Source organism: Coregonus clupeaformis, chromosome 10 (genome assembly GCF_020615455.1).
Source record: "Coregonus clupeaformis isolate EN_2021a chromosome 10, ASM2061545v1, whole genome shotgun sequence".
NCBI classification, from domain to species: Eukaryota; Metazoa; Chordata; class Actinopteri; order Salmoniformes; family Salmonidae; genus Coregonus; species Coregonus clupeaformis.
This window is the reverse complement of record NC_059201.1, coordinates 60,293,861-60,365,949: the sequence shown is the minus strand read 5'-3', so window position 1 is coordinate 60,365,949 and position 72,089 is coordinate 60,293,861. Positions and strand designations below refer to the sequence as shown.

The following is a 72,089-nucleotide window of genomic DNA, read 5'->3' as shown; positions in this document are numbered from 1 at the left end:
CAAAAATACTTTTAAAGGGTTAAAGCAAGCACCACAACTTTACTTCATGTAAAGTTATAATGTAGTTACTGTAGTGTTTTTGCAGACATTATTGTAGTATTGACTGTTGTGTTTTTGTTTTATTATCTTTGACATAGAAGTGGGAGCTTTTTCATTGAGGAGAAAAACCTACTGGAAACCTACAGGATAAATACTAAAGGTAGGACTGGGGTCTGAAAAGATAGTTCAGAGCTTCTGCTCTTTTCTATAACCCGTAGGGAACACAATATATGGTCTATACTTGGCATGTACAGTCGTGGTCAAAAGTTTTGAGAATGACACAAGTATTGGTCTTCACAAAGTTCGCTGCTTCAGTGTTATGAGATATTTTGGTCAGATGTTACTATGGTATACTGAAGTATAATTACAAGCATTCCATAAGTGTCAAAGGCTTTTATTGACAATTACATTAAGTTTATGCAAAGAGTCAATATTTGCAGTGTTGACCCTTCTTTTTCAAGACCTCTGCAATCCGCCCTGGCATGCTGTCAATTAACTTCTGGGCCACATCCTGACTGATGGCAGTCCATTCTTGCATAATCAATGCTTGGATTTTGTCAGAATTTGTGGGTTTTTGTTTGTCCACCCGCTTCTTGAGGATCGACCACAAGTTCTCAATGGGATTAAGGTCTGGGGAGTTTCCTGGCCATGGACCCAAAATGTCAATGTTTTGTTCCCCAAGCCACTTAGTTATCACCTTTGCCTTATGGCAAGGTGCTCCATCATGCTGAAAAAGGTATTGGTCGTCACCAAACTGTTCTTGGATGGTTGGGAGAAGTTGCTCTCGGAGGATGTGTTGGTACCATTCTTTATTCATGGCTGTATTCTTAGGCAAAATTGAGAGTGAGCCCACTCCCTTGGCTGAGAAGCAACCCCACACATGAATGGTCTCAGGATGCTTTACTGTTGGCATGACACAGGACTGATGGTAGCGCTCACCTTGTCTTCTCCGGACAAGGTGTTTTCCCAGATGCCCCAAACAATCGGAAAGGGGATTCATCAGAGAAAATGACTTTACCCCAGTCCTCAGCAGTCCAATCCCTGTACCTTTTGCAGAATATAAGTCTGTCCCTGATGTTCTTCCTGGATAGAAGTGGTTTCTTTGCTGCCCTTCTTGACACCAGGCCATCCTCCAAAAGTCTTCGCCTCACTGTGCGTGCAGATGCCCTCACACCTGCCTGCTGCCATTCCTGAGCAAGCTCTGCACTGGTGGTGCCCTGATCCCGCAGCTGAATCAACTTTAGGAGACGGTTCTGACGCTTGCTGGACTTTCTTGGGCACCCTGACGTCTTCTTCACAACAATTGAACCTCTCTCCTTGAAGTTCTTGATGATCCAATAAATGGTTGATTTAGGTGCAATCTTACTAGCAGCAATATCCTTGCCTGTGAAGCCCTTTTTGTGCAAAGCAATGATGACGGCACGTGTTTCCTTGCAGGTAACCATAGTTAACAGAGGAAGAACAATGATTTCAAACACCACCCTCCTTTTTAAGCTTCCAGTCTGTTATTCTAGCTCAATCCGCATGACAGAGTGGTCTCCAGCCTTGTCCTCGTCAACACTCTCACCTGTGTTAACGAGAGAATCACTGACATGATGGCAGATGGTCCTTTTGTGGCAGGGCTGAAATGCAGTGGAAATGTTTTTTGGGGTTACGTCCATTTTCATGGCAAAGAGGGACTTTGCAATGAATTGCAATTCATCTGATCACTCTTCATGACATTCTGGAGTATATTGCCATCATCAAAACTGAGGCAGCAGACTTTGTGAAAATTAGTATTTGTGTCATTCTCAAAACTTTTGACCACAACTGTAGGTTTCTCACTTATTGGTGGCACAAATGGGATATGGTGGAATGGACAAGGTATATGCAAATAAAATGCTTTAGTATTACTATAGTTTAAAAAACAGTAGTGTTTTTGTTGACTGTAGTGGTTTGCGGACATTATTGTAGTATTTACTGTAGTGTTTTGCGGACTGTAGTATACTACAGTACACGACAAAATTCTATAGCAAGTATACAACATTTTATCTGGGGATACTACAGTATGTAGTATAGTATTCTACAGTATACTACAATTTACTACATAATTCTATAGTAAGTACTGTAGTATTCAATATTAAACTGTAGTATTTTTTCATGTGGGTTTCCTGCCATACAGTTGGAGTAAGACACTGACCTTAATTAGCCCTCAGAGAATATATATATTTTACACACAGTGTACAGGTATGTCCAAATACCCCTAATTTAGACATGTAAAGGAACACATCATTCTGTGCTACTTCAGTCCTTTCTTGACATGAGTAAACACCGCACCAGATTCCACTTGTATATGAAGAATGTTGGTATGCGAGGCAGCGGGAGCTGTTGAATGGAATGTTGCTGTGGGCTACCAGACAGTTGTAGGTCAGTTGTAGAGCAAGCTCAGAGCGTAAGAATTTATGAGAATAAGCAGATATGAAATACTCGATCAGGGTGTCAAACATGTTTTATGGCCTTACAACGATTTGAACTCATTCACAAATACTTCATTAAAAACTACACGATAGAAAATACTCAAAAGATTGACAAGAGGGCAGAGCCATAGTTACGTACAGTGTACCTACATGACTCTGAGAATGGTGTCCTAACATATGGTTCAAATAGCGCACTCCTAACATGTCAGCAGTAATCCTTAAATCTAAAATTGGGTCTTCTTACATAAAGGTTTATTTTGTGGCTCTTGGAGCACGTGCAGTTTGGGGAGGGAGGCGTTTTGGGTAGAGGGAACTCCCTGGCTCTGGTAGGGCGTCCTTAATGATAGCTGACCTGAGATGGAGGCACTGACCTTCACATCCTTCCACCAGCCTGCCGAGAATCCCTCACGTCCGTGGAGATCAGAAAGGATCAGGACACAGGCATGTACACGCAAACCCACACACATACACACACACACAGAATCACGTTGGCACATTTTTCAAATGTAAGTGGTATATTTTCAAAACTCTTAGTACGAAGGTTAAAACTGATAACACTTGTAATTCCCCGTCTTATGTTCAGAACCTTTGAACAGGTTTTTAGAAATGTTTGCAAGTTTATTACAAATGAAAAACGTAAATATAACATTTACATAAGTATTCAGACCCTTTACTCTGTACTTTGTTGAAGCACCTTTGGCAGCGATTACAGCCTCGAGTCTTCTTGGGTATGACGCTACAAGCTTGGCACACCTGTATTTGGGGAGTTTCTCCCATTCTTCTCTGCAGATCCTTTTAAGCTCTGTCAGGTTGGATGGGGAGCGTCACTGCACAGCTATGATGCTGCCACCACCATGCTTCACCGCAGGGATGGTGCCAGGTTTCCTCCATAGGTGACGCTTGGCATTCAGGCCAAAGAGTTCAATCTTGGTTTCATCAGACCAGAGAATCTTGTTTTTTCTCATGGTCTCAGAGTCCTTTAGGTGCATTTTGGCAAACTCCAAGCGGGCTGTCATGTGCCTTTTACTGAGGAGTGGCTACCGTCTGGCCACTCTACCATAAAGGCCTGATTGGTGGAGTGCTGCAGAGATAGTTGTCCTTCTGGAAGGTTCTCCCATCTCCACAGAGGAACTCTGGAGCTCTGTCAGAGTGACCATCGGGTTCTTGGTCACCTCCCTGACCAAGGCCCTTCTCCCCCGATTGCTCAGTTTGGCCGGGCGGCCAGCTCTAGGAAGAGTCTTGGTGGTTCCAAACTTCTTCTATTTATGAATGATGGAGGCCACTGTGTTCTTGGGGTCCTTACATTCTGCATAAATGTTTTGGTACCCTTCCCCAGATCTGTGCCTCGACACAATCCTGTCTCGGATTTCTACGGACAATTCCTTCGACCTCATGGCTTGGTTTTTGCTCTGACATGCACTGTCAACTGTGGGCCCTTATACAGACATGTGTGTCCAATTAATTGAATTTACTACAGGTGGACTCCAATCAAGTTGAAGAAACATCTCAAGGATGATCAATGGAAACAGGATGCACCTAAGCTCAATTTCGAGTCTCATAGCAAAGGGTCTGAATACTTATGTAAAGTAGAGGACTGAGCACGCCCCCATTCTCATCGACGGGGCTGTAGTGGAACAGGTTGAGAGCTTCAAGTTCCTTGGTGTCCACATCACCAACGAACTATCATGGTCCAAACACACCAAGACAGTCGTGAAGAGGGCACGACAAAGCCTATTCCCCCTCAGGAGACTAAAAAGATTTGGCATGGGTCCTCAGATCCTCAAAAAATTCTACAGCTGCACCATCGAGAGCATCCTGACTGGTTGCATCACCGCCTGGTATGGCAACTGCTTGGCCTCTGACCGCAAGGCACTACAGAGGGTAGTGCGTACGGCCCAGTACATCACTGGGGCAAAGCTCCCTGCCATCCAGGACCTCTATACCAGGCGGTGTCAGAGGAAGGCCCTCAAAATTGTCAAAGACTCCAGCCACCCTAGTCATAGACTGTTCTCTCTGCTACCGCACGGCAAGCGGTACCGGAGTGCCAATTCTAGGTCCAAAAGACTTCTCAACAGCTTCTACCCCCAAGCCATAAGACTCCTGAACAGCTAATCATGGCTACCCGGACTATTTGCACTGCCCCCCACCCCATCCTTTTACGCTGCTGCTACTCTGTTAAGTATTTATGCATAGTCACTTTAACTCTACCCACATGTACATATTACCTCAACTACCTCAACTAGCCGGTGCCCCCGCACATTGACTATGCAACGGTACCCCCCTGTATATATAGCCTCCCTACTGTCACTTTATTTTACTGTATATATAGCCTCCCTACTGTCACTTTATTTTACTTCTGCTCTTTTTTTCTCAACACTTTTTTGTTGTTGTTTTATTCTTACTTTTTTGTTTAAAATAAATGCACTGTTGGTTAAGGGCTGTAAGTAAGCATTTCACTGTAACGTCTGCACCTGTTGTATTCGGCGCATGTGACCAATAAAATTTGATTTGATTTGATTTGATATTTCTGTTTTTGAATTTTTAATAAATCTGCAAAAATGTCTAAAAACCTTTTTTTGCTTTGTCATTATGGGGTATTGTGTGTAGATTGATGAGGAAAAACATGTATTTAATCAAGTTTAGAATAAGTCTGTAACGTAACAAAATGTGGAAAAAGGGAAGGGGTCTGAATACTTTCCGAATGCAATTTCTGCCCCATGCAACATTGCACAATATCAACTTTTCTATGTAATCTGTTACTGTAACTGCCACAGTAGCATCATCTAAAATCATCAGCTGAGAGTGTATCAATGAAATTCAGATAATGAGAATAAACTGTTACAGTGGGGGAAAAAAGTATTTAGTCAGCCACCAGCTTGGTTTGAAGAAATCAACTGTGGGAGCAATTATTAGGAAATGGAAGACATACAAGACCACTGATAATCTCCCTCGATCTGGGGCTCCACGCAAGATCTCACCCCGTGGGATCAAAATGATCACAAGAACGGTGAGCAAAAATCCCAGAACCACACGTGGGGACCTAGTGAATGACCTGCAGAGAGCTGGGACCAAAGTAACAAAGCCTACCATCAGTAACACACTACGCCGCCAGGGACTCAAATCCTGCAGTGCCAGACGTGTCCCCCTGCTTAAGCCAGTACATGTCCAGGCCCGTCTGAAGTTTGCTAGAGTGCATTTGGATGATCCAGAAGAGGATTGGGAGAATGTCATATGGTCAGATGAAACCAGAATATAACTTTTTGGTAAAAACTCAACTCGTCGTGTTCGGAGGACAAAGAATGCTGAGTTGCATCCAAAGAACACCATACCTACTGTGAAGCATGGGGGTGGAAACATCATGCTTTGGGGCTGTTTTTTCTGCAAAGGGACCAGGACGACTGATCCGTGTAAAGGAAAGAATGAATGGGGCCATGTATCGTGAGATTTTGAGTGAAAACCTCCTTCCATCAGCAAGGGCATTGAAGATGAAACGTGGCTGGGTCTTTCAGCATGACAATGATCCCAAACACACCGCCCGGGCAACGAAGGAGTGGCTTCGTAAGAAGCATTTCAAGGTCCTGGAGTGGCCTAGCCAGTCTCCAGATCTCAACCCCATAGAAAATCTTTGGAGGGGAGTTGAAAGTCCGTGTTGCCCAGCGACAGCCCCAAAACATCACTGCTCTATAGGAGATCTGCATGGAGGAATGGGCCAAAATACCAGCAACAGTGTGTGAAAACCTTGTGAAGACTTACAGAAAACGTTTGACCTGTGTCATTGCCAACAAAGGGTATATAACAAAGTATTGAGAAACTTTTGTTATTGACCAAATACTTATTTTCCACCATAATTTGCAAATAAATTCATAAAAAATCCTACAATGTGATTTTCTTGATTTTTTCTTCTCATTTTGTCTGTCATAGTTGACGTGTACCTATGATGAAAATTACAGGCCTCTCTCATCTTTTTAAGTGGGAGAACTTGCACAATTGGTGGCTGACTAAATACTTTTTTTCCCCCACTGTATTTACAACCTAAGTATTTCAGCAGTGCATTGTACACTTCACTATAATTTCAAATATAGTGACTCTTTCCACTTTGCCCTGCTGTATTGAAGCACACTGGCTGATGGAGGATGATGATGTAGTATTTAAATCAAACCTAAATGAATGTCAATTGATACATTTATGATCTACAAATATAGAATTGTACCGTGTTCAGCCGTTGTCAATTTTGAATAATTTATTGTGAATAGCAGATACTTAGATTGAATATGTATGCAAATTGAAAGAGTGATTTGGTGCAGTGAACAGGTTACTTTGTGAATTAGTTTGTTGTAGTCAGCTCCCGAGCGGTGCAGCGGTCTAAGGCACTGCATGCTAGAGGCATCACTACAGACCCTGGTTCGATTCCAAGCTGTATCACAATCTGGCCGTGATTGGGAGTCCCGGGGTAGACGGTCATTGTAAATAAGAATGTGTTCTTAACTGACTTGCGTAGTTAAATTAAAAATACATTGAAAATGGCTTAGAGGTTTGAAACATGAGCCATTTTGATGATCTGTTTAGATTTTGTGAAGAGTTGTGAAAATACTACCACATACTTGTGAAAGAAAACTGCACCAGTGATTGAAAAAAACTGTAATAGAGCAGTCTGGGAGAGTTACTGGGAAGTAAGTCTGTCCTCACAGGAGCTCCACAGTGATCGCACTCCCTATGCCCAGCAGTATTCCTGCAGAAAACCCTTACCTGACAGGAAGTACGGCGCTTGTAACGCCAAGGTAGTGGGTTCGATCCCCGGGACCACCCATACACAAAAAAATTTAATAAAATGTATGCACGCATGAGTGTAAGTCGCTTTGGATAAAAGCGTCTGCTAAATGGCATATTATTATTTATTTTATTATAGGTCCCCTTTCAGTGTCAAAATGCTTCGCCATTCACTAACTACTTCACACACAGTCGTACAAACAGGCATTAACACACACACGATAAAATAAAGAGACACACATTCACTCATATACTGTAGGCTGAACACACACACAGAAAAGGCAAAAACACACACGCACATGCATGCATGCACGCACACACACACACTCACACTCTCTCCACTTAGACATATGCTCCCACATGCTAGTCTGATCTGTGGCAGAGAGGTGAAGGCAGGGGCTGTTAGGAGACACTTGTATGAATGGTAGTGGAGCCTCTAGTAGCCCTTCTGTATGTCATTGGGAATTCTATGGCTTTATTGTGGTATAAACTAACACTATCTGTATTCATTTTCATCAATTTGCTTATTATGTTTTTATAATTATTTTTTTTACATTTTGTGGAATTATATCCTCATGTTATCATGTGAAATCTACAGATCAAATAGCATGGCATACAACACACATACGGACCAATCTATCAAATACTCTCTGAATTTACAAAATGAAATGGAAGTAACTAAAATAAACATATCACCAAAAAAAAGAAGAATACACATGTATTTCATTACTTTTTTAGCTTTAAAAGTTATATTGATGAAACTGTATAGAGGAACCATTCATCTGGCAAGATCCGTGACTGAATGCTGCTAGCCAGTCCTATACCATGTGGTAAAGCTAAACAGCGAGTGTGTGCTTGGCGAGTGTAGCTGTTGTGGAGGAAAAGGCATTTTTATCTCACCTCGCAGACACAGGGCTGAATAGACAGAGAGTGACTGTCAGCCCTGTCATCACGACGGAGCACTACAAGGTCCTTCCTGTTTTAGCGAGGATTTAGTGACATCAACAGTGAAATGGAGATTATCCTCTCAAAACCACTGCAAGGTCATTATAATTGTATTTGCTCAGTCTCGGATGTGAGTATTTTAAGAACACAAGATATGAAAAGTGCACTCATGCTGAAGAGATTTTGGAAACATCAAGATTTGTTTGACACTTGGCAGGAGAAATCATATGTATTGGGGAAATTATGCTAATATATCACTGACATTTGACTCATATAATCATACAACACTGTTTGTCAAATAAATGTGAACGGCAGTGAAATTGGTACATTTGAAAGTCACATGAAAGACCATTGAAGTAGTTTACTCATGAAATAAACAAAAGATCAGTTACTTTCAAAGTTGTGTCCATTACCAGAATATGGAGATCAAATACATTTTTCTTTCTTAATATTTGCCTTTGTACATGTCAATTGAGCTCAATGATTTAGTTTACTGTACTATTGTTTCTATGTAGCTTCTATGTAGTGTTTTTCTATGCGTTTGATGTGATGAATTAAAGGGGTACCTTTGTGTCCTCTGTTTGGATGTGGGTGGCCTCATGGTGGGCTTTCGGGAAGGAAGAGAAGCAAGATTACACTTTTTACTGGAAAAACAGGCAGATGGTCTTATATTGCTTTTCGGCAAGGAACTGTTTTGCAAAAGCATTTCCTCACTGTGTCTGTTTTCATCAGTTCAAAAGTAGCATTTAAACAATGAAGTCATTGTCATTCAGGGAATATGGAGGAAAATCAGCTGTCTAACAAATTCAGGCACCATTATAGATGTAGGATCTTAATTTGAGCCAGTTTGCTACAGCAGGAAAATAATCCTGCAGCAACAGGAAATGTGAATTATTATGTGGATTATATAATTAATGGACATTTTTTTAAGGGTTGATACATTTTTCGTTAGGGCAAGTCAAGTCTGAAATGTCAAAGTGGAAATAACAAACTTTAGAAGCCTTTTTAAAACTCAAATACACTACTAGTTTGCATTTTGTGTTGTGCAGGAAAATTGTCAACAGCAAAAGAGTGATCGAATTAAGATCCTACATCTGTACACCTCAGTATTGACTGAGTTGTTAATTATTGTGCAATGTCACTGATAAATGATGTAAATAAAACATCTACGAAGTACTTGGCAAGTATTATGTAATATTATTTTCATAGATTTTAGAAGTATAATCTTTATGTAGAAAATGTGATAAACAAAAAGGCAGTCAGTGTCAAGTTTGTGTGAGCAGCATGATTTATTAACACTATAGGGCACTGGTCTTTAACCTTTTTTGACCCAGGGACCCCCTCCCAGGCAATCCGGCAACCCAGGGACTCCCGTCACATGTTATAATTTTTTTAAATGGTCTTATCGGGTGAATGATAATGGCAAGGAGAAGTAATCAATATTTTTAAAATGAAACGATTTTGTAGATAGCATTTCATTATTTTGACCTCCCAAATCATAATTGGAACATAGCCTATTAGCTAGAAAGTTAACTCCAAACACATTTTCACTAAGAGCAGTTGTTTAGCTGGTTAAACAAAGGATGTGTTTACACAGACAGCCCAATTCTTTCTACCACTAAAATCTAATCAAATCTCATTTTATTTGTCACATGCTTCGTAAACAACAGGTGTAGACTAACACTAGTAGTTATTGGTACATCTGGGCGTCGGGTAGGGCATGGTTTTTCCCGCCTTGGAAAACCCCTTTGGGCCGGGGACGTGGCATTGCCTTGCCGGCATCTCGGGCAGGTGGGGGCGAGCGCACCCACTGACCAGGGCACCCACTGATGGGAACTGCCATTTGTATTATCTGAGTATTGTATTGCTATTGATTAAAATACATGAATATATATATATATATATATATATATATATATATATATATATATATATATATATATATATATATACACACAGTACCAGTCAAAGGTTTGTACACACCTACTCATTCAAGGGTTTTTCTTTATTTTTTTTGTAGAATAATAGTGAAGACATCAAAACTATGAAATAACACATATGGAATCATGTAGGAACCAAAAAAGTGTTAAACAAATCCAAATATATTTTATAATTGAGATTCTTCAAATAGCCACCCTTTGCCTTGATGACAGCTTTGCACACTCTTGGCATTCTCTCAACCAGCTTCATGAGGAATGCTTTTCCAACAGTCTTGAAGGAGTTCCCACATTTGCTTAGCACTTGTTGGCTGCTTTACCTTAACTCTGCGTCCGACTCATCCCAAACCATCTCAATTGGGTTGAGGTCGGGGAATTGTGGAGGCCAGGTCATCTGATGCAGCACTCCATCACTCTCCTTCTTGGTCAAATAGCCCTTACACAGCCTGGAGGTGTGTTGGGTCATTGTCCTGTTGAAAAACAAATGATAGTCCCACTAAGCCCAAACCAGATGGGATGGCGTATCGCTGAAGAATGCTGTGGTAGCCATGCTGGGAAAGTGTGCCTTGAATTCAAATAAATCACAGACAGTGTCACCAGCAAAGCACCCACACACCATAACACTTCCTCCTCCATGCTTCACGGTGGGAACAACACATACCGAGATCATCCGTTCACCCACACCACGTCTCACAAAGACACGGCAGTTGGAACCAAAAATCTCACATTTGGACTCCAATTTCCACCTGTCTAATGTCCATTGCTTGTGTTTCTTGGCCCAAGCAGGTCTCTTCTTCTTATTGGTGTCCTTCAGTAGTGGTTTCTTTGCAGCAATTTGACCGTGAAGGTCTGATTCACACAGTCCCCTCTGAACAGTTGATGTTGAGATGTGTCTGTGACTTGAACTCTGTGAAGCATTTATTTGGGCAGCAATTTCTGAGGCTAGTAACTCTAATGAACTCATCCTCTGCAGCAAAGGTAACTCTGGGTCTTCCATTCCTGTGGCGGTCCTCATGAGAGCCAGTTTCATCATAGCGCTTGATGGTTTTTGCGACTGCACTTGAAGAAACGTTCAAAGTTCTTGAAATGTTCCATATTGACTGACCTTCATGTCTTAAAGTAATGATGGACTGTCGTTTCTCTTTGCTTATTTGAGCTGTTCTTGCCATAATATGGTCTTTTACCAAATAGGGATATCTTCTGTATACCCCCCTTCCTTATCTGTCACGACTTCCGCCGAGGCTGCCTCCCCTCCTTGTTCGGGCAGGCTTCGGCACTCGTCGTCACCGGCTTACTAGCCACTGCCGCTCCATATATCATCATTCCATTTGTCTTGTCTTGTCAATTACACACACCTGGTTCTTATCCCCTCATTAGTCTGTGTATAAGTGTTCGCTCTGCCCCCCTTGTCCTTGTGGGTGATTGTTGTTTGTGAGAGTAGTGTAGCTCGGTGGAGCTACTCGCAATTTGTATTGCCGGGGTAGATATTTCCCCTGTGCCTGTATATTGTTGGAGTATCCCATACCGTGTATTGCCAGGGTAGATCGTTTCCCCTGTGCCTGTTTTTGTTTGTCGCTATCCAGCGCTATTGTGTACGACGGAATAAACTCTGTATTCTGTGATTTACCCTCCTGCGCCTTACTCCTTCTATAACACTCATCACAGAATCACCCACCCGTTATGGAGTCAGCGGGAGAGGAGCACATGCCTGGAGTCGTGGCACGGGTCCAGGAGCATTCCACGATGCTGACCAGCTTTGGGGAAGCGATGGATCGGGTTCTTCAGGTCATCCAACGCCTGGAGATGAGAGGACCCGATCTATCGAGACCAGCTGGCCAACCGGATTCAGCCACCTACACCCCAGCACCCGGAGGGATCCAGATATCCCGACCACGGGCGTTCGAAGGGACGGCGGCGCTCTGCCAAGGATTCTTCCTCCAACTGGAGATCTACTTCTCCAGCATCAGGCCGGCCCCATCGGAGCGGGAGAAGGTGTCCGTCCTTGTTTCCTGCCTCTCGGGGAAAGCCCTGGAGTGGGCCAACACGGTTTGGAACGAAGGAGTAGCCGCGTTGGAGAACTACGGGGAGTTTGCTCGCCTCTTTCGGGCGGTCTTCGATCACCCGCCCGAGGGTCGAGAGGCGGGCGAACGGCTGGTCCACCTAAGGCAGGGGACGAGGACCGTGCAGGCCTTCGCGTTGGAGTTTCGGACTCTTGCAGCGGGGTCCGGGTGGAACGAGCGGGCCCTGATCGACCATTTCTGGTGCCATCTGCGGGAGGACGTCCGACGAGGGCTAGCCTGCCGGGACACCATGTTGTCTTTCACGCAACTGGTGGACATGGCCATCCGTTTGGACAACCTGGTAGGGGTCTGCCTGTTTCCACCCCGGATGACTCGGATCCCGAGCTGATGGAGCTGGGTGGAGCCGCCGTCCGAGAGAGCGGAGGACGACAGCGACAGTGCCACTCTGGTGGCACGAAGGGACAGTACACCACACGTAGTCGTCAACGCTCTTTTGGGTCTGGAGGTGGCAGGCAGGGCACTCTCGCATCACCCCAGGTATCGAACACCCAGACTCGTTCAGAGCCCTCTGCTGCGCATTCTACCCTACCTATCTACTTTTCCGATCACATTGTAGTTCCCCAGTGTATGGCGCTAGTCGATTCAGGCGCAGCTGGGAACTTTATGGACAGGGCATTCTCACGCCATCAAGGCATTTCATTGGTTCCCCTATCCATTCCACTCCCCATCGGAGCACTTGGTAGTCGACCATTAGGGTCCGGGTTTGTTAAGGAAGTTACTGTACCAGTCACAATGATCACCCAGGAGACTCATTATGAGCAAGTTACTTTTTCTATTATTGAGTCTCCTGCTTTCCCTGTGGTATTAGATATCCCTTGGCTAGCACTCCACAACCCCACCTTCTCATGGCCGTAGAGGGTTCTCACGTGGGGTCGCGAGAGTGTCAGGGTAGGTGTCTAGGTGTTTCCGTTGGTGCAACCATGGTGGGAAGTCCAGACGGTACCTCCACCATGCGCATTCCCCCCAAATACCTTGATCTGGCGCATGCGTTTTCTAAGACGCAGGTGACAAAATTACCACCTCATCGGGCGGGGGATTGCGCGATAATCCTTCGGGTAGACGCTGTACCTTCTAGGAGTCATGTGTACCCCCTGTCGCAGGCTGAAACTGAGGATATGGAAACATACGTCACCGAGTCCCTGGGCCAGGGGTATATACGTCCCTCCACTTCACCCGCCTCCTGGAGTTTCTACTTTGTGAAGAAGAAAGACGGTGGTCTGCGCCCGTGCATTGATTATCGATCACTGAACAAGGAGATGATAAGATTTAGATATCCTCTCCCCCTCATTCCTTCAGTGATTGAATCAATGTATGGGGCACGCTTCTTCACCAAATTAGATCTCAGGAGTGCATACAACCTGGTGCATGTTCGGGAGGGGGATGAGTGGAAGACAGCATTCAGCACAACCACGAGGCATTATGAATACCTGGTGATGCCCTACGGTTTGATGAATGCTCCATCCGTCTTCCAGTCGTTTGTGAACGAGGTGTGTCGGGACATGCTTGGTCGCGGTGTGGTGGTCTACATCGATGACATCCTGGTGTATTCCGCCACGCACGCCGAGCATGTGTCCCTGGTTCGCAAAGTCCTGGCCAGACTGTTGGAAAATGACCTTTATGCCAAGGCAGAGAAGTGTATGTTTTTCCAGCAGTCCGTCTCCTTCCTCGGATACCGCATTACCACCTCAGGTGTGGAGATGGAGGGAGATCGCATTTCAGCCGTGCGTAATTGGCCGACTCCAACCACGGTTAAGGAGGTGCAGCGCTTCCTTGGCTTCGCCAACTACTATCGAAGGTTTATCTGGGGCTTTGGCAAGGTGGCAGCTCCCATTACATCCCTGTTGAAGGGTGGGCAATCCCGGCTCCGCTGGTATGCTGAGGCTGACCTTCAGTAGACTGCGGGGTCTGTTCACCTCAGCCCCGGTACTGGCCCACCCCGATCCATCACTACCGTTCGTAGTGGAGGTGGATGCGTCCGAGGTAGGGATAGGCGCTGTCCTATCTCAACGCTCGGGCACGCCACCCAAGCACCGCCCCTGTGCCTTCTTCTCTAAGAATCTCAGCCCGGCGGAGCAGAACTACGACGTTGGTGATCGGGAGCTGTTGGCTGTTTTCCGAGCTTTGACCGTGTGGAGGCATTGGCTCGAAGGGGCGAAACACCCTTTCCTCGTCTGGACGGACCACCGTAACCTGGAGTACATCCGGGCAGCAAGGAGGCTGAATCCTCACCAGGCCAGGTGGGCCCTATTCTTCACCCGGTTTGATTTTACGCTGTCATACATTCCGGGTACGAAGAACGTGAAGGCAGACGCACTGTCCCGGCTCTGTGACAAAGAGGAGAGGCCCAGAGACAACACACCCATACTCCCGGCCTCCTGCATTGTGGCGCCGGTAGTATGGAAGATGGACGCGGATATAGAGCAGGCATTACACACAGATCCATCTCCACCTCAGTGTCCAGCTGGGCTGCGGTACGTGCCTGCTCTTATCCGTGATTGTCTGATCTACTGAGCACACACGTCACCCTCCTCTGGTCACCCAGGTATCGGTCGTGCAGTGCGTTGCCTGACCGGAAAGTACTGGTGGCCTACCTTGGCTAAGGACATGAGGGTGTACGTCTCCTCCTGCTCGGTGTGCGCCCAGAGTACGGCACCTAGGCACCTCCCAGCGGGTAAGTTACAACCTTTACCAGTTCCACAACGACCATGGTCTGTTGATTTTTTGACTGATCTTCCCCTCTCCCAAGGTAACACCACCATCCTGGTCGTTGTGGACCGCTTTTCCAAGTCCTGCCGCCTCCTTCCTCTGCCCGGTCTCCCCACGGCCCTGCAAACTGCGGAGGCCCTATTTACTCACATCTTCTGGCACTACGGGGTACCAGAGGATATAGTGTCCGACCGAGGTCCCCAGTTCACGTCCAAGGTCTAGAAGGCATTCATGGAACGTCTGGGGGTCTCAGTCAGCCTGACCTCTGGGTTCCACCCCGAGTCAAATGGGCAGGTGGAACGGGTAAATCAGGATGTGGGTAGGTTCCTGCGGTCGTACTGCCAGGACCGGCCGGGGGAGTGGTCGGTGTTCTTGCCATGGGCAGAATATGCCCAGAACTCTCTCTGCCACTCCTCTACTAACCTAAAGCCATTCCAATGTGTTTTAGGTTACCAACCGGTTCTGGCACCGTGGCACCAGAGCCAGACCGAGGCTCCTGCGGTGGATGACTGGTTTCAGCGCGTGGAGGAGACATAGGACGCTGCCTACATTCACCTCCAGCGTGCCGTGCGTCGTCAGAAGGCCAACGCTGACCGCCACCGCAGTGAGGATCGGGTCTGGCTCTTGACCCGGAATCTTCCATTCCGCCTGCCCTGCCGGAAGCCGAGCCTGTGGGGCCGTTCAAAGTCCTGAGGAGAATCAACGAGGTCACTTATAGGTTATTACTTCCCCCTGATTACCATATTAACCCCTTGTTTCATGTGTCTCTCCTCAGGCCGGTGGTGGTTGGTCCTCTCCAGGAGTCTGAGGTGCGGGAGGTTCCTCCACCTCCTCTGGACATCGAGGGGGCCCTGGCATACTCTGTCCGTTCCATCCTGGATTCGAGGCGTAGGGTGGGAGGCCTTCAGTACCTCGTGGAGTGGGAGGGGTACGGTCCGGAGGAACGGTGCTGGGTCCCGGTGAGGGATATCCTTGATCCCTCCCTGTTGCGGGTTTTCCACCGTCGCCATCCGGTGGAGAGGCCGGGGTCGGCGCGCTGCTGGTGCTGCGCGTCAAGGGGGGGTACTGTCATGACTTCCGCCGAGGCTGCCTCCCCTCCTTGTTCGGGCAGGCTTCGGCGTTCGTCGTCACCGGCTTACTAGCCACTGCCACTCCATATATCATCATTCCATTTGTCTTGTCTTGTCAATTACACACACCTGGTTCTTATCCCCTCATTAGTCTGTGTATAAGTGTTCCCTCTGCCCCCCTTGTCCTTGTGGGTGATTGTTGTTTGTGAGAGTAGTGGAGCTCGGTGGAGCTACTCGCACTTTGTATTGCCGGGGTAGATATTTCTCCTGTGCCTGTATATTGTTGGAGTTTCCCATACCGTGTATTGCCAGGGTAGATAGTTTCCCCTGTGCCTGTTTTCGTGTGTTGCTATCCAGCGCTATTGTGTACGACGGAATAAACTCTGTATTCTGTGATTTACCCTCCTGCGCATGACTCCTTCTATCACACTCAACACATTGTCACAACACAACTGATTGGCTCAAACACATTAAGGAAAAAATTCCACGAATTAACTTTTAAGAAGGCACACCTGTTAATTGAAATGCATTCCAGGTGACTACCTCATGAAGCTGGTTGAGAGAATGCCAAGAGTGTGCAAAGCTGTCATCAAGGCGAAGGGTGTAATGTATTTTTTTTTTTTTTTAAGAAAAACCCTTGAATGAGAGGGTGTGTCCAAACTTTTGACTGGTGGTGTATATAAATATATAAATAAATAAATGATAAAAACAGTGAAACTTACGGGTCCTTTTCCAACAATGCAGAGTTAAAGATAAAAATAGAAAATAAAATAAAAAATTAAAATAGTGACACGAGGAATAAATACAAAGTGAATAACAAATAACAATAACTAGTAAAAAAAAAAGTGATTTATAGATGGCCTGGAGCCAGTGGGTTTGGCGACGAATATGTAGTGAGGACCAGCCAACAAGAGCGTACAGGTCACAGTGGTGGGTAGTATATGGGGCTTTGGTGACAAAACGGATGGCACTGTGATAGACTACATCCAATTTGATAGACAACAGGCCCTCCGATTTGACACATTGAACTCTATCTGAGAAGTAGTTGGTAAACCAGGCGAGGCAGTCATTTGAGAAACCAAGGCTATTTAGTCTGCCAATAAGAATGCGGTGGTTGACAGAGTCGAAAGCCTTGGCCAGGTCGATGGAGACGGCTGCACATTACTGTCTATTATCAATCGCGGTTATAATATCATTTAGGACCTTGAGCGTGGCTGAGGTGCACCCATGACCAGCTCGGAAACCGGATTGCATAGCAGAGAAGGTACGGTGGGATTCGAAATGGTCGGTGATCTGTTTGTTAACTTGTTTCAATGCAAATTGTCCGGGTGGCCATTTGATTAATTGTTCAGCAGTCTTATGGCTTTGGAGTAGAAGCTGTTAAGGAGCCTTTTACCTAGACTTGGTGCTCCGGTACCTCTTGTCGTGCGGTAGCAGAGAGAACAGTCTATGACTTGGGTGACTGGAGTCTTTGACAATTGGAATATAGGGAGGCGGTCAGAGACCAGGCAGTGTGGTGCTAAGACAACAACCTCTCCCTCAACAACAGCAAGACAAAGAGCTGATCGTGGACTACAGGGAACGGAGGAGCGAGCACGCCCCCATCCACATTGATGGGGCGGGTCGAGATATTCAAGTTCAAGTTCCTCTGTGTCCACTCCCTCAAAATTTGAGACATCTGTGGCATTGTGTTGTGTGACAAAACTGCACATTTTAGAGTGGCCTTTTATTGCCCGCAGCATAAGGTGCACATGTGTACCTGTGTAATGATCATGCTGTTTAATCCGTTTCTTGATATGCCACACCTGTCAGGTTGATGGATTATATTGGCAAATGAGAATTGCTCACTAACAGGGATGTAAACAAATTAGTGCACAACATTTGAGAGAGATAAGCTTTTTGTGCATATGGACATTTCTGGGATCTTTTATTTCAGCTCATGAAACATATGACCAACACTTTACATGTTTTACATTTACATTTACGTCATTTAGCAAAGGGGGTACCAACTCTATATTAATGCCCATGATTTTGTAAAGAGAAAAACATCCCCACAGCATGATGCTGCCACCACCATGCTTCACCGTAGGGATGGTGCCAGGTTTCCTCCAGCATGGCATTCAGGCCAAAGAGTTCAATCTTGGTTTCATCAGACCAGAGAATCTTGTTTCTCATGGTCTGAATCCTTTAGGTGCCTTTTGGCAAACTCCAAGCGGGCTGTCATGTGCCTTTTACTGAGGAGTGGCTTCCGTCTGGCCACTCTACCATAAAGGCCTGATTGGTGGAGTGCTACAGAGATGGTTGTCCTTCTGGAAGGTTCTCCCATCTCCACAGAGGAACACCTGAGCTCTGTCAGAGTGACCATCGGGATCTTGGTCACCTCCCTGACCAAGGCCCTTCTCCCCCGATTGCTCAGTTTAGCCGGGCGGCCAGCTCTAGGAAGAGTCTTGTTGGTTCCAAACTTCTTCCATTAAAGAATGATGGAGGCCACTGTGTTCTTGGGGACCTTTAATGCTGCAGGCATTTTTTGGTACCCTTCCCCAGATCTGTGCCTCGACAATCCTGTCTCGGAGCTCTACGGACAATTCCTTCCACCTCATGGCTTGGTTTTTGCTCTGACATGCACTGACAACTGTGGGACCTTAAATAGACAGGTGTCTATATGGTGGACTCCAATCAAGAAACATCTCAAGGATGATCAATGGAAACAGGATGCACCTGAGCTCAATTTCGAGTCTCATAGCAAAGGGACTGAATACTTATGTAAATAAGGTATATCAGTTTTTAATTTTTTATACATTTGCAAAAATGTCTAAACCTGTTTTCGCTTTGTCATTATGGGGTAATGTTTGTAGATTGATTTAATTTTTTTAATATTCTCATCAATTTTAGAATAAGGCTGTAATGTAACAAAATGTGGAAAAAGGGAAGGGGTCTGAATACTTTCCGAATGCACTAGGCAAACACAAAGCAACTGTTCACAAGGCTGCAGGGCCAGACAGATTACCAGGACACGAACTCAGAGCATGCGCTGACCAGCTGGCAAGTGTCTTCGCTAACATTTTCAACCTCTCCCTGACCCAGTCTGTAATACCTACATGTTTCAAGCAGACCACCATAGTCCCTGTGCCCAAGAACGCCAAGGTAACCTGTCTAAATGACTATCGCCCGTAGTACTCACATCTGTAGCCATGAAATGCTTTGAAAAGCTGGTCATGGCTCACATCAAAACTATCTTCCCAGAAACCCTGGACCCACTCCAATTCGCATACCGCTCCAACAGATCCACAGATTATGCCATTTCTATTGCAGTCCACAATGCCCTTTTCCACTTGGACAAGAGGCGCACCTCTGTAAAAATGCTGTTCATTGACTACAGCTCAGCGTTCAACACCATAGTGCCTTTCAAGCTCCTCACTAAGCTAAGGACCCTGGGATTGAACACCTCCCTCTGCAACTGGATCCTGGACTTCCTGACGGGCTGCACCCAGGTGGTGAGGGTAGGCAACAACACATCTGCTACGCTGACCCTCAACACGGGGGCCCCTCAGGGGTGCGTGCTTAGTCCCTTCTGTACTCCCTGTTCACCCACGACAGCGTGGCCGCTCACGACTCCAACACCATCAAGTTTGCAGACAACATGACGGTGGTAGGCCTGAACACCAACGACGATGAGACAGCCTATAGGGAGGAGGTCAGAGACCTGGCAGTGAGGTGCCAGGATAACATCTCCCTCAACGTTAGCAAGACAAAGGAGCAGATCATGGATTACAGGAAATGGACGGCCGAGAACGCCCCCATTCACATCGACAGGGCTGTAATGGAGCGGGTCGAGAGCTTTAAGTTCCTCTGTCTCCACATCACTAAGGATCTATCATTGTCCACAAACACCAACACAGTCATGAAGAGGGCAAGACAATGCCTCTTCCCCCTCAAGAGGCTGAAAAGATTCAGCATGGGCCCTCAGATCCTCAAAAAGTTATACAGCTGCACCATTGAGAGCATCTTGACTGGCTGCATCGCCGCTTGGTTTGGCAACTACTTAGCATCTGACGGCAAGGCGTACGGCCCAGTACATCACCGGGGCTGAGCTCCCTGCCATCCAGGACCTCTATACCAGGCGGTGTCAGAGGAAGGCTGTAAAAATTGTCAAAGACTCCAGCCAGCCAAGTCATAGACTGTTTTCTCTGCTACCGCACGGCAAGCGGTACCAATAAAACAGGACCCTGAACAGCTACTACCCTCAAGCCTTAAGACTGCTAAATAGTTAGGCCAGATAGCTATTTGGTTAACTATTTAACTATATAAATTGACCCTTTTTGCACCAACTTTTTTTTACTCATCACATATGCTGCTGCTACTGTTTATTATCTGTCACTTTATTCCTAGTTATATGTACAGTGAGGGAAAAATGTATTTGATCCTCTGCTGATTTTGTACGTTTGACCACTGACAAAGACATGATCAGTCTATAATTTTAATGGTAGGTTTATTTGAACAGTGAGAGACAGAATAACAACAACAAAAAATCCAGAAAAACGCATGTCAAAAATGTTACAAATTGATTCGCATTTTAATGAGGGAAATAAGTATTTGACCCCTCTGCAAAACATGACTTAGTACTTGGTGGCAAAACCCTTGTTGGCAATCACAGAGGTCAGACGTTTCTTGTAGTTGGCCACCAGGTTTGCACACATTTCAGGAGGGATTTTGTCCCACTCCTCTTTGCAGATCTTCTCCAAGTCATTAAGGTTTCGAGGCTGACGTTTGGCAACTCGAACCTTCAGCTCCCTCCACATATTTTCTATGGGATTAAGGTCTGGAGACTGGCTAGGCCACTCCAGGACCTTAATGTGCTTCTTCTTGAGCCACTCCTTTGTTGCCTTGGCCGTGTGTTTTGGGTCATTGTCATGCTGGAATACCCATCCACGATCCATTTTCAATGCCCTGGCTGAGGAAGGAGGTTCTCACCTAAGATTTGACGGTACATGGCCCCGTCCATCGTCCCTTTGATGCGGTGAAGTTGTCCTGTCCCCTTAGCAGAAAAACACCCCCAAAGCATAATGTTTCCACCTTCATGTTTGACGATGGGGATGGTGTTCTTGGGGTCATAGGCAGCATTCCTCCTCCTCCAAACACGGCGAGTTGAGTTGATGCCAAAGAGCTCAATTTTGGTCTCATCTGACCACAACACTTTCACCCAGTTCTCCTCTGAATCATTCAGATGTTCATTGGCAAACTTCAGACGGGCCTGTATATGTGCTTTCTTGAGCAGGGGTACCTTGCGGGCGCTGCAGGATTTCAGTCCTTCACGGCGTAGTGTGTTACCAATTGTTTTCTTGGTGACTATGGTCCCAGCTGCCTTGAGATCATTGACAAGATCCTCCCGTGTAGTTCTGGGCTGATTCCTCACCGTTCTCATGATTATTGCAACTCCACGAGGTGAGTCTTGCATGGAGCCCCAGGGCGAGGGAGATTGACAGTTCTTTTGTGTTTCTTCCATTTGCGAATAATCGCACCAACTGTTGTCACCTTCTCACCAAGCTGCTTGGCGATGGTCTTGTAGCCCATTCCAGCCTTGTGTAGGTCTACAATCTTGTCCCTGACATTCTTGGAGAGCTCTTTGGTCTTGGCCATGGTGGAGAGTTTGGAATCTGATTGATTGATTGCTTCTGTGGACAGGTGTCTTTTATACAGGTAACAAGCTGAGATTAGGAGCACTCCCTTTAAGAGTGTGCTCCTAATCTCAGCTCGTTACCTGTATAAAAGACACCTGGGAGCCAGAAATCTTTCTGATTGAGAGGGGGTCAAATACTTATTTCCCTCATTAAAATGCAAATCAATTTATAACATTTTTGACATGCGTTTTTCTGGATTTTTTTGTTGTTATTCTGTCTCTCACTGTTCAAATAAACCTACCATTAAAATTATATACTGATCATTTCTTTGTCAGTGGGCAAACGTACAAAATCAGCAGGGGATCAAATAATTTTCTCCCTCACTGTAGGTGAAACCAGTACTTTCTCTTTCCAAGAAAATTTTAAATGATTTAAACATATCTACAAGTGGTAATGTGTACATGAAATCTAAATTATCAATTTATGACATCCAAAATACTAATATCACCAGTACACTGGTTCTGACATCAGTAACTTCAACGGGGAGAAAAAACATGGTACAAATAAATAATTCCTTAAATCGGTTTTAATAGGCAGGCAACAAATATACAAATCAAACACTGATATTTAACACATGCATGACTTCCATTGCATAATTTAAGGCATGAACATTTTAAAACAATTTTATTGGAATGAATACTAAACTTAAGGACCAGTGGAGACTGTAGAGTAGAGTTGTTCATTCATATTACAGTGCTGAAATGCTTTCCAGTGATTGCTACTTCAATGAATGCCTATCAATTTAAGGGATTTAAATGTAGCCTGCCCATGGAACATTACTTATAAACAATGGTTGTAACAATGTGATAAATCTAAAATAAACATAATCAGATCAATAGAGCAGGTTTAGATTGGGGGATATGTTAAAGGTTTATGGAGTTCTAAAACTACAGCAATAAAATCATTTTAATTCATAAAAATAAAAAAATAAAATGAGACAAAAGTAGGCAGGATAAGGCAACAAAATACATTCCCTTTTTGCTTGTAACAAGTAATCTTTTCATATAACCAAATTGGGCATATTGGTCATCAAACTGGGCCTTTTCGATTAATTTCTTAATGTCATTAGATACAAACCTGAGAATATCTGACCTGAGAAGCTAGTTTGCACACTGATGCAAATGTCTGTAACAGAACAAATGCAAAACATATTTTCCTCCTAAGGATATAACTGCTAAACTATACACTGAGTATACCAAACATTAGGAACACCTTCCTAATATTGAGTTGCAACCCCCCCCCCCCAATTCATCGGGGCATGAACTATACAAGGTGTCGAAAGCATTCCATAGGGATGCTGGCCCATGTTGACTCCAATGCTTCCCACAGTTGTGTCAAGTTGGATGGATGTCCTTTGGGTAGTGGTCCATTCTTGATACACACAGGAAACTGTTGAGCAAGAAAAACCCAGCAGTGTTGCAGTTCTTGACACAAACCAGTGTGCCTGGCACATACTACCATACCCCGTTCAAAGGCACTTAAATATTTTGTATGTTTGCTCTGAATGGCACACATACACAATCCATGTCTCAATTGTCTCAAGGCTTAAAAATCCTTCTTTAACCTGTCTCCTCCCCTTCATCTACACTGATTGAAGTGGATTCTAGAAGTGACATCAATAAAGGATCATCGCTTTCACCTGGATTCATCTGGTCAGTCTATGTTATGGAAAGAGCAGGTGTTCCTAATGTTTTGTATACTCAGTGTATGAGTGTATATATACAGGACCAGTAAAAAGTTTGGATACACCTACTCATTCCAGGGTTTTTCTTTATTTTCACTATTTTCTACATTGTAGAATAATAGTGAAGACATCAAAACTGTGAAATAACACATATGGAATCATGTAGTAACCAAAAAAGTGTTCAACAAATCAAAATATATGTGAGATTCTTCAAAGTAGCCACCCTTTGCCTTGATGACAGCGTTGCACACCCTTGGTATTCTCTCAACCAGCTTAATTAGGTAGTCACCTGGAATGCATTTAAATGAACAGGTGTGCCTTGTTAAAAGTTCATTTGTGGAATTTCTTTCCTTCTTAATGCGTTTGAGCCAATCAGTTGTGTTGTGACAAGGTAGGGGGGGGTATATAAACTACCGTTCAAAAGTTTGTGTTCACTTAGAAATGTCCTTGTTTTCGAAAGAAAAGCAATTTATTTGTCCATTAAAATAACATCAAATTGATCTGAAATACAGTGTAGACATTGTTAATGTTGTAAATGGCTATTGTAGCTGGAAACGGCTAATTTTTTATGGAATATCTACAAAGGCGTACAGAGGCCCATTTTCAGCAACCATCAGCCCTGTGGTCCAATGGCAAGTTGTGTTTGCTAATCCAAGTTTATCATTTTAAAAGGCTAATTCATCTTTAGAAAACCATTTTGCAATTATGTAAGCACAGCTGAAAACTGTTGTGCTGATTAAAGAAGCAATAAAACTGGCCTTCTTGAGACTAGTTGAGTATCTGGAGCATCAGCAATTGTGGGTTCGATTACAGGCTCAAAATGGGCAGAAACAAATAACTTTCTTCTGAAACTCGTCAGTCTATTCTTGTTCTGAGAAATGAAGGCTATTCCAATGCGAGAAATTGCCAAGAAACTGAAGATCTCGTACAATGTTGTGTACTACTCCCTTCACAGAACAGCGCAAACTGGCTCTAAACAGAATAGAAAGAGGAGTGGGAGGCCCCAGTGCACAACTGAGCAAGAGGACAAATACATTAATGTCTAGTTTGAGAAACAGGCGCCTCACAGGTCCTCAACTGGCAGCTTCATTAAATAGTACCCGCAAAACACCAGTCTCAACGTCAACAGTGAAGAGGCGACTCCGGGATGCTGACCTTCCAGGCAGAGTTGCAAACAAAAAGTCATATCTCAGACTGCCCATCTTCATCTTTTCTTTTTATTGGCCAGTCTGAGATATGGCTTTTTCTTTCCAAACTTTTGAACGGTAGTATGAGTGTGTGTATATATATTTTGCAGGTTTTTGAACGGTAGTATGAGTGTGTGTATATATATTTTGCAGGTTTTCCTACTTACAAAGTATGTAGAGGTCTGTAATTTTTATCATAGGTACACTTCAACTGTGAGAGACGGAATCTAAAAAAGTTTTTCTTTAAGAAGCCCTCCTGTTCTCCACTCATTACCTGTATTAACTGCACCTGTTTGAACGTGTTACCTGTATAAAAGACACCTGTCCACACACTCAATCAAACAGACTCCAACCTCTCCACAATGGCCAAGACCAGAGAGCTGTGTAAGGACATCAGGGATAAAATTGTAGACCTGCACAAGGCTGGGATGGGCTACAGGACAATAGGCAAGCAGCTTGGTGAGAAGGCAACAACTGTTGGCGCAATTATTAGAAAATGGAAGAAGTTCAAGATGACGGTCAATCACCCTCGGTCTGGGGCTCCATGCAAGATCTCACCTCGTAGGGCATCAATGATCATGAGGAAGGTGAGGGATCAGCCCAGAACTACACGGCAGGACCTGGTCAATGACCTGAAGAGAGCTGGGACCACAGTCTCAAAGAAAACCATTAATAACACACTACGCCGTCATGGATTAAAATCCTGCAGCACACGCAAGGTTCCCCTGCTCAAGCCAGCGCATGTCCAGGCCCGTCTGAAGTTTGCCAATGACCATCTGGATGATCCAGAGGAGGAATGGGAGAAGGACATGTGGTCTGATGATACAAAAATAGAGCTTTTTGGTCTAAACTCCACTCGCCGTGTTTGGAGGAAGAAGAAGGATGAGTACAACCCCAAGAACACCATCCCAACTGTGAAGCATGGAGGTGGAAACATCATTCTTTGGGGATGCTTTTCTGCAAAGGGGACAGGACGATTGCACCGTATTGAGGGGAGGATGGATGGGGCCATGTATCGCGAGATCTTGGCCAACAACCTCCTTCCCTCAGTAAGAGCATTGAAGATGGGTCGTGGCTGGGTCTTCCAGCATGACAACGACCCGAAACACAGAGCCAGGGCAACTAAGGATTGGCTCCGTGAGAAGCATCTCAAGGTCCTGGAGTGGCCTAGCCAGTCTCCAGACCTGAACCCAATAGAAAATCTTTGGAGGGAGCTGAAAGTCCATATTGCCCAGCGACAGCCCCGAAACCTGAAGGATCTGGAGGAGGTCTGTATGGAGGAGTGGGCCAAAATCCCTGCTGCAGTGTGTGCAAACCTGGTCAAGACCTACAGGAAACGTATGATCTCTAATTACAAACAAAGGTTTCTGTACCAAATATTAAGTTCTGCTTTTCTGATGTATCAAATACTTATGTCATGCAATAAAATGCAAATGAATTACTTAAAAATCATACAGTGATTTTCTGGATTTTTGTTTTAGATTCCGTCTCTCACAGTTGAAGTGTACCTATGATAAAAATTACAGACCTCTACATGCTTTGTAAGTAGGAAAACCTGCAAAATCAGCAGTGTATCAAATACTTGTTCTCCCCACTGTATATTTTGATTTGTTTAACACTTTTTTGGTTACTACATGATTTCATATGTGTTATTTCATAGTTGTCGTCACCATTATTCTACAATGTAGAAAATAGTAAAAATAAAGAAAAACCCTGGAATGAGTAGGTGTGTCCAAACTTTTCACTGTTACTGTGTGTGTATATATCACACACACACACACACACACACACACACACACACACACACGTATATATATATAAAATTGTCCCTTATGTACACCAAACGTTTTAATGTTAAAAAATGTTTAAGTACCAGCTGCTCTATGGAATGATGGCGATGAGTTATGAACAAAAATAGAGAAGTAAACTGTACAGTAAATAACAAAGAAGTGCACCGTGGTTTACCACTCAATTTTTTTTAACATTGTTTAACCAATTAATTATTGTATCATTTTATCCATTCTCTCATTAAATTACACAATTCAGGACCAAATCCCAAAATCTGATGCGCATGCAACTTGACGTTTTATTGAAATTGTCCATTCACATCAGCTATGCACATCTCTGAAGATAGAATTTGGCCTTGAGTGAGGCACATGCCAAGGCTGAGGTACTCTCTTCTTGAATGACATTCATGTTCTCCTGGGTCATATACCCATTAATTAAATTGGGTAGCACTTTATAATAACTCCATGTAATAAAGCATTTTTTATTGGATTAGTAAATAGTTTATTCATAATTTATTAATCATTACTCACACATGTAAATGTTAGTAACCTTGTTATTCACACGTTTATAAACAACTTTTAAAGTATTTAATAATGATTCATAAGATCATGCATACAGAAATATAAACGCAACATGTAAAGTGTTGGTCCCATGCTTCATGATCTGAAATAAAATATCCCAGAAATTTTCCATATGCACAAAAAGCGTATTTCTCTCAGATTCTGTGCACAAATTTGTTTACATCCCTGTTAGTGAGCATCTCTCCTTTGCCAAAATAATCCATCCACCTGACAGGTGTGGCATATCAAGAAGCTGATTAAACAGCATGACCATTACACAGGTGCACCGTGCGCTGGGGACAGTAAAAGGCCACTCTAAAATGTGCAGTTTAGTCACACAACACAATGCCACAGAAGTCTCAAGTTTTGAGGGAGCGTGCAATTGGCATGCTGACATTTACATTTTAGTCATTTAGCAGACGCTCTTATCCAGAGCGACTTACAGTTAGTGAGTGCATACATTATTTTTGTATTTTTCATACTGGCCCCCCGTGGGAATCGAACCCACAACCCTGGTGTTGCAAACACCATGCTCTACCAACTGAGCTACATCCCTGCCGGCCATTCCCTCCCCTACCCTGGACGATGCTGGGCCAAATTGTGCACCGCCCCATGGGTCTCCCGGTCGCGGCCGGCTACAACAGAGCCTGGATTCGAACCAGGATCTCTAGTGGCACAGCTAGCACTGCGATGCAGTGCCTTATACTTCCTGACAGCAGGAATGTCCACCAAAGCCGTTGCCAGATAATTGAATGTTCATTTCTCTACCATAAGCCGCCGCCGCCATTTTGGAGAATTTGGCAGTACGTCCTCCCGGCCTCACAACTGCAGACCTCGTGTAACACCAGCCCAGAACCTCCACATCCGGCTTCTTTACCTTCGTGGATCGTCTGAGACCAGCCACCCAGACAACTGATGAAACTGAGGACTATTTCTGTCTGTAATAAAGCCCTTTTGTGGGGAAAAACCAATTCTGATTGGCTAGGCCTGGCTCCCAAGTGGGTGGGCCTATGCCCTCCCAGGCCCAACCATGGCTGCGCCCCTGCCCAGTCATGTGAAATCCATAGATTAGGGCCTAATTAATTGATTTCAATTGACTGATTCCTTTATATGAACTGTAACTCTGTAAAATCGTTGAAATTGTTGCGTTTATATTTTGTACAGTATAGTTCCTTATAACCATTTTATAATCATTAGTTTACTATTTTTGTGTGGCCTCATCTAAAGTGTGGGCTATTTATAAATACTTTATAAATGTTGAGTGACCAGTGTAATTTCTCACAAAAAGATGGACATGCCATTGGTAGACATTCTAGCAGTACCTGATGCTCCTTAAGGTCTCAAAATATCCTAGAACATATTTACAAGTAAAACTGTATTTATAAAGTATAAATATCCCACACTTTAGATGAGGTCGCACAAAAATGTTGGTTTATAAGGACCTACATTAAACATCTTATGAATGGAGTAATAATTAATCAATTAATAAACTATTTACTAATCCATTATAAATGCTTTATTACATGGAGTTATTAAAAAGTGCTACCGTAAATTGAACTTCCCTTTGGCTGGATATTGTACTGTGCTGCAAAATGAATAGGCTAGTATGTGGAACTAAAAAACTAATTAAGGAATAAGTACCAAGTTTCACAAAAGTGGTAAAAACAGAAAAACACACCAAATTATAGTGTTTGACTGTATGGTATAAAAGTGATCTTGTTGCTCCAATTAGCAATGCTACACAGTTGATTCAAGAGTACCAACAGTGGAAGACAAATGTCCCACGACAGATAAAAGAATACTTGAGAGGTCTGAAGTGCCCTAAACAATTAACACAATAAGTTAAGACATAAAAAGGTGCATGCTTGGCAGCACTAAGTGGTTTCCCTTTAAAGAAAAATACAATAACTGCAATGAAGTAGGGTCCAAAGCAATGAACAGAAGTAATCTGTCCAGTGTGTAGGACCAAGAGCCCACCTAAGAGGTTTGAGGGTCAAACGCCAAACTGTCTCAGAAGTTCTGCTGGCGTCGCTTCTTTGCCTCGATGGCGTCCAGGATGGGCTGGCGCTTGGCCTGGTAGAGCTGGCGGATCTCCTCGATCTCCTGCTCCATCTGGGGGTCCAGGGAGGCCAGCCGTAACCTAAGCTCCTCCACGCTCCATGTTCGCATCTAAAAACAACCACAGGGTGTCCCCTTTAATTATTTCATGCTATGCACCTGCAAATTTGACCCTGAACCACGCAATGCAATGTTCACACAAAGTCTGCAATTATACTATGCTTGAACTTGAGGTGAAAAACAAGAAAGAATCACAGCTTCAAACTATGCACAGACACCACCAATACAATTAGAAAAGATCTGGTCTAAACCTTACACATTGAACCATGGTGTCCTTAATAGTATTTTGTGTTTTCAGAGTTTCAGACTGCATCAAGATTAAAGTTAACCCAAATAACTCTTTACCAATGTTAAGATCCTAACATAGAGGCTCTCAATAACGTTTGAAAAGACGGGTGAGCATTATACTGTTTAGGCTACATGCCAGATTAGGATCTCATGCCTGGTTATGTTTCCCCTTCGGATTCCCACCATGAGCACTCTCCAGCTATTTATTGCCCCCCAGTCACTAAAGTAAACATAACCTGGGCGTCTTCATCCTCAGCAGAGAGCCTTGAGAAGCCACGGACAACCTACTGGGCCAGAAGAGCAGCAAACAGACTCACCGTAGAGCACACAGGGTAAGAAATGGACAGGTTATTAATGGAGATATGGCTCTTTGGCCCTTCCATACTGGCATGGATTTTTTATTTAACCTTAATTTTGACAGGGAAGTCATACTGAAACTAGGGTCTCTTTTACAGGTGAGCCCTGCGTAAACACATACAATATACAAATCACAAAACATATCAAGAAAAACAGACACTTATCAACACAGAGCTCTCCGACCATTACTCTGATCTGACCAAGGGGGACCAGAACACCTAATTTCAGAGAGCTCTAAATTGTTCCACGTAAAGAGCTCAAAACAACTACAAGCAGCTTTACCCAACTCTGTGGAGACCGAAGGGACCTCCAGTGTTATCCAAGCCTGAGACCATGTTTGGTCATTTGTAAGTCTAAACTGAATGAATGATGATAGATACATAGGATGTTTCTGCATGAGTGCCTTGTAGATAAACACAAGAAAATGTTGCTCTCTCCTTACATACAAAGAGGCCCAACCCACTTTTTGATACAAAACACAACAGTGAGTTCTATAACCATCACCAGTAATAAACCTAAGGGCACAATGGAAAACAGCATCTAGTGGTTTAAGTGTGCAGCAGACGCTGCTGCATGCATATAGATAATCTAAAATATACATAAGTGGTCTGGACAATTTCTTTCCTATTAACAAGTCAGAAAAGCTTTGAACTTCAACAAGCTCAGTGATGTTTTTTAAAACGACCATTTGTCATTAAGCCAGATACCAAGATATTTGTAGAAAGGAATTCGCTCAATTTGTGTACCATTCAAACTAGCATTATAAATTAATTTAAATCTGGGTTACGGGACCTAGAAAAAAGCATGCATTTTGTTTGCATTTAGCACCAAGTTTAGATCCAATAGTGACCTCTACAGTGCTTGAAATTCAGACTTAAAATGTGAAAATGCTTGGCCAACCGATCGAGCAACACAAATGAATATATATATTTTTTTACAGCATAACCAATGTTATTTATATAGATTGTAAACAGTAGTTGGCCGAGTATCGAACCTTTAGGGCACCCCTTTATGTAACTCAAGGTGCTCAGATTTGACCTGATCCACCTTATTGGCCTGAGTTCTGTCATTGAGATAACTATGATATCATCGGCAAGCATCAGTACCCAACAGAATAACATGGTCTACAGTATCAAAAGTATTTGACAAGTCTACAAACATGGCAACACAATTCTTTCTACACTGAACAAAAATAAACGCAACATGTCCCATGTTTCATGAGCTGAAATAAAAGATCCCAGAACTGTTGTGCACAAATTCATTTACATCCCTGTTAATGAGCATTTTATCCTTTGCCAAAATAATCCATCCACCTGACAGGTGTGGCATATCAAGAAGCTGATTAAATAGCATGATCATTACACAGGTGCACCTTGTGCTGGGGGCAATAAAGGCCACTCTAAAATGTGTAGTTTTGTCACAACACAATGCCACAGATGTCTCAAGTGTTGAGGGAGCATGCAGTTGGCATGCTGACTGTAGGAATGTCCACAAGAGCTGTTGCCAGATAATGTAATGTTAATTTCTCTACCATAAGCCGCCTCCAACGTTGTTTTAGAGAATTTGACAGTACGTCCAACCGGCCTCGCAACCGCAGACCACGCCAGCCCAGGACCTCCACATCCGGCTTCTTCACCTGCGGGATCATCAGGTGGGGAGGGGAGGGGGGTGCTGAGGAGTATTTCTGTCTGTAATAAAGTCATTTTGTGGGGAAAAGCTCATTCTGATTGGTTGGGCCTGGCTCCCAAGTGGCTGCGCCCCTGCCCAGTCATGTGAAATCCATAGATTAGGGCCTAATGAATTTATTTTAATTGACTGATTTCCTTATATGAAATGTAACTCAGCAAAATCTTTGCATGATGCGTTTATATTTTTGCAAGATGCGTTGATATTTTTGTTCAGTATATTATCTAAGGAATCTGCAATATCGTTTAAAACAAGCATGGTAGCCATAGTGGTGCTATGTTTAGGTCTGAATCTGGATTTAACAACATTAAGAATGCCATTTACAGATAGAAAATAACTGTTTGTTGACCAATGAGTCTAGTATTTTCCGCAAGACAAGGGAGCCTGGGAAAGGGTCTAAACTGGACTTTCTGGATTACTGAACTATGAGATACAGCCAATAAAAGAACAGCAAAGAAACATGGAACAATAACCCAAAGGCTATTTGTTTGTAACTGGTAAGGCATATTTTTGGATTGAGACACCTAGTAGAAGATCCTTTGAGTGTTTGCTCTGACCCCAAAACAGACAGTTCCAAAGTAAGGTGAAAGGAATGGAGAGTGGGGATGATGGTATCTAGCCTACAAAATGGGACGAATGGAGGCTGTTCTCTATACGATATAGTGAAAAAGGTGCCTCCACAGACTTAAATCTCTGAAATTGCATCTCATTTAAGTTTGTGACTACTTTACTAAAGTATAGGCTTTATTTCTTCCTACACCTTTTCTAAACCTAAATCACCACATTGTTTCTCTGAAAAAAACATTGTTCCCCTGTCAACATTAGACAGACCCCATTACATAAGAAGCTACGTACTTTAAGGTGACCAGGCAGACATTCACTCAGACACATGTTATTTCAAGTGGAATAAAGATTGGCTTCAACTTTGTAGTCAAGTTTAAATTAGAAAGAAAACACATTTACAGTCATCTAAAATTCACTGTTTTTAGAAACTTAAAAGAAATAAGCAAAAAGAGGCACTCGGGAAAGATTGGGAGAGGTTATATTCACAGGTGCAAGTAAAAAGCCATATAAAACAAATAGGCAAAGGGAAGTCTTCTCAGTTGAAGACATCGCTGAGCCTAAGCCTACAGAGGGCTGTTTCAGAAAGTGAGATCAAGATATAGCCAGACCAGAAACTATGGCAATGAATCCTCGACATCTAACCTGCTTTCTCGCAGGCTAACTTAACTCTCCTGAATTTGTGGAGTAAATTCAAATGTTCGACCAATCCAATCGGATTCCCTGCCTCCTGCACAAATAACATCACATTCCTTTGATGGTCCTTCCTTGGTGCCGATCAGCGTGTGATGTGAACGAGCAGGTATTGGACTTACTCAATTCAGGTGTGCATTAATGGCATAAGTCCAAATCAGCCATTTCGGAACCAGTGTATTCTGACTTCAATCTTCAGGTTAGCTGTCTGCGTTAGATAATCCTGAATAGTTAAGCTCTTTTTCTGCAATACCTGTATGGTATAATTTGCTCTTACTAGCACCTACCCAGCATAGGTCATCCACTGCCAAGCAAGACCCCAAAATAGTGTCCTGTGGGGAATGGGGTGGAGAGTGAAAACTACTGTTGTGGGTAATTAGCCACGGCCTATTGTTATGATATTGGGGGGGGGAAGGTTAGTGTTAAGACATAGACAAACACACTATCCAGCTTACACTTCCACATCCCATTCCCCCAGGGGGCAGCAGCAACCTTGTCCAGGTGCTGAGCATGGTTGATAAGCACATCAGGTTATGACACTGCCACATACAGTAACTAACAGGGCACAAATCGAGGTGATATTATAAAATAACTCACCATAGAGAATCTATATGAAATGATTCTCTATCATATGTTAAAAGAATTCCATTCTGTATGGACGATAAGAGATTGTGGCCTAAAAAGAGTGCTATCGCTTTAAGAATGGCGCCCGAAAAATGTATGAAGGGAGGAAGTGAGAAACAGAGGAAAAATGTGTGTTTTTCCATTGCCTACGTGGAAGACGAAGACACCGGGTAAACCGCAGAGGCGCCAGTTACAAATTGCGAGAAGAGAACTGCAGCCTGCTAAACACCATCCGTGCCTTCCTCTGTTGGGAATTCCTTTCCTATTGTTTGGCACTGGGAACGTGTTACTGACATGTCATTTTATTTCCTTGTTTGGGATTAACTAAATGGATCACGGAGAAAGTTTAATGAGAGAGGACATGCCTTCCAAACTCCGGTGTGATCAGTCTTTTTTTTCCAAATTTTTTTTGTGATCATCCACTGCCGGCTATCTTTTTGCTTTCTGGGGGGGCAATATGATTTAAATCTAAAATACTATTAACTGGACTGAATGAACTAAAGGGGATCAAAAAGGGAAAAGAAAGAAGGGATTTATAAATTAATAATTTCCTGGTTGGGCGAGACCCAATAGGCTTTTATAGCCGAAACTGAACTTGAGCTTAACCAATACAAAACATTTAAATAAGGTTATTGGGTTATTGTGATGGTTATTTAATATTTGGGTGTGTTTGTTAAAATGATCCATTTAAATATTACTTGTGGGGGTTATTATTTTGTTATCCATTTATTTCTGAAGCATATTATTTTTGTTGGGTTTACGAAATACATATAATTTAATTGACAAATCACCTAGTACTTTCCCGTCGTTTTTCTTGCTGTAAGTCCTCTTTAAAAAGTATATTATAAAATGCTGCCAATTAGGGTGATCGTCAGTCAGGGTCCCAGCTTGCAAGACGTGAGATTGCTGGTTGGTTTGGTGGCCATGAGGCCTTTCGTTTGATTTTCAAATCTATAGTTTACATGCAAACCTCATCGGCGTTGCAAAATATATTTACACATACACTTTATTCAATCATTTCGATTGCGTGAAAATGCATCTGCGCAGCCAAGCGCTAAAGTAGAACTTGGTTCTACTTGAGACGCTCCATGCGCTGAAACCCACGTGGGCGCTTGAAAGACAAAACGAGGAGAGATTAATTAAAGATAACTAAAAACGAACTAGGCTTCCCTTTTTATCTATGGCTTAATCATCAAAGTTGAGAAACACACCATTTTGTATGACTCCGGGTCAAAATTCTACAAAGAAAAGAGGACCATATGCATGTCAGGTAAAATAACAACCCAATCTCACAGGACAAACGAGCTAGCAACAGCTAGCTAGCTAGCTAAATGGCCATGAATGTTTTGTGTGTTTCGACCTGCCCCCAAATTAATATAGTTGGTTTTGATATTTTAACCTGCGTGTCATGACCACGTCTGGTGTGGATGGACAAAATCTGTGCACACGTGGGTGGCCGGTGTAGTTAGCATGTTAGGCATGCCTGTTTGTAGTTTTCATTTTTGTATACATTTGTTTCCATCACCGTCTGAACATAATAATCCGCTTGGGCTCGCCGACCAAAAAGAGTCAAGACAGAGCTGGCCCTGGAACTAAGGTAAGGTTGCTTTGCTGTCTCCCTGGGCACATGTGCATCCAAAACAGTCAAGCGCTGATTTCTCAAATAAATGCACACATTCATTCAGGTTACAGACCATGTAACTAGGCCTAGGAACCCTAGACAAAGCAAGTGCAACCATATCCGTTGGCTAGTTCTAAGTTACGTAACACTATGCCTTCCTTTACTTGATGTGTTTAAAGTAGTGTTGCACGGTATACATAAAATGTGGTACTTTTTAGATACTAGAACCTGAGAAACTGTTCGGTACTAGAATTTGTGTTACTGTCGGTACTTCTGTCAAATGTGTCTCACAGATCAAGGCTGTCTATCAGCGCAGCCGATGTTCCCCTTATAGAGTAAGCGCACCGTGCCTGTTCCACTTGCCTGCACTGGGAGTCTGGACTGTCATGTAGAAATGTTGTAACTGTTAATTACTGTTCGCAAAACAATGTCCATACAGGCTAGAACACTTTACAATGCAAGAACATACAGCTTATTGTAGGAGAACTGAAGCTATCAATTCACTACCCTAGTACTTTATGATAATATGATAATCATAACGCAAAATATGGTGATTTCAAAGCGGTTTGCCACAAATTTTAAATCATTAACTTAACACTCGGGAGCGCCGGAATTCCATAACTACTAGAATGGCCATGGTCATTCTGATTTAAAGTGTTTAACACTATCATGGTTGGTGTCTTGACGGATTTGTCCAAAATCGTGTCACATAATTTTTTGTGGGAGAGAAGTGGTGGAGGGTGGGGGGGGTAGTTTTTCTGGCCGTTCGGCAGTATCTGTGAAGGGCCACCGGATGCAGGTCTAAAGGATCTGATTTGTGTGCTCCGATTCAGCTGTTGGCTTGGTCCTGGGTTTTTGTGGCACTCTTTGTAGAGTGGATGGTGGTGGCTGAGAAATTCCTGCCTTAGGTTTGTTGTGGTGCCATATTCTTTCCATTTTTTAATAATGGATTTAAAATGGTGCTCCGTGGGATGTTCAAAGTTTGGGATATTTTTTAAAAACCCAACCCTGATCTGTACTTCTCCACAACTTTGTCCCTGACCTGTTTGGAGACCTCCTTGGTCTTCATGGTGCCGCTTGCTTAGTGGTGTTGCAGACTCTAGGGACTTTCAGAACAAGTGTATATATACTGAGATCATGTGACACTTAAATAAAGTCCACCTGTGTGCAATCTAACTAATTATATGACTTCTGAAGGTAATTGGTTGCACCAGATCTTATTTAGGGGCTTCATAGCAAAGGGGGTGAATACATTTGCACGGACCACTTTTCCATTATTTATTTTTTAGAATTATTTGAAACAAGTTATTTTTTTCATTTCACTTCACCAATTTGGACTATTTTCTGTATGTCCGTTACATGAAATCCAAATAAAATTCAATTTAAAATTACAGGTTGTAATGCAACAAAATAGAAAAAACGTCAAGGGGGATAAATACTTTTGCAAGGCACTGTAGGGGCATGCTAATGGCGACAGGAACACCAATAGAAAATGGACACGAAGTAGAGGCATTACTAAAAGTGTGTTTATTACCCAGTAAATTAGCCGTGGTAAAATGTGAAACTCACACCAATCTTATTGAGAAGATAGCAATAGCGAGCAGACGAGGCGGCAAAGGCGGCAGCACTATCTAAAATAGAAGATGCTACCAAACCGCATGTAAATACTAAAGCTGGGATGCTCAGTTCGAGAGAATTTCAACAGCAAATTCCTAGGAAGGAAACATGGGAGTGGTTAGAGAACAGGTGTCAAGTAGACACAGAGAGGGTGTGGTATAATATGGCGGGGAGTGTTGGGTACGTTCTGGGTCTGGGTTAAATTATGTGAGGTGGAGGAGATCTTTGTGGGCTATCCTCAGCCTTGTCTCAGGGTAATAAGTTGGTGATCTGTTGATATCCCTCTAGTGGTGTGGGGGCTGTGCTTTGGCAAAGTGGGTGGGGTTGTATCCTGCCTGGTTGGCCCTGTCCAGGGGTATCGTTGGACAGGGCCACAGTGTCCCCCGACCCCCCCGTCTCAGCCTCAAGTAGCTATGCTGCAATAGTCTATGTGCCGGGGGGCTAGGGTCAGTCTTATATCTGGTATAATTGTCCTGTCTTATCTTATCTGGTTTGGGCTTAGTGGGACTATCATTTGTTTTTCAACAGGACAATGACCCAACACACCTCCAGGCTGTGTAAGGGCTATTTTCCCAAGAAGGAGAGTGATGGAGCGCTGAATCAGATGACCTGGCCTCCACCATCCCCCGACCTCAACCAAATTGAGATGGTTTGGGATGAGACGGACGGCAGAGTGAAGGAAAAGCAGCCAACAAGTGCTCAGCATATGTGGGAACTCCTTCAAGAATGTTGGAAAAGCATTCCAGGTGAAGCTGTTTGAGAGAATGCCAAGAGTGTGCAAAGCTGTCATCAAGGCAAAGGGTGGCAATTTGAAGAATCTCAAATATATTTTGATTTGTTGAACACTTTTTTGATTACTACATGATTCCAAATGTGTTATTTCATAGTTTGTGTCTTCACTATTATTCTACAATGAAGAAAATAGTAAAAAATTAAGAAAAACCCTTGAATGAGTTGTGTTTAAAACTTTTGACCGGTAGTGTATATATTCTTAATTCCATTCCTTACTTAGATTTGTGTGTATTGGGTATATGTTGTGAAATTGTTAGATATTACTTCTTAAATATTACTGCACTGTTGGAGCTAGAAGCACAAGCATTTCGCTACACCCGCAATAACATCTGCTAAACCCGTGTATGTGACAAATAAAATGTGATTTGACTTCAAGAATGATTCTATAAGAATTGAATAGGAGGGGCTTTGTTCTGAATACAAAGCGTTATGTTTGGGGCAAATCCAACACAACACAGTGTACCGCTCTTCATATTTTCAAGCATGGTGGCGGCTGCATCATGTTATGGGTATGCTTGTGATCGGCAAGGACTAGGGAGTTTTTTTAGGATAAAAATAAACAATAGATCTAAGCACAGGCAAAATCCTAGAGGAAAACATTGCTCAGTCTGCTTTCCAACAGACACTGGGAGACAAATTCACCTTTCAGCAGGACAATAACCTAAAACACAAGGCCAAATATACACTGGAGTTGCTTACCAAGACGACATTGAATGTTCCTGAGTGGCCTAGTTACAGTTTGAAAATCTATGGCAAGACTTGAAAATGGCTGTCTAGCAATGATCAATAACCAACTTGACAGAGCTTGAAGAATAAAAAATACATTCAAATATTGTACAATCCAGGTGTGCAAAGCTCTTTAGGAGACTTACCCACAAAGACTCACAGCTGTAATTGCTGCCAAAGGGGATTTTAACATGTATTGAATCAGTGGTGTGAATATGTATGTACATTAAATTAGATTTCTGCATTTCATTTAATACATTTGCTACAATTTCTAAAAACATTGTTTCACTGTTATTATAGGGTATTGTGTGTAGATGGGTGAGATTACAATTTTTTTTTTTTAATCCATTTTGATTTCAGGCTGTAACAGCAAAATGTGGAATAAGTCAAGGGATATGAATACTTTCTGAAGGCTGTTGACTTTGGTAGGGCAGGGGAATATAAACGTGATGTCTGCTAAATGAACAAGTTGATTTCATGGTGCAGCCATATAGCCTTGGCTACTAAGCACAGATAGGCCTAAAATAAAACTTTAAACATGCTATTCAGTTCTTTTGAAATAAATTGTTTTAATATCATCTATGACTTTCCTAAAAATCTTAAATGGATTTCTTTGTGATTGTGTATATTAAATTGATTTATTACCGGTGGCTATAGGTACTAAACCTGGTATCGAAGTCAACTCCGGTATCGGGACAACACTAGTCCAGAGTAGAGGAGTGTTTGGAGACAAAAACATGGTCATTTGTAATCTCTCCCTCATTCATAATGCAGATAAATGCTATACCCCAACTTAAGGTAGCAGCATAGCCACTCTCTCTGCACCTGTTCGGCTTACTAGGGAGTTAACAACAGTCATTCCATGAAGCAGAAAGTAATTCCATAAAGTAGACTGTCCACAGACTAAGTCCCAACCATGTTCTCGAGGACCACCAGCCGTCAGATATTTGTTGTAGCCCTGAGCTAGCACATCAGATTAAACTAGTCAAGGACTTGATGTTTTGTGGACTCATTGAATGAGGTGTGCTACTTCAGTGCTGCAACAAATACGTAAAAAGGACTACACGTTACCTTACCTGAAATTACAATGCAAAAGCCCTCTCTTGAAACACATTGTCCCTTAAGAGTAATACTCTCTCTCCCTCATGCAATGTTGCACACACCAAAGTCCACTTTGACGTCTTACAGCTCTCTAAACCATCAGACACGAACACGTATTGAGGCCATGCAAACAAAATCAAGGCAATACTAGCTAAAATAGTTTGTCTGACAGATCTATATTTAGAACCAGCGCCAATTAGGCTAGCGTCATGTAGTTTATAGTGCAGACCCCAGTCAACATGACACTTCAAAAGAACAACAAAGCTGAACTGAGCTAACCAAAATGCAGCATATCGCATCCTCACCTCCAAGTCAAATTTGCAGCTACTGACCCAATTCTGTTGGGCTGAGACAAATGTGACGTTTGTATCATACTCCGATTGAAGATACTGCCGCTGCTCATGTTGCCAGCGTGACGTCTGGAGTCACTCGACAGTCGCCTTTCAGTCTCTTTTAACGTAACAAAACTACAAAAACAACAAACACGACTAGTGTGGCTCAGCAAGAGAGCAAAACTGCTGCCTAACATGTTCCATACCCCTCTTCTGTGGTCTTAAACTAAACAGAATATGTAGGCCAGGGATGGAATGGTAAAAAGTAAGATTTACCCTCCACTACATCCCTCATGGAGGCCTACTCCATATGTTGATGCTCAACATTGCACCTTATATGTTGAGTTTAAGTCATGGGCTTCAATAAATGAACTCATAGGGCCAGCTTCCCAGACAGATTAAGCCTAGTACTGGAATAAAAAGCACTTTCAAAAGGAAATTCTCAGTGGAACATGTTTTCTAGTCCAGGAATACGATGTGCAAGTGACGGGTCAATTTTACTTCCGTATACCTTGTTGAGTAGGCCAAAAATTACCCTCAAATTTGCATCGTCAAAGAAAACACAGCCATTTAAGATACCATATGTCGGTTTTCAACGTATTCGACTGCCAAGAAGAAGCACAAAGCCGAAAAGTAAAATCTGTTTCATTAGAACTAAACACATGAACCACAAATCTTTCGACAGCTCGCCATAGTAAAAACTATACTTTTTTTAAAGTACTGGCTGGCAACGTTCAGCAAAACACCCAAACAGCGTAATCTAATATATAACACATCAAACGGCCTATAAGTAACGGGTTCTTACAGTCCTGTAAATCCTCAGCTCAAGCATGCATGCTCCGGCATGCTATCAAAGCAGCAGGAGATGTAGTCCAAATTAGACTTTTCGGCGATGCGTTTTCCTTCTTGAGTCAATTATTATAATAAAAGGCTTTTGGTATGACTAAATCAATACACAAATATGAATATAATTTTATACATATCTTAGATGACCTTGTTTTCATGTTCAGTCAAGAGATTATGGGACACGACCTGGAAGTATGACGTAGGAATGCTTCACTTTCATAGAGTATAGCCTAGACTTAATCTGTGTGATGAGAAACCGGCCCATAAGGTTAATTGTAATTCATTGGAGTAAAATCTAAATTCTAGCTCATCAGGGGATTCAGTTAATTGGAAGAAATGGCAATAATACTTAGTTGTCCGCTAAGCATATCACAACTTGCAATGATTTCATTACATTGTAGTTTGTTTTGAAGCAGACAGCCGCATAGGTTAAAACAATGATAGTAGAACGGTTTACTAGAGGCATGTCACTTTCTTTACTTACCAGTTCTAGGTCTCCCTCTGCAGGCAGTTTGCGGTTGTCAGCATTGTGTTCTGGGTCTCCTCCACTGCTGTTGTGACAGTTGGCCTCCTTCTCCTTCTGCTCAAAGTACTCCAGGAAGGACGGCTTGGCGGGCTGCATGGTCTCATCTCTCCCTAGGCCTGCACCGAAAAAGCAGTGTCAGTGTCCAACGTTCAAGACAACAGTTAACTTTCATAAGTTACAGTGCCTTCAGAAAGTATTCACACCCCTTTACTTTTTACACATTAAAATTGATTAAATTGAGATTTTGTGTCACTGATCTACACACACACACACACACACACACAACACCCCATAACGTCAAACTGGAATTATGTTTGTAGACATTTTTTGAAATTAATAAAAAATTAAAAGCTGAAATGTCTTAAGTTAATAAGTATTCAACCCCTTTGTTATCGTAGGCCTAAATAAGTTCAGGAGTAAAAATGTGCTTAACAAGTCACATAAATTGCATGGACTCATTCCGTGTTCATTAATAGTGGTTAAGATGATTTTTGAATGACTACCCCATCTCTGTACCCCACACATACAGATAATTGTACGGTCCCTCAATCGAGTAGCAAATTTCCAGCACAGATTCAATCACAAAGACCAGGGAGGTTTTTCCAAAGCCTCGCAAAAATACAAAAAGCAGACGATGAATATACCTTTGAGCATGGTGAAGTTATTAATTACACTTTGGATGGTGTATCAATGCACCCAGTCACTACAAAGATACAGGCGTCCTTCTTAACTCAGTTGCCGGAGAGAAAGGAAACCATTCAGGGATTTCACCATGAGCCCAATGGTGATTTTAATACAGTTACAGAGTTTAATTATCCTGATAATAGAAAACTGAGGATGGATCAACAACATTGTAGTTACTCCGAGCGGTCGGGTAGGCTGTTTGGAGTGTTTAAACGACTGGATTTAGGACCGTGCGGACACCACAGAGCGGGCTGACAGGCTGTTTGAAGGCAAAGCTTCTGGAAGGCTGGCTGGACCAGCACAGAGTTGAGCATGGTTCAGTGTGTACGTGTTGCCCTCTTTCACAGAGTTGTAAAAGGTAGCAATACAGAAACTGGCAACTCTTTAGTTGACTGGCAAGGTAACTGCTGTTTAACTTAACAGAAAACCCCCGAAACTAGTGTTTATTCGCAGTGCTGAGCTAGTATTGTAACTGACATGTAACGTTAGCTAATGTTTCGTCCCTTCTCGACTGAGGAGAATGAATAAGCTACGCTAGTGAGTAGCTACCACAGCCAGGTCAGCTCTAGCCTCTAGTTATCTGTCAGCGATATGGCTATTATTACTATCTAACAGCAGTTGTTTGTATGGAAATGTTTTGTAGCCTTTGTTTTGTCCTGTTTCAGAAGTAAATGAACTTGGCAAGCTTTTGCCAGTTGATGTACCGTTAGAGAGAGAGCTGGCCAAAAGTTGGCTTACATTAGCTATTATTTTTGCCTCAATCAAACTACACCTGAATCAAACGATGAAACCATCGGCCAAATGATTGAAGATTTATATTCTGATGTTTTTTCAGTGCAATGTGAGTTGTATTAGTCAGTATGGCAATGTAACTTTATTGATCTGTCAGTTTCCCTAGCTAACTCTACTTTTCACACTGACACAGTCAGTAATAAACAGCTCTAACGTTACAGGCTTCACTGTTATGGTGCACAGTAGAGGTCTGCGCGACACCGATTTATTCATCCCACACCCGCTGGCTTTCTGTCTGACTCCCACCCGCTACCGCAAGAACTGGTCCCAAACCCAACCGCAGTCCCGCAATATTATTTTAGGCGTATGTGACGCAGCTCACTTGCCAGCCATGGTCCCAGCCATTTTACGCCCTATAGGAAATGCACAAAAATATCTTACGAAATAGGTTAAATTACCAGAATCTCACAAGGCCCTTACACTGAAATACTGGGCTATATCAGCCAATATGCTAGATGTAGTTTGAAGAGAGCAGAGTTGGAGACTTGCACTTTCTCTTGAGCTATTTTTATAGCCTACCTTTTAAGAGTGGGTTAGGGGAAAATAAAAGGAAAATGTATTAAAAATATATATTTGCAAAAAAATATATGGGGGATTAGAACTGAGGCAGGAAATTATATTGATGGAAGCCACAATCTGCAATATTAAAGCTGATCTACCCCCCCACCCCACTCCTAAAACCAAAGTTGCGCCCCTGTGAAAATGTATGGCAAGACTTGAAAATAGCTGTCTAGCAACTTAACAGAGCTTGAATAATGTTCAAAAGAATAAATGGGCAAATATTGTAAAACCCAGGTGTGGAAAGCGCTTAGAGACTTACCCAGAAATACTCACAGCTGTAACAGCCATCAAAAGGTGCTTCTACAAAGTATTGACTCAGGGGTGTGAATACTTTTTTTAATGAGATATTTCTGTATTTCATTTTCAATACATTTGCAAACATTTCTAAAAACACATGTTCACTTTGTCATTATGGGGCATTGTGTGTAGATGGGTGAGCAAAAAAATCTATTGAATTCATTCTGAATTCAGGCTGTAACAACAAAATGTGGAATAAGTAAAAGGGGTACGAATATTTTGAAGGCACTGTAGAATTCGGTAACACTTTACTTGACACCCAGCATCATAACACGTTATGAAATGGTTATAACCATGTCATATGACATAACAGCTGACATAACTTGTCATTAAATATGGTCATAACACTCATGACATATTTAGACCGGTTGTGACATATATTGCATTATTTTATGGCTGGTTATGACACCTACATAAGAGTGTCAAAACCCACAAAACCTACCACACAAGGCAAAACATTCCATTACACTATAGTCTACTTGTCAACAGTATGTTTATGTTATATAACATTCTCTGAAATTGACCATATTAAATGCTCATTGTAATTGCACACAGATTGATGTCAGACATGCTCTGTTTCTGATGACTGGAATGAATGCAGGAGCACATTTCAGGTGCAGGACAAGACACCATATGTTTGACAGATGACTGACATAAGTACAGTGAGAGAAAAAAGTATTTGATCCCCTGCTGATTTTGTACGTTTGGCCACTGACAAAGAAATGATCAGTCTATAATTTTAATGTTAGGTTTATTTGAACAGTGAGAGACAGAATAACAACACAAAAATCAAGAAAAATGCATGTCAAGAATGTTATAAATTGATTTGCATTTTAATGAGGAAAATAAGTATTTGACCACCTCTCAATCAGAAAGATTTCTGGCTCCCAGGTTTCTTTTATACAGTTAACGAGCTGAGATTAGGAGCACACTCTTAAAGGGAGTGCTCCTAATCTCAGCTTGTTACCTGTATAAAAAGACACCTGTCCACAGAAGCAATCAATCAGATGCCAAACTCTCCACCATGGCCAAGACCAAAGAGCTCTCCTAGGATGTCAAGGACAAGATTGTAGACCTACACAAGGCTGGAATGGGCTACAAGACCATCGCCAAGCAGCTTGGTGAGAAGGTGACAACAGTTGGTGCAATTATTTGCAAATGGAAGAAACACAAAATAACTGTCAATCTCCCTCGGCCTGGGGCTCCATGCAAGATCTCACCTCGTGGAGTTGCATAGATCATGAGAACAGTGAGGAATCAGCCCAGAACTACACGGGAGGATCTTGTCAATGATCAAGGCAGCTCGGACCATAGTCACCCAAGAAAACAATTGGTAACACACTACGCCGTGAAGGACTGAAATCCTGCAGCGCCCGCAAGATCCCCCTGCTTAAGAAAGCACATATACAGGCCTGTCTGAAGTTTGCCAATGAACATCTGAATGATTCAGAGGAGAACTGGGTGAAAGTGTTGTGGTCAGATGAGACCAAAATTGAGCTCTTTGGAATCAACTCAACTCGCCGTGTTTGGAGGAGGAGGAATGCTGCCTATGACACCAAGAACACCATCCCCACCGTCAAACATGGAGGTGGAAACATGATGCTTTGGGGGTGTTTTTCTGCTAAGGGGACAGGACAACTTCACCGCATCAAAGGGACGATGGACTGGGCCATGTACCGTCAAATCTTGGGTGAGAACCTCCTTCCCTCAGCCAGGGCATTAAAAAAGGGTCGTGGATGGGTATTCCAGCATGACAATGACCCAAAACACACGGCCAAGGTAACAAAGGAGTGGCTCAAGAAGAAGCGCATTAAGGTCCTGGAGTGGCCTAGCCAGTCTCTAGACCTTAATCCCATAGAAAATCTGTGGAGGGAGCTGAAGGTTCGAGTTGCCAAACGTCAGCCTCGAAACCTTAATGACTTGGAGAAGATCTGCAAAGAGGAGTGGGACAAAATCCCTCCTGAGATGTGTGCAAACCTGGTGGCCAACTACAAGAAACATCTGACCTCTGATTGCCAACAAGGGTTTTGCCACCAAGTACTAAGTCATGTTTTGCAGAGGGGTCAAATACTTATTTCCCTCATTAAAATGCAAATCAATTTATAACATTTCTTACATGCGTTTTTTTCTGGATTTTTTGATGTTGTTATTCTGTCTCTCACTGTTCAAATAAACCTACCATTAAAATTATAGACTGATCATGTCTTTGTCAGTGGGCAAACGTACAAAATCAGCAGGGGATCAAATACTTTTTTCCCTCACTGTACGTGATAGGCCTATCTGGCTTATATACTGAACAAAAATAAACACAACATGCAACAATTTTAACAATTTCACTGAGTTACAGTTCATATAAGGAAATCAGTCAATTGAAATAAATTCATTAGGCTCTAATCTAAGGATTTCACTGACCGGCGCAACCATGGTGGGCATAGGCCCACCCACTGGGGAGTCAGGCCCAGCCAATCAGAATGAGTTTTTCCTCACAAGAACGCTATATTACATTAAGAAATACTCCTCAGTTTCATCAGCTGTCCAGCTGGGGCTGGTCTCAGACGATCCCACAGGTGAAGACGACAGATGTGGAGGTCCTGGGCTGGCGTGGTTACACGTGGTCTGCGGTTGCGAGGCCGGTTGGACGTACTGCCAAATTCTCTAAAAATGACGTTTGAGGCGGCGGCTTATGGTAGAGAAATTAACATTCAATTCTCTGGCAACTGCTCTGGTGGACATTCCTGCAGTCAGCATGACAATTGCACGCTCCCTCAAAACATCTGTGGCATTGTGTTGTGAGACAAAGCTGCACATTTTTTGTCCCCAGCACAAGGTGCACCTGTGTAATGATCATGCTGTTTAATCAGCTTCTTGATATGCCACACCTGTCAGGTGGATGGATTATCTTGGCAAAGGAGAAATGCTCACTATGAGGGATGTAAACAAATTTGTGCACAAAATCTGAGAGAAATAAGCTTTTTGTGCATATGGAAAATGTCTTAGATCTTTTATTTCCGCTCATGAAACCAACACTTTACATGTTGCATTTATATTTTTGTTCAGTATATGATTATGATGGTCATAATGCTTCTTGACAGTGTCAAAGTGTATTTTCTACAAATTATTTAAAATAAGATGTGTTTTAAAACATGACTGCAAATAATTAATTACAACAACAAAGGATTTAAGAAACAAACTTTCAGGGCCCCCCCGAGTGGCATCACTACAGACCCGGGTTCGATCCCGGGCTGTATCACAACCGGCCGTGATCGGGAGTCCCATAGACAATGACAAACCTCCTGGCATTGACAACTTAGATGGAAAGCTACTGAGGATGGTAGCTGACTCTATAGCCACTCCTATCTGTCATATATTTAATCTGAGCCGAGAGGAAAGTCTTTGTCCTCAGGCCTGGAGGGAAGCCAAAGCAATTCCGCTACCCAAGAATGGTAAAGCAGCCATTACTGGTTCTAACAGACCTATAAGCTTGCTGCCAGCTCTTAGCAAACTGTTGGAATAAATGGCCAAATATAATGCTATTTCTCTGTAAACAAATTAACAACATACTTTCAACATGCTTATAGGGAAGGGCATTCAACATGTACTGCACTGACACAAATGACTGATGATTGGTTGAAAGAAATTGATGATAAGAAGATTGTGGGAGCTGTACTGTTAGATTTCAGTGCAGCCTTTGACATTATTGACCATAACCGGTTGTTGAAAAAACTTGTGTTATGGTTCTTCAACCTCTGCCATTTCGTGGATTCAGAGCTATCTATCTAATAGAGCTCAAATGGTTATTTAATGGAAGCTTCTCTAATGTCAAACATGTAAAGTGTGGTGTACCACAGGGCAGCTCTCTAGGCCCTCTACTCTTTTCTATTTTTACCAATGGCCTGACAAATTACCAAAAATGTCTAAAAAACAGTTTTTGCTTTGTCATTATGGGGTAGTGTGTGTAGATTGATGAGGGAGGAAAAAACAATTTAATCAATTTTAGAATAAAGCTGTAACGTAACAAAATGTGCAAAAAGTCAAGGGGTCTGATTACATTCCAGCCATGAAATAAAGCAATATGTCACAACAGGTGTAAATATGGGTCATGACATATTATGACCGTGTCATAACGTGTTATGACGCTGGGTGTCAAGTAAAGTGTCACCTAGTATTCTATAGATATACGGGGCAGTTTTCATGCAACCAAACATTGAATTTGCATTCAAATGGTTTGAATCCCCATGGACCTGAAAGGGAAGATACTGGTGTTTAAAAGAGACATTTTGAAGAGAGTAAGATGGTGTTACTCATTCCATGACAGTCAAAACCCAGAGGAATACAAACACCAGTTTGCAGAAGAAAAATAAATTTAATTAAATGCTATGCCTAGTGTAAAGAAAAAGTAATCCCTTTAAGAGTGTGTTCTATGACCTATGACAATATGCTGCCTGTACCACCAAGCCCCTCCAAGCAGACTTGGCTTAATATTAATTCACAGGATGCTAAATTATTCTGCCATTTCCTTATCGTCTCCCTGGTCTCTTACAATAATAACACATTTCATTTTCTATAAGTATTCACACCCCTGAGTCAATACCTTGTAGAAGCATCTTTGGCAGCGATAACAGCATTGAGTCGTTTTGGGTATGTCTGCACCAGCTTCACACATCTGGATTTGGGGATTTTCTCCCATTCTTTCTTGCAAATGTTCTCAAGCTCTGTTAAGTTAGATGGGGAGAGGCGGTGAATTGCAATCTTCAAGTCTTTTCACAGATTTTCAAAAATGGGAGTCAAGTCTGGGCTTTGGCTGGGTCACTCAAGGACTTCCACATTCTTGTTCCGAAGCCATTATAGCGTTGCTTTGGCTGTATGCTTGGGATCATTGTCTTGTTGGAACGTAAATCTTCGCCCCCAGTCTAAGGTCGTATGAACTCTAAAGCAGCTTCTCATCAAGAATTTGCCTGTATTTGGCTCTATTCATTGTTCCCTCTATCCTTACCAGTCTCCCAGTCCCTGCCACTGAAAAGCATCCCCATAGCATGATGCTGCCACCACCATGCTTCACGGTAGGGATGATGTTAAGACGCATGATGAGCTGTGCCTGTTTTTTCACCCCCCAGACATAGTGCTTAGCATTCAGGCAAAATAGTTACATTTTTGTCTCATCAGACCACAGAATATTTTGCCTTATGCGCAGAGTCTTTCGCATGCCTTTTTGCAAAACTCCAGGCGTTTGGCCACTCTCCAATAAAACTCAGATTGGTGAAGTGCTGCAGAGACTGTTGTTCTTCTGGCACATTTTCCCATCTCAACCAAGGAACTATGTAGTTCAGAGTGGTCATTGGGTTCTTGGTCACCTCCCTGACCAAGGTCCTTCATGCCCGGTTGCTCAGTTTGGTCGGACAGCCAGCTCTAGGCAGTCTAGGTAGTTCCATGTTTTTTGCATTTCTCAATGATCGAGACCACTGTGCTCTTGGAAACTTTCAACACTCTAGAAATTGTTTTATACCCTTCCCCAGCTATATGCCTCATCACAATTATATCTCGGAGATCTACGGACAGTTCCTTGGACTTCATGGTATAGTTTCTGCTCTGATATGCACTGTCAACCTTATATAGACAGGCGTATTTCTTTCTAAATAATTTCCAAACAATTGAATTGGCCACAGGTGGACTCCAATGAAGTTGTAGTGACTCAAGGATGATCAAAGGAAAATGGATGCACACGAGCTCAATTTGGCACTTCATAGCAAAGGAGTGTGAATACTTATGTATATGAGATTTCTGTATTTCATTTTCAATACATTTCTAAAAACTTGCTTTCACTTTGTCATTATGGGGTATTTTGTGTAGATGGGTGAGAAAAAACATATTTAATCCATTTTGAATTCAGGCTGTAACAACAAAATGTGGAATAAGTCAAGGGGTATGACTACTTTCTGAAGGCACTGTATATTAGGACTAGAATAGGACCCTAAACGGACCCCTGTGGGACACCACATGTGACCGTAGACTCCGAAAATCGTAATGTATTACTTCCTATTGGACAGGTAGGAGGAGGAGAACCAGAGCAGTTCCAGAAATTAGTGTGCTCTCTGAGACGCCGCAGGAGGATGTTGTGGTCAACAGTGTCAAAAGCAGCACTGAGATCTAAAGGAGGAGGCTAGGTGATCCAGAATCTGCAGCCATCAGCAGGTCGTTGGTAACATTCACCAGAGCTGTTTTGGTGCAGTGCAAGGGCCGGAAGCCAGACTGGAAAACCTTGTACAGCTGATTGGAAGACAGATGGGATTGAAGCTGGTTTGCAACTACTTTCACCAGTACTTTTGATAGGAAGGAGAGGTTGGAGATGGGCCTGTAATTGGATAGGATGTCCTGGTCAAAGTTGGGTTTCTTCAGTAAGGGGGTGACTGCAGCTGTTTTAAAGAGTGATGGTACCTCCCCGGTGAGCAGTGACTTGTTGACTGCACAGCGTTGGATGTGACTTCTGTGAAGTTGCTGACGGGAGGGGCAGTCTAAGTTGTTGGCCCAGGAGGTGGGGACCATGAAGTTTGTTCTGTTGTTGTCAATCTTACTCTTGAAAATATCAGAAGCGATTGCACTGCTCAGATGAGGCTGCAGGAGGGAATGAGTTTGCAAGGTTGAGAAGGCGGATGAGAACAGGGTTCTGGGGTTAGCTTTGTTGTTGCCAATCGTGGTGAGTAGAAGGCTGATCATGCTGCTTTTAGGGCAGCAGAGTAGCTTGCTTGGTGGTCTTTGCAGGCCAGTAGCTGGACAGCGAGGACATCCTTCCTCCAGCACCTCAAGCTTACGGCCATGAGTCTTCATTCTGCACAGTTCATCAGTGAACCAGGGAGAGGAGCGTTAGGTTACTTTCCGTGGTCTTTCGAGAGCAAGGATGTTCAGGGGTAGTACTCCTTAGGTTGCGGAATTTAAATGGTCCTCTTTGGGCAGTGGCAGCAGTCAGAGACAATGTAACAGCCTGGTGGTCAGATACACCAAGTTCAAGGACATCCAAGTCAGAGGCAGGGACATATCCAGTGACAATGAGGTCTAATGTGGGTCCATGGTTGTGGGTGGAGACATTAACATATTGCACAAGGTTTAAACAGTCCAGCAAGTTGAGGAAGTCAGCAGCCATAGTCAACATGGAGGTTAATAGTTCAGAAAACCACCCTGATGCAGCTTACTCTGGTGTTCCTTACAGTAACATGAAAGATGTGCCTTCCCCGACTGACACTTAAACACAATGTATTTTTAATAAAATAACATGAAGGACAATAGATTACACTGGATAACAAAGTGTTCTCCTTGTCCCTCTTCGGTAAAAAGCTGAGGGATGGGGCTGGAGAAATGTAACCACTCAAATTCATACAGAGCTATGGATACAAGGACTGACCATATATGATATCAAAATTATAGTTTTAACCATGTTTTAAGGCTATAGTGTACATATAAGCTTGTTTTTCATGGGGTACGACACGACAGTTGAATTAAGCTCATGAGGCATATTGCAGATTGCCCCAGTGGACACAAAATCAAAGAAGGAAAACTCCTGCCAGGAACAAAGTCAGAGTATTCCACAATGCACGCTAGGCCTGCGATGATAGACCACCCCGGAGTTGACTTAACGCAGAAGTCGATACCAAGGAAGCACTAAAGCCCAGCAGTGGGACATCGTCACTGGACAAAATATAAATGATTTAACCCAGCTTGAGTTAAAACAGGGAGAACTCATCCCTGGGATTTGATTCCTGGCCACACAGCATCAGAGGGTCTTCTGCTGAGCTGAGCATGTGTCAAAAAAAGAAAAGCCAGGTCAGGGACATCCTGTTGGCCAAGAAGCTAGCAGTTTTCTATGGGTTTCTGTATTTTCTACCATGCCAGTGCAAAACCAAATTGGTGAATGTTTTGTCTCTAAATAAAACCTCATATCTTACAATCCCATATAGTTGAACCTGACATCCTACACCATTAATCTGAAACATAATCGACTTAAAAGGATGTTTCATGTCTGCACATAAGTATGCAGCATCATGGGAGAAAGACACAAACAGATCCAGACACACTACTGCCCCTGAAAAAACACATTCATTATTTAAGTCCCCCACACACTTCAACCAGTCTTTGTCCTCAAGGGGAAAACTGACAGAAAGGTTAATGATGCAATATGCAGAAATCGCTCCGCCATTTCCTGGTTGCTAAAATTCTAATAGTTCGCCTAATTTCAGTTTATGTGACAAAAGCAGGTAGTGTAGAGAATCATTGTACCATCTAAACCTCTGTGAAACATATTTTCCATAACCAAAAATATTGTATTTTCAGCTTTTTGAAGCTGGTGTACAGAACCGAAAGTAAAAGATGCAAAAACAAAACTTAAAACGGGAAACATAGAAATAGCGCACATAGAACAGATCTACTGCTTCTTAGACTTGCTTTCAATTAGATTGACAGATCTATAGCTCACAATTCTATGTGAATTGTCAGGTCGCCCAAACCTTTACATATTGCAGCTTTGAAAGATAGTCGTATGTTTAATACATCCCAAAAAAATAACGTAAATCAGGAGTGGAATTGAAAAAATAAACTATCACTCAGGGAACTCACCATTGTCCAATCACCAGGCATTGAGTTTGGACATTGTGGACAAAAACATATTTCACATATCATAATATAACCCATGAGATTCTCTCTTTGGGAACTCCATTCACATTCATTCACTCCCAATTCTACCCCTGCTTGGCATTCTCCAGATGACAACTAATGGCAAAATGTCAGATTACATAAACCTTTTACTAAACCCTCTATATTATCTGGAACTTCCCACCTCTGGTGGTCATCTGAGCAGCAACCAGCACTATACAATGTGGGAAACAATGTCCCCTTCAGCCTAGTGAAATACCTATGCCATCTAGTGGGCCTTGGAGAGACAGCCGCTAAAGCAGGCAGCCACTGAAGGGTCCTGGAGGGCCACAGGGTCCACTGGTTCACTGTGTGGCTCCAAGCCCAATGACGTTACCACAATCTCACTGTATGCAGGACAGTGGTTTCAAACGGAAGCATGAAATAGGATGGACAACCCTAAACTGATTGCATCTGGACTCGCTTATAGCACTTTTAAATTCTAGAGAATTAACTTTGTTTTATTAGTTAATTTAACCTTATTTTTTGTTTTGCATTTACTTATTTTAAAAGGTAAGTTGAGAACACATTCTCATTTACAACAAGTTGCAGGGGAGATGAGAGGGGTTCAATGTGCCAATTTGAAGCTTGGGATGCAGAATGCACCACACTGTGATAGATTAATGAGACCTTGTCATAGCATTAAACAAAACAATGTCACAACTCTTTATTTTGGTATCTTTCAATACCAAAAGTCTGCAGTGATCACGTAATGGCTAGACATGACATTCCCTTTCACACTGGACTGCAACGCAACTCAAACAAGAGTATTATAAATCTACTATGACATTGGGGCGTCTGTCACTTACGTTTCATGGTGCCGGCCTCCTCATCATCGTCCGAGTTGATCACCATGGTGCCCAGCTGAGACACCATGGTGTCCGTGTCGCTGTACTCTATCATTGTCCTCGCTGTGTCCCCTAACGAGCCCGCCTCCCGGATGGTGCCCATGTCACCCATGCCCGCTCTCACCATCGTGCCCTGGTCCACCTCGTCTTCGTCCTGATTGGGAAAAACAACGTCTTCGGTCACGACTGTGCAACTGTACGACACAGTCACTCACACAAAGTTACATGGAAATATATGTGACACTGTGATTTGGAAAAATCCTGTGATGGATCATAATAATAATAATAATAATAATAATAATAATAATAATAATAATAATAATAATAATATGGCATTTAGCAGACACTTTTATCCAAAGCGACTTACAGTCATGTGTGCATACATTTTTACGTATGGGTGGTCCCGGGGATCGAACCCACTACCCTGGCGTTACAAGCGCCATGCTCTACCAATTGAGCTACAGAGGACCACCAGTTGGTAGGTTATATTGAATAGTGGCAGTCTGATGTTTCAAGTGTGTAATATCAGGGCAGAGCAATAGCAGTATGCCAACGAGGCACAAGCTAAAATGTTCTGCAGGTCATTTCAATCAATGATATTTAACTGCATTTGTTATAGAAGAATATAAAACTTACACATGCCTTTTGAGCTTAACCCAAAATCTAATGTTGTATTACTCCATTGTAATTTGCAAACAATGTATAGCTCCAAAATGTGCTTAAAAATTCGATGCATGTCAATCTCATGGATTGTCAGTCCTGCATGCATAGTCCTGTCTATGAAAAGGCCTACAGTGTTCGAGAGTAGCAACATTTCCCCTCAGCTTATGAAATAAAGTGGTAGGGTCCTGGTGTTTATAGTCTGTTGTGACGTAGGTCTTCGTGTTAATAAAAGCCAATTAAATGAGCCTCATAAATAGATTATAATGGGCTCGCGGTCTGTTGCGGCCCTGCAGCTGCCAACTATGAATTAGGCCTAAGCGTTAGTGGTGTGTGTGTGTACCGAGTTGTCTTCGTCCTCTTGGTCCTGTTCGCTCTGCTCGGCCTCCACTTTCTTCAGTTTGATCTCCATGGCATCTGTGATCAGAGCTCTGAGGATGCTGCTGGGCTTAGCAGCCTTAATGAACCGATGCTGCAGGAAGCCAAACACACAATGTACAAACTCACAAACAACGACACGATTGAGCAGACACCCACATCATTGTCAGCAGTGCAGTGCAACACCATTGAATTAATCTTGCCTTTAATCGCCTAGAAAAAAACACCCAAGATCGTCCAGGTGATCTATCGTAACGAACACGTAGTTAGAAGAAAGATTGCGACATGTTGCGCTTGCAAAGAAACAGTTTGAGGGAGCAAACTTACAGTTCAATTTTCAGAAGACGGGATTGCGCATTATGGGCTCTATTGTAGCCCTTTTGTGCAGTCGATGACCAAAAGCACACTCTTTGGCCTCATGGGCGGAACGTTATTAATATAATAATAATGAAAGATTCTTAAAAACCAGACAAAAATCTGGTGTTTCTATGTCAAACAGTTGTGTTATATTTCAGTCTTCTGTGATGTCTTCTCAATCGCACTCCACACCACCCTTTCCCACTAGGACAAAAGGAACACCTATGTGAGAATACTGTTCATTGACTACAGCTCAGCGTTCAACACCATAGTGCCCACAAAGCTCATCACTAAGCTAAGGATCCTGGGACTAAACACCTCCCTCTGCAACTGGATCCTGGACTTCCTGACGGGCCACCCCCAGGTGGTAGGGTAGGTAACAACACATCTGCCACGCTGATCCTCAACACTGGGGCCCTTTAGGGGTGCATGCTTAGTCCCCTCCTGTACTCCCTGTTCACCCACGACTGCTTGGCCAAACACGACTCCAACACCATCATTAAGTTTACTGACGACACAACAGTGGTAGGCCTGATCACCGACAACGATGAGACAGCCTATAGGGAGGAGGTCAGAGACCTGGCAGTGTGGTGCCAGGACAACAACCTCTCCCTCAATGTGAGCAAGACAAAGGAGCTGATCGTGGACTATAGGAAAAGGCGGGCCGAACAGGTCCCCATTAACATCGACGGGGCTGTAGTGGAGCGGGTCGAGAGTTTCAATTTCCTTGGTGTCCACATAACAAACTATCATGGTCCAGACACACCAAGACAGTCGTGAAGAGGGCACGACAACACCTTTTCCCCCTCAGGAGACTGAAAAGATTTGGCAAGGGTCCCCAGATCCTCAAAAAGTTATACAGCTGCACCATCGAGAGCATCCTGATCGGTTGCATCACCGCCTGGTATGGCAACTGCTCGGCATCTGATCGTAAGGCGCTACAGAGGGTAGTGTATACGGCCCAGTACATCACTGGGGCCAAGCTTCCTGCCATCCAGGACCAATATACTAGGCGGTGTCAGAGGAAGGCCCAAAAAATGGTCAAAGACTCCAGTCACCTAAGTCATAGACTGTTCTCTCTGATACCGCACGGCAAGCGGTGCCAGAGCGCCAAGTCTAGGACCAAAGAGCTCCTTAACAGCTTATACCCCCAAGCCATAAGACTGCTGAACAATTAATCAGATGGCCACCCGGACTATTTGCATTGACACCTTCCCCCTGTTTTTACACTGCTGTTACCCGCTGTTTATTATCTATGCATGGTCACTTTACTCCTACCTACATGTACAAATTACCTCAACTAACCTGTACCCCCGCACATTGACTCGGTACCGGTACCTCCTGTATATAGCCTCGTTATTGTTATTTTATTGTGTTACTTTTTATTTATTTTTAATTTTGTTTTACTTTATTTAGTAAATATTTTCTTAGCTCTTTCTTGAACTGCGTTGTTGGTTAAGGGCTTGTAAGTAAGCATTTCACGGTAAGGTTATATTCAGCGCATGTGACAAATACAAATTTATTTTATGTATATAAAGTGTAATATTGGGATGCAAACTCAACATTGAATACATTTCAACTCTATATCTGACATGGTACAGCCCATAACCATATGTGTGAGGTGTATACTTTTGTTTCAAAGTAGATTTGTTTAAGATTATCAAGAATCACTCTGTGTGACCCTGATTTAGTCCACTGCAGTAAAAGGTTAACAAGCCTAACCAATGGTAGATCTAAGCACTGGCGGTAGCGCTATAGATCCGGGGGAGGGGGGTCAGAAATGTGTTTGCTATTTTCACAGTCTGAATAATGAGCTTAATACTGCATGCCTTCTGTAGGTTATTGACAGTCTTTGAGTTGACATCAACTCCAATTTGTCTGGGTGCACAGAATATTCTCTTCCTGGTCCATTGTGGATTGATACTCAAGTTTATTAAATAGCATAGGCTCCAGTAACGAGAAAAAGCTACATTAAAAAAAACATCCAGAAAGAAAATGAACCACGAGAAAAGCGTCCTCCATTCTCTATTTAAGTGCATAGATGAAATTTTTTTCCCCTGCCCTCGTTTCGAGACAGGTGCATGATAATGGTCCACTCTGAATCAAAACAAACTTCACACCTATATTATTTAGTATATATAAAGACAAGAGTAAATCAAGAATAGTGTGATGGGGGACAATATTAGCCTATCACTTGTGAATGATGGCCAGCTTGTGTGTAAGGCAGGAAACAGCGCATGCCTTGTTTTTGTTGTTGACTTTTTCATGTAGCCAAGCCCATAGGCCTATATGTTTTGATAAGGTTTGTATCCCAACCAAATAACTTCTTAAAATTAAGCACATTAATCCGCTTTACAACGGGTGTAGAGCCTAAAAGGCATACATACGCAGCGCATGAGTTTCAAGTTTAGGGAAGATCATTTTTACCATAGAAATGCACCTATATAATAAAAGCATTACATGCATAATCGCATTTGCGCTGATAGCCTACTGCAGTGTGCGCATTGCTGTGCTTATGTGAAGAAATAGCCTAATAGTTTATCAACATTTTAAGCTAAACGTTCTGATCTTTTACCTCAGCCTCATTGCATAGATATGCGCCTCGGAACTGGATAAGGACACGTGCAGTTGCATCCCCGATGTGTCAGTCTTCACTTGTAGCCTGTGAGAAAGACCCAATCATATGACGGGCATTGGCTAATAAAAATTGAGCTATCTGAGCGAGCCATGTGAGTGAGAGGTGCTTCGGAGCACGCAGCCGGGAGAAGGGAATTATTATTATATTCAGCCCAAGGGCACAACGGCCAAAGAAGGCATGGATTTTTTTTGTGGGGGGCATTACGGCCACACAAAGGGGATGCAGCGGGGTAATTCGAGGCATTATCAAGTGCTTGTCAAATTGTGAATGAGAGACTGATGAAGTGTGTGCAGCCTGCGCAAATAACAAAGCAGAGCTCATGCCTTTCACGCTACTTTTTTCAAATCGTCATTAGAGTCGCATAATGTAGCCTTCGAATATATTATAAATCAAAACATATAGCCCAATGTTTGTATCACAACTAAAGTTGCATAAATCATTCTAAATTAAGCATATAGGAGGACCGGTTTCCATCAACTCATTTCGAGAAAATATCCTTTCTATTTTATTCAGCTTTGTTCAATTGTATTCTTCATACTATAAAATAATGCCATGGAATTCTAAGCAAATCTTGTCTGCTAAATGAACTAGTGTAGCCCACAGCCATATGGCACAGCCAGATCAGGGCCTAACATAAGGACAATGCAGAGTGCGCTGTTCTTCTCAAATAGACTACATTTTCTTCATATCATGTTTCTTTAGACCTGTCTAAAATAAATAATGGATTTATTGGACTTCCAAAATGTAGATGTTCCAGGAGATGCTAAATGTGTTTGTTAATTAACGGTCAATTACCGTGAGACCGGCAGTTAATTGCTTGACAATCACCGGCTGAGAAATGTACATGACCGCCACAGCCCTACACTTGAACAATTGAAATATAGTATGCAGGTAGGCATATTTGTGTGTGTGTTTTAGGATGTGCAGTATATTTTCAATTCAAGGCACTCTGACAAATAGACCATTTAAACACCTTTTATGGATTGGCTACTTTGCAAGGCCAGGATAAAGAAAGACAACGCTTTGCTGTTGAACCAGCCTTAGTAGCCTAGGCCTAGGGTAGCCTATGGAGGGCTTGATATGAAACTGAAAAAAAGCATCTATTTTTTTTAAACAAGGATATTTCTAAATAGGATGGGGTCAGAAGCATATCATCGCTTCTCTCATTCCATGGCACTGTGTGCACAAGTAGGCCTAAATGTCCTTATGCATAACATTTGCACATCTAAACAAAACACCTGTCAATTGTATTATTGCCTATGTGAGAGGCAGATATACAAAAATTGCATCGCCTTTGATATGGCATTATAGGAAGACAGTTTAGTCAAGACCTGCTTTTTATGGGTATTAAAACGTCCCATTAGCGCTGCATGAAACGGTCACTTTTGCGCTTGTTTTTAAGGACACACCTCAAATGTTTCCACCCCTCCCACCTCAGCGCAAGCGAGCGGATGTTAGACAGGTAAATTGTCAAACCCGTTTTTTACATGGTAAAAGTTAAGAATACGAAATTGCAAACTATCGTGCGTTTGACACTTGCAACTCCTTCGAGCCAGCCGAAATTAGAGCCCTATGAGTGGCCTCGGATAATGTGCAATCCCATCTAAAATATTACAGTTAGTTTGCTCATGCAACGTGTTTCTTTGCAAGAGGAAAATGTCATCCAGAGAGAAATTATGGAAGGAAAGAGAAAATTAACAGAAAGAGATAAAAAAGAGGAAGAGATTGAGTGGGAGAGATAAAGACAGGGACTGAGGGAAACAGAAGTATTAGGCTGAATAAGGTCGTTTTGGTATGGGGACAGTGCCTGCGCACCATATGACACCCTATTCCCTAGATTGTGCACTACTTTTGGGAAGCAGACAGTGTCAGTGAGATAGGTTGTTTTACCTGTAGAAGCTGTGTGGCAGTGGCTCTGTTCTCTGGGTTCTTCACCAGGCACTGGATGACAAAGTCTCGGAAGAGCTCCGACCACAAGTCTGGGTTTCGGAAAGTCGGTGGAGGATTGGTAGGAATCATAAATATGGCCTATGACACAGCAACATAGCATGACAGAATAGACAAAGTCACATACTGGGACAATTTAACAACACAAAAATCACACATTTCAAGTTCTCTCTGTTTTTGCCAGTGCATTCAGAATGGTTTTAGAGGGGTTCAAGCCTGAGAAGTCTTTGACAAGTTCCGTCAATAACAAAACCAGATCTGTACACATTAAAAACAGGCTCACCCTCATAGGGTGGATGTCTGCGTAGGGAGGCTTTCCCTCTGCCATCTCTATGGCTGTGATGCCCAGGGACCAGATGTCTGCCACACAATTATACCCAATCTCTTGTATCACCTCGGGGGCCATCCAGAAAGGAGTGCCAATCACTGTGTTCCGCTTGGCCATGGTATCCTGAGGAACAGACAAGTAGTAGACATGACATATGAATGACATCTGTACATGATATATAGAAAACTTTATGATGTCCTGGTTAGTCGTGGATTGCTCACAAACAACTTAGCTATATTAACTCAAATGCAGGATGTTAAGTCATGGCCGGCCGCGACCGGGAGACCCATGGGGCGGCGCACAATTGGCCCAGCGTCGTCCAGGGTAGGGGAGGGAATGTAGCTCAGTTGGTAGAGCATGGCGTTTGCAACGCCAGGGTTGTGGGTTCGATTCCCACGGGGGGCCAGTATGAAAAATAAAAAAATAATGTATGCACTCACTAACTGTAAGTCGCTCTGGATAAGAGCGTCTGCTAAAAATGACGGAGAAAAAAGGACTACACAGTACAGCCCAGATGGCGAAACTGATATTTTGAAGGTATATAAAAAAAGTTGGTTGAAGAGTAGCATCGCTTGGCTGGGTCCAGTACAGATCAAAAAGGGATCAGCTGATGAGACTACTAGATAAGACAGTTTTCAGCACGTGCAAGATGTCAAATAAATGTACAACTATTTTCAATGGTTGGGCGGATCGGTCTTGTTTCTAAACCTCTCCCCAAGATTTGACATAGTGAATTTTAGGGGACACCAACAGTCAATGTGGCAGGTATTATTAGATAGTTCAGATCAATCAAACCAAGGAGTTAAATCAACATCCTAGATCAGAGGTGTCTAACATAATTCTTGAAGGACCATGTCAGCTGGTTTTTGTTATTTCCTTTCAATTCATGTCCAATTAAGACCTAGCCAACCAGGTGAGGGGAGTTCCTAACTGATCTTAATTTATCAAACAAGTACAAGGGAGGAGCAAAAACCCAAAGACACTAAGCCCTCCAGGAATTGAGCTTGACACCCCTGTTCTAGATCAAACGTTCATCTAAAACAGTCTCATCTCATTAACTTATGACTCAATGATCTGCACCAGCCGTTAGCTGGTGAATCCCTTACCGTCAGCTGTCCCGCTACCCCAAAGTCAGCCAGCTTGGCCTGGCCCTCTGCATTGAGCAGGATGTTCCCTGCCTTGATGTCTCTGTGGATCTTCCTCATAAAATGCAGGTACTCCAGTCCCTTCAAAGTGGACTGCACTATGGTGGCGATCTCATCCTCTGTTAGCTACAAGACACGTGAGGGAAGAGACACTAACCACGTTTCCATCCACAGTTTTTATGCGAGTAAAGTCATAGCTTATTAAAAAATACAAATCACGACAGCTGTGATGGAAACAGGAAGTTTCGGTACAATGTATAAATGCCGACAGATCATTTGTTCGTTCGACATGATGGGATGTTTCTGGGTCAGTAAAATGTATTATGCGAGATATGGCGTTGTCATGCACTGCTTTTTATTTGCAACAAGTCTGTTTGGTGGAAACACCCCTGGTGGGGAAATGCGCTAATTTTCTTCATGTGGATTTTAGAATACTCGCATGAAAATCTTTCACCAATTGAATGGAAACCTAGCTAGTGTGAGACAATTTTACTTATTTCCACCACTGATTGCACAAAACAACCATATTGAAATGTACAGCAAGCAGAAATGTATACAAAACAGTTAATACATTTTTGTAATGTTTACTTTAAATCTGCATAAATAATTGCCACATTCTGATAAACATTTCAAAATATCCCATTACAAGTTTAGGGTACGAAGGCGTTGTTACACACACACAGCATCTATCACCCTTAATATTCAGTCAGATTTAACGTGTTTCATGTAGCATGTTACCGTTTTGTTGCGTAGACGAATTATGTCAGAGACCGAGCCAGCTCCGCAGTACTCCATTACAATCCACAGGTCGCTGTTCTTAAAATAACTGCCATAGTACTTCACAACATGGGGACTGAGGATGCAAAAGAGCCTTATGAGCATTTAGCCTACTTCTGGTACCTTGTTGTCTATATCAGACTAATCATACGTTTAGAATGCAAAAACCATGTTTTCTAACCTTCTTCAGGTCACAAATAATGTTACAAACATAGCAAGAGATGATTTAATCTGGCGACACAGAGGCAAGTCAGGCAACCAGAGGAGGTCGAGGGGAGGGGGCCTCACCTGTTACACTGCTGCATGATGGAGATCTCTTTGATGATCTCCTGCAGGTCGGACTCCACAGGGACCTGTTTGATGGCCACAATCTCCCCCGTCTCTTTGTAGTTGGCCTTAAAGACGCTGCCATAGGACCTGCATAAAAAACAGGTGTGGAAAAAAATAAAGGTACCTTGGCTACTACTCAATGAGTCGACTCGTGACATGCCTTGGGTTCACAGTGAGAAAGTTGTGTGGTCATAGGGCCTACATGGTTAGTTTGAGAGTTTGTCTCCTGAGTGGCGCAGTGGTCTAAGGCGCCGCATCGCAGTGCTAACTGTGCCACTAGAGATCCTGGTTCGAATCCAGGCTCTGTCGCAGCCGGCCGCGACCGGGAGACTCATGGGCGGCGCACAATTGGCCCAGCGTCGTCCAGGGTAGGGGAGGGAATGGCCGGCAGGGATGTAGCTCAGTTGATAGAGCATGGTGTTTGCAACGCCAGGGTTGTGGGTTCGATTCCCACGGGGGGCTAGTATAAAAAAAAAAAAAAAAATAATGTATTCACCAACTGTAAGTCGCTCTGGATAAGAGCGTCTGCTAAATGACAAAAAAAAAAAAAAAAAAAAAAAATAGATTAATGAATGTAGTCTTATTCTAGCACAGCAAGTACATTTTATAAATGCTTGAAATAGGCATTTCAATAAGGAGCAATACAGTGACTAGCGCAGCACAACTTACTTATACACCCATCAGCTGTCAGTCATGACACAATGCCAGAGAGCATGTCAATCTCAGACACGCTAGCAGGAAGTTGATTAACAGGAAATGAGGAAGAAGTGTTTAGGACAGGCGGAGGGAGGGGCTTACTGCATGAGTGACACTTATGTCATGCTGTTATGTCACTCTTCTTCCTTGAGTGTAGTGTAAGTCAGAGAGGGATAGCCAGGTGTTTTAGCTTCAGCTGTCCATAATAGAAACACATGCAGGACTCACCCTTCGCCAAGTTTCTCCAGCACATCGAAGACTTCTTCTGGCTGCTTGGTTAAACTGTCTTCACTGAGCTTCTTTAACTGCCTGTAGGGTGGAAAGGGAACGTGGGTTTAGGAAACCTTGTGAGTGAGTCCTACTTAAAGCAACTCTGATTTTAAATAGGTTTAGGACCTAAAACATGCCAGTGTTAGCAGTGGAGTAAAATGTTCTCTGAACTCACTCGCACTGTAATGTACCGATCTAAAAACAGAGCCTCCAGGGCTCCATGACAAACAGATCCAACACAAAATCGGAAACTGTCATATTAATTCTATTTATGACAACAGAATCCTGTAAATGCAATTTGATAAGCAACATTGGAGCTGTCAGTATTGGCCTCAATCAGGTTTCATAAGGACACAAGATACAGTGGAACAGTAAAGACAGGCATGGGTTTTTAAAACAAATAGGCCTAGACAAGAGCATACTGAAGTGGACATTAACTTCTTAAATTGTCAACGCAAATCAGGGATGTCAAACTCATTCCATTGAGGGCCTAGTGTATGCAGGTTTTTGTTTTTTCCTTTCAATTATGCCCTAGACAACCAGGTGAGGGGAGTTCCTTCCTAATTAACGACCTTAATTCATCAATCAAGTACAAGGGAGGAGCGAAAACCTGCAGACACTCAGCCCTCCGTGGAATGACTGACACCTGTGATGTAAATGCTTGGTCAGAGAAAACAGAGGAAATGACAATGAAGAGATACAAGCATTGTATGACTGCAGGGGCCTCCTAATAACAATGTGTCAATCATAATGCTGCCTCATAATTTGTTACCAATATACATTTGTCGGAATTGTCAAACAATGTTGTTCCACAACCTAATTTTGCATGAATAATGTATCCTCCCCAAGTGTAGTTCAAACTATATAAAGTACTGTACAGAGTACATGTGTTATGTCCAATAATGTTGGCCTATGTGGTTGTCAACATGCTTGCTAGCCTATGTACAGCAGTAGCTAGCTAACAGCATTAGCCAAATCATTGAAAATGTTATCAAATATGCGTGATAGGTAACTAGCTAGCTTTAGTTAAAGTTAAGATAGTTGCTAGCTAACGCGTTAGAGCTTGATAGTGGATCTCTGCTGGATGATGCTAGCTAGCTAACGTTAGCATGCTAGCTTACTTATCCAGTAGCAACCCAACACAATCAGGCTAACAGTATATTCAAACTAGAGAAACACGCTTCTGCAGCCCATTTAGATAGTCCTGAGACATTACCTGCGTGGGTGAGTCCTCATTTGTACTTTGTCCTTGCTCTCCATTGTTTTCTTCAAGATAGTTCACTTCTGCTAAACTAGCCACTCACCAGCTAGCTAGCTAGCGAACTCTAGCAGAGATAAGCGTTTCTGAATGTTTGACAGTTGTCTGAAAACTTAGTTCGATTTTTGTGTAAAGCCAAGATAACAAAATCTCAAATTGTCCTTAAACTACTGTAATCTCATTATAGGCTCCATCCTCCTCTGACTAGGCAACTTTGGACGTATTTGAACATTTATTGCCAAGCGTCTTGACCTTTCAGTTCAAACCCGGAAGAGCGTTGGGACTGGGCGCGGAAATAGAGGGCTAATCCCAAATCTAACCCTAGAACCTACACATTTGTGGAGATTTGACAAGTGTAAGCAATATGGTAATAGTTCCAATTTCTGATAGGATAGGTGGTAGTTTCGCCATATTGCCAAAGACAGTACAAGAAGATGGCCATAACTGCTTCTCCAATAGGTCGTTATCAATGAAACGTCACAATATAGAGCAGAGCATTCGATTCAACCCAGTCTCTCATTAACTATGTACAAATAAGCACAATCTTTTTTTATGTACTAATAGCAAAAACTCATGATTACTTCTTCTTCTGTGGATTTTATGTGTCGGTTGGCAACTCATGACGACCCATCGAGCTCACAATCATAATGCCAGACATCTGATGCCACGCCCCTTCTGAATTCCTTTAAACTTGATGCACCCTGAGTTTGTGCAATTAGTACAAATAAACATAACTGCTTATTTGGATGTAGCTAGCTATTTTACAGTGAGAACGCGAGGTAAATTATTCGACAAGAAATGATAAATAATCGAGTATTTTCTGTATTTCGGCTCGCATAACTCTTATTTTATTTCAATCAATTACATGTATTCGTTCATCTTGTAGACAGGAAGTGATATTTATTAGTCTCCTGCCAACCATATCTGTACGCTAACGTTAGCGTTTTGGTTCCTTCCGGGAGCCAGTGAACTTTGGGCCTTTTTAGCTAGCTGTTCGCTGTTATTAATTATGTAAAAAGACAATCAATAATATCAATCTTGTACGCACATGGAAATACTTTTTAGTGAATGACTGAGTTATTTATTTCATGACTTAAAAGTGGCGGGCTGTGGGTTATGGACTGTGAAACTCAATCTCCCATGATTCCGTAGTAACGGAACTGACTGTGTTGTGTTCGTTTTTATTATACCTCAGTGGTTGTGTTGAATACCTCACCCAAAAACAAGCAATTACTCTGCATGTAATACATAACATATAATAAACAGAATCAACTATTTTGCATTTTAATTAGATCTCTGATAGATTTCAAGGTTATACTGCTAACCTACAAAGCATTACATGGTCTTGCTCCTGCCTATCTCTCCGATTTGGTCCTGCCGTACATACCTACACGTACGCTACAGTCACAAGATGCAGGTCTCCTTATTGTCCCTAGAATTTCTAAGCAAACAGCTGGAGGCAGGGCTTTCTCCTATAGAGCAAAATCTTTATGGAATGGTCACCCTATCCATGTGAGAGACGCAGACTCTGTCTCGACCTTTAAGTCTTTACTGAAGACTCATCTCTTCAGTAGGTCCTATGACTGAGTTAGTCATGGTCAAAAGTTTTGAGAATGACACAAATACTAATTTTCACAAAGTCTGCTGCCTCAGTTTTTATGATGGCAATTTGCATATACTCCAGAATGTTATGAAGAGTGATCAGATGAATTGCAATTAATTGCAAAGTCCCTCTTTGCCATGAAAATGAACTTAATCCCCAAAAAACATTTCCACTGCATTTCAGCCCTGCAACAAAAGGACCAGCTGACATCATGTCAGTGATTCTCTCGTTAACACAGGTGAGAGTGTTGACGAGGACAAGGCTGGAGATCACTCTGTCATGCTGATTGAGTTAGAATAACAGACTGGAAGCTTTAAAAGGAGGGTGGTGCTTGAAATCATTGTTCTTCCTTTGTTAACCATGGTTACCTGCAAGGAAACACGTGCCGTCATCATTGCTTTGCACAAAAAGGGCTTCACAGGCAAGGATATTACTGCTAGTAAGATTGCACCTAAATCAACCATTTATCGGATCATCAAGAACTTCAAGGAGAGAGGTTCAATTGTTGTGAAGAAGGCTTCAGGGCGCCCAAGAAAGTCCAGCAATCGCCAGGACCGTCTCCTAAAGTTGATTCAGCTGCAGGATCGGACCACCACCAGTGCAGAGCTTGCTCAGGAAAGGCAGCAGGCAGGTGTGAGTGCATCTGCACGCACAGTGAGGCGAAGACTTTTGGAGGATGGCCTGGTGTCAAGAAGGGCAGTGAGGAAGCCACTTCTCTCCAGGAAAAACATCAGGGACAGACTTATATTCTGCAAAAGGTACAGGGATTGGACTGCTGAGGACTTGGGTAAAGTCATTTTCTCTGATGAATCCCCTTTCCGATTGTTTGGGGCATCCGGAAAAAAGCTTGTCCGGAGAAGACAAGGTGAGCGCTACCATCAGTCCTGTGTCATGCCAACAGTAAAGCATCCTGAGACCATTAATGTGTGGGGTTGCTTCTCAGCCAAGGGAGTGGGCTCACTCACAATTCTGCCTAAGAACACAGTCATGAATAAAGAATGGGACCAACACATCCTCCGAGAGCAACTTCTCCCAACCATCCAAGAACAGTTTGGTGACGAACAATGCCTTTTCCAGCATGATGGAGCATCTTGCCATAAGGCAAAAGTGATAACTAAGTGGCTCAGGGAACAAAACATCGACATTTTGGGTCCATGGCCAGGAAACTCCCCAGACCTTAATCCCATTGAGAATTTGTGGTCAATCCTCAAGAGGCGGGTGGACAAACAAAAACCCACAAATTCTGACAAACTCCAAGCATTTATTATGCAAGAATGGGCTGCCATCAGTCAGGATGTGGCCCAGAAGTTAATTGACAGCATGCCAGGGCGGATTGCAGAGGTCTTGAAAAAGAAGGGTCAACACTGCAAATATTGACTCTTTGCATAAACTTAATGTAATTGTCAATAAAAGCCTTTGACACTTATGGAATGCTTGTAATACTTCAGTATACCATAGTAACATCTGACAAAAATATCTAAAAACACTGAAGCAGCAAACTTTGTGAAGACCAATACTTGTGTCATTCTCTTTTGACCATGACTGTAGTCTGGCCCAGGGGTGCGAAGGTGAACGGCAAGGCACTGGAGCGACGAACTGCCCTTACTGTCTCTGCCTGGCCGGCTCCCCTCTCTCCACTGGGATTCTCTGCCTCTGACCCTATTACAGGGGCTGAGTCACTGGCTTACTAGTGCTCTTCCATGCTGTCCCTAGGAGGGGTGCATCACTTGAGTGAGTTGAGTCACAGACGTGATCTTCCTGTCCGGTTTTACGCCCCCCTCGGGCTTGTGCGGTGGAGGAGATCTTCGTGGGCTATACTCAGCATTGTCTCAGGGTAGTAAGTTGGTGGTCTGTTGATATCCCTCTAGTGGTGTGGGGGCTGTTTCTTGCAAAGTGGGTGGGGGTTATATCCTGCCTGGCTGGCCCTGTCCGGGGGTATCGTCGGACAGGGCAACAGTGTCACCCGACCCAACCCTGTCTCAGTCTCCAGTATCTATGCTGCAATAATAATGGGCTCCCGAGTGGCGCAGCGGTCTAAGGCACTGCATCTCAGTGCTTGAGGCGTCACTACAGACCCCCTGGTTCAATTCCAGGCTGTATCACAACCGGCCGTGATTGGGAGTCCCATAGGGCGGCACACAATTGGCCCAGCATCGTCCGGGTTTGGCCGGTGTAGGCCGTCATTGTAAATAAGAATTTGTTCTTAACTGACTTGCCTAGGTAAATAAAAAATCAAAATAGTCTATGTGCCGGGGGCACAGGGTCAGTCTGTTATATCTGGTGTAATTCTCCTGTCTTATAATATAATAATATAATATGGCATTTAGCAGACGCTTTTATCCAAAGCGACTTACAGTCATGCGTGCACATTTTTGTGTATGGGTGGTCCCGGGGATCGAACCCACTACCTTGGCGTTACAAGCGCCGTGCTCTACCAGCTGAGCTACAGAGGACTTATCTGGTGTTCTGTGTGAATTTAAGTATGCTCCCTCTAATTCTCTCGCTCTCCCCCCTCTCTCCCTCCCCTCCCAGAGGATCTGAGCCCTAGGAACCTGCCTCAGGACTACCTGGCCTGATGACTCCTTGCTGTCCCCAGTTCACCTGGTCATGCTGCTGCTCCAGTTTCAACTGTTCTGCCTGCGGCTAGGGAACCCTGACCTGTCCACCGGACGTGCTACCTTGTCGCGGACCTGCTGTTTTTGACTCTCTCTCTCTCTCTCTCTCTCTACCGCACCTGCTGTCTCGACCTCTGAATGCTCGGCTATGAAAAGCCAACTGACATTTATCCTGAGGTACTGACCTGTTGCACCCTCTACAACCACTGTGATTATTATTTGACCCTGCTGGTCATCTATGAACGTTTGAACATCTTGAAGAACAATCTGGCCTTAAATGGCCATGTACTCTTATAATCTCCACCCGGCACAGCCAGAGGAGGACTGGTCACTCCTCAGAGCCTGGTTCCTCTCTAGGTTTCTTCCTAGGTTCCTGCCTTTCTAGCAGTGGCGGCTGGTGAAAAATATTCTCGGTGGGGCTGTGCCATACTTTTTTTCCTGTAACCATCGCGATATATTTTAACACAAACTGCAGGACAGCAGTGCTCAGTGAAACATTCAGTAATTATTTAATGCCAATATTAAAAAGTTGAGGCATTCTTACACAAAAACATATTACACAAACCCAAGCCTTTCATTTGCATTTAAAGTGAACTTTTCACCATTGGTAGTAAACAGGCAACGCAACAGGCATGCTGTCAGAACAGAGTGGAAAGTGGACAATAACATGAAATTATTATAAAGTTTATAGGAAATCTTACACTGTATGAAAGGATGTATAATATAGAAATGGATATCAAGTGGATGAACTCAAACCTTTGACTGGAAGAATAGCATACAGTATTTTATGATCATACTAAATGTGACTAATTGTTAATGTGCTCCAGAACTGCAACAATTAATTGATACAAAACAACATATATACAGTAATATTAGCAAAGACACTATTAAGACTTTCTAGAGTACCATATATAACTGGATTTTTTATGCTAAGGTCAACTATATACAAAGAAACATGCGGCCAGAGCTGCTCTGTGTGTGTGTGTCTGTCATCTTATTTGTACAGGAATTTTGCCCGTCTGTCCTTCTGAGTGGCAAACCTCTCAATGACCCTTTGATTAAAGTCAGGAATGTCCCTGACAAGTTTCTTCTCCATGGAGAGCATGGCCAGAGCGTTCAGGCGATCCTGTGTCATGCTGTTTCTCAGGAAGGTCTTGATCCTTTTCAGTGTAGAGAAGCACCTTTCTGACTCAGCAGTTGTCATGGGTGTGGTGATGAGGATCTTGAGGAGGCTGGCAGTCTCTGTGAAAGTGCTCTGAAGGTTGTTCTCCATGAAGAACTGGTACAGGGGCACTGCACCACTACAAGCCTTGAACTCACTGTTCTCATAGATGAGGGACAGTTTGGTTTTGAGCTTGGCCTTGTTCAACATGGGGTACGCCTCCACGGTTGTTTCAAGCGCTGTATCGGGGAACTTCACACTGTGTTGTGGGAACAACTCTCCGTGCAATAGTGTTGCGCTGATGAGGTGCTGGGTGAAGGAGAACCTCTCTTTGGCATGACTCAGGATGGTATCACATACCTGTAAAAGATACATCATCAGCTTTAATTTGCAATTAAGCTATTTTGATGCAAGTGATCCTGACTGACACATGCTCATGTCCAACTCCAAGTATATGATTACCAAGGTACATGTTAGTTTTGGCTGGCATACTACCAGGCCTGATTAGGTGGGAAACACTGACAATTAATACAATCCAACTCTATAGCCAACCTCGTTGTTCTCCTGGTCCCAGCATCCTCCATGATGGGCTGTTGCTGCATCAGATGCGCTGTCCCCATTGGCCAAAGAGGGAATTGAGGCCCTGGGTCAAAAAATAAAGTTTAATTTGATAACTTGCAATGTTCAGACTTCCTAACTCACTGTAACTTTTCTAACAGAGTTGTCCATGTGTGCCCTGGTGTTCTCATGTTTCTTTACCTTCTCTGACAGGTGCTTCATATCCCTCACTCCGGTACCTGTCCATGCTGAATCTGACCCCGTCGTTTTAAAAAGCAAGCACGGAAAGCAAAATAAAGCATTAGCATCAGTGCACCCAGCTAGCCAAGCCTTCCTGGTGTACCAGCTACGGGAGAAGCCGCGCATATACTGCTTCCCTTTCTCGCTAGCCTGCTGTCTGATTGAGAGGTCAGGTTGATCTGGGCCCAGCTCTTTCACCCGAACTTTCTCTGACAAAGTTCTCCTCTCAAACGGATCTTGGAGGAGAGATTTCACCGAGTTAGGGTTGGGTCTTGGAGGAGTAACGTTTGCGTTCGCCATTGTTGTCTAGTAAAAATGGCGTCACTGGACCCCGGTCCTTATTTTATCAGGGGCGAGCTGGGGCGGTAAAATAATCGCCCTCCTTGGATTCGATTTAAGATCGCTTATTGACTACATTTTATGTCATACATTCATATCTTAAATTAGCAATTGGCTTAACTGCTACGTAGACCCGCCTCCTCGGGGCACTTTCTGTATCGCCCAGAGCTGACGAGGCGTTTGACAGGCAGAGGAAAGGTTGCGAATATGATTTTCTATCATATCTTACACATATTACTGTGTGCATTCCATATTTCAAACACACAAATATTGACATACTGATGTTTTTATTATTATTATTATTTTTATTTTTTATTTTTTATTTTTTAAAATAATTTTATTTAAGGAGCGGCGCCCTAGCGCCTCTCTATCGGCCAGCCGCCACTGCTTTCTAGGGAGTTTTTCCTAGTCACCGTGCTTCTACATCTGCATTGCTTGCTGTTTGGGGGTTTAGGCTGGGTTTCTGTATAGCACTTTGTGACATCTGCTGATGTAAAAAGGGCTTCATAAATACATTTGATTGATTGATAGTGTAGCTAGATATTTATGGCCTGTATGTGTCCCATAGAAATTATTTCATAGCTACACTGGTGTCTACACATTTAAAACTGTAAACTGTTGTGGTTTTATTTGCATATTGCATCCTGATTGGCCATACGCTAGGGGTTCATGAGGAAAGCATCTCTCTCTCGGTTGGCTTGTAATGTGAAGCAACGTCAAGTTAGCAATAAATGTGCCTTCATAAAGATACACCGTTAGTCGTTTTTTACTCATATACAGACAAGTGTCAGAAGTGGACTAGAATGAGTGTATTTACTAACAGAGTTTAGTTTACAGTACCTGGTTGAAAAGTTTTGGGAAGAAAATCGAGGAGGCTAATCAGCATGGATGACGTTGCGGGAGAAGCGCAGCAGCCACCGGCAGCTGTGGGAAGAGGCCAGCCGCCCATGCAAGGTGCAGCGGGAGGGGCACAGATGCTCGCGCATACAGGCCCTATTGCTACATTCAGCATACAGCCACCGTAGCCGTTAGATTTTTCTAAACCTCAAGAATGGACCAAATGGATCAGGAGGTTCGAGCACTTTCGTCAGGCGAGTAACCTTCACACATCTACTGAGGAGAACCAGGTAAACACTCATGTACTGTATGGGCGACGAAGCAGATTACGTTTTGAGGGGTCTAAACCTAAACGAACTCGAGCAAAAACAGTATGGACAAATAAGAGATGGATTCCATGCATTCTTTATTGTGAAAAAGAACATGATCTATGAGAGTGCCCGCTTAAATGTGCGGAGACAGTGGGGAAATGAAACAGTGGATTCTTTTGTCACAGCCTTATATGCCCTAGCAGAGTATTGCAATTATGGACTTTTGCATGATGAACTAATTAGAGACAGGCTAGTCGTTGGGTTAGCAGACATGCGTCTGTCACAACGTATGCAGCTAGATAACAATCTCACGCTAGAGAGAGCCATTGAGATGGCAAGACAAACTGAAGAAGTGAAAAAGCAGCAAAGTTGCCTGCGAGGTGAGACAGTAACAACAAAAGAGGCATTCTCACTGGAAAGAGTTATGCAGAAAGGCAGCCAGTGGAAACATAAATTCCAGTGTGAGAAAGCTAGTCATGAAAATGCTAATGCTACTGACAAAAAGCAGTCAAAGTGTCGAAACTATGGCAAAATCCCTGCACATCCAAGAGCACAGTGTGCAGCTAATGAAGTAGTGTGTCACTCCTGTGGGGAAAAAGGACATTACCAACGTGTGTGTATGTCATCAAGAGCCGTAAACGAGGTTCAAATAGAGGATGATAGCGTTTTCATAGGAACAATAACAGCAGGAGGTGACCCATGGATGATTGACATTCATGTGATGGAGAGAAAAGTTGAAATTCAAAATAGACACTGGTGCCGATGTGACTGTTATCCCAGACAATGTGTTCAATCACATTTTTGCAGGAACCAGCAAGCCAGCTCTGCAAAAACCAACTAAACCTCTGCTAGGACCAGGAAGAGTGCCGCTGGATGTGATCGGCGTCACAAGTGTGGTTCTACGAAAGGGAGAAAAGGAAACACTGGAGGACGTGTATGTCATCAGAGATCTACACACATCAGAGACCTACACACATCTTTCAGACCAGCTATCAC

At 43.0% G+C, this 72,089-nt stretch overlaps 1 protein-coding gene across 1 annotated transcript; it reads right to left on the bottom strand.

The window, feature by feature from the left end:
- Positions 1-27,982: 27,982 nt before the first annotated feature.
- On the bottom strand, positions 27,983-64,071 carry LOC121575626 (serine/threonine-protein kinase 4-like). Its single transcript, XM_045223105.1, has 11 exons — positions 63,387-64,071; positions 62,129-62,209; positions 61,163-61,291; positions 60,836-60,950; positions 60,059-60,223; positions 58,908-59,075; positions 58,568-58,705; positions 53,648-53,776; positions 52,606-52,798; positions 40,745-40,902; positions 27,983-29,067 (listed from the first exon to the last, which is right to left on the bottom strand). The coding sequence occupies exons 1-11, from the start codon at positions 63,428-63,430 to the stop codon at positions 28,909-28,911; spliced, it is 1,479 nt and encodes a 492-aa protein (XP_045079040.1). The 5' UTR covers positions 63,431-64,071; the 3' UTR covers positions 27,983-28,908.
- Between the last annotated feature and the right edge of the window lie 8,018 nt (positions 64,072-72,089).

What these genes read in the sequence shown, in the direction of transcription:
- LOC121575626 (XM_045223105.1), bottom strand. Translation starts at nt 63,430, where the DNA reads ATGGAGAGCAAGGACAAAGTACAAATGAGGACTCACCCACGCAG. An exon ending in CTGGAGAAACTTGGCGAAGG is followed by an intron (nt 61,292 to 62,128) that starts GTGAGTCCTGCA and finishes TTTTTTATGCAG; the next exon opens with GTCCTATGGCAGCGTCTTTA. An exon ending in TTCGTCTACGCAACAAAACG is followed by an intron (nt 60,224 to 60,835) that starts GTAACATGCTAC and finishes CGTGTCTTGTAG; the next exon opens with CTAACAGAGGATGAGATCGC.